The following is a 72,089-nucleotide window of genomic DNA, read 5'->3' as shown; positions in this document are numbered from 1 at the left end:
CGCCCAGCCCACGCCACACAACCCCTGCTACCCGTGTAGCCGCTTGTTGCGTGTAGTGGACTCCTGACCCATCCAGCGGAACCCGAAACCCCACCACCCTATGGCGCAAGTCGAGGAATCTGCAGCCCACACGGTCGCAGAACCGTCTCAGCCTCTGATTCAGACCCTCCACTCGGCTCTGTACCAAAGGTCCGCAGTCAGTCCTGTCGACGATGCTGCAGATGGTGAGCTCTGCTTTCATCCCGCTAGCGAGACTGGCAGTCTTCACCAAATCAGATAGCCGCCGGAAGCCAGAGAGGATTTCCTCCGATCCATAGCGACACACATCATTGGTGCCGTCATGAGCGACCACCTGCAGATGGGTGCACCCTGTACCCTTCATGGCATCCGGAAGGACCCTTTCCACATCTGGAATGACTCCCCCCGGTATGCACACGGAGTGCACATTGGTTTTCTTCCCCTCTCTTGCTGCCATTTCCCTAAGGGGCCCCATTACGCGCCTGACGTTGGAGCTCCCAACTACCAGTAAGCCCACCCTGTGCAACTGCCCGGATCTTGCAGACTGAGAGGCAACCTCTGGAACAGGACAAGGAGCCATGTCAGGCCGAAGATCAGTATCAGCCTGAGACAGAGCCTGAAACCGGTTCGTCAGACAAACTGGAGAGGCTTTCCGTTCAGCCCTCCGGAATGTCTTTCGCCCCCTGCCCCACCTTGAAACGATCTCCCACTCTACCACAGGTGAGGGATCAGCTTCAATGCGGGCAGTATCCCGGGCAACCACAGTCGTAGTCCGATCAGGGGATGCGTGGGACGAGCTGGCCGTCCCCGACAAACCCCCATCCGGACCCCCACAGTGATGCCCATTGGCAACAGCCTCAAGCTGTGTGACCGAAGCCAACACTGCCTGAAGCTGGGAGCGAAGGGATGCCAACTCAGCCTGCATCCGAACACAGCAGTTGCAGTCCCTATCCATGCTAAAAACTGTTTTGCAAAAAACGTCTGAACTAATCTACAGAGAGCGCAAACAAATCGACAAAATTTAAACGGTTATTAAAATACAAGATTGCCTATTAAATGCAGTAATGCTGCTACTTGCGCACTGCTGACACTGCTCGGCGGCGGAAGGAGACTAAGCGAAATTACACTATTCAGGTACTAAAACGCGATGCTACACTCTCAAGTACTATAAAACGCCCGAAATTTATGAATTAAACAATGCAAGTACCAAAAACACGCAAAGAAATTAAGAATTAAACTATGGAACAAACGAGTGAGCTAGAAGTATACGACTTGCTGCTCAGCTACTTATCCAACGGCGGCAGGGAGCACACTGACTGTGACCAACCGACACTGGCCGTTCAAAACAAAAACAGTAGACAAACGACTACGCGAATTTACACTATTCAGGTACTAAAACGCGATGCTACAACTCTCAAATACTATAAAACGCCCGAAATTTAGGAATTAAACAATGCAAGTACCAAAAACACGCAAAGAAATTAAGAATTAAACTATGTAACAAACGAGTGAGCAAGGAGTATACGACTTGCTGCTCAGCTGTTTATCCAACGGCGGCAGGGAGCACACTGAGGCAAGCAGTGAAGTAAGTTAGGTTTTTTGATCAGTGTGTTATGAACTGACTATTCTTATTGAAATCAGTGAAAAGTTTTTATAAAATATATATGCATTCTTATTCCAATGGATGTAGAAGTTTTGTTTTGGACTGCCTTGTTTTAAAAATACAGCAGTGATTATTAAAGATAGGGTCTGAATAGGTTAATGTGTTTATGTGCAACAAACATTTTTGAAAGGCTATTAATGAAGAGCAGCTTTAAAGTTAATTGTTTTGAGAAAACCTTGAAAAGTTACTTTTGTATTTAAAGAGTCAGTTGGAAAAAGTTGTCATAGGTGTTTTGTGTAAATATTAGTACATATGTGGATGCAAACTGAATTTTTCAATATTACATTAACTGCTGAACCTTGTGAAAAGTACTATGATAATTAACATGCTTGTGTGTCTGAATATTTACATTCCTTTAAAAATATTAAAAGACAAATTTCTGCTTTCTTACGTTAAAATGTTCTGTGCTATTGTATATGTGTTTACTTTTTTATTTTATTTGAAGGCTATACCTTTTCTACTAATATGCAGATTTATTTCGTGTACTGTTTGTCTATTATTTGAACTGTACGTGTATGAAATGAACATGCTTAAAGATGTCTTGTGTTATGATGCAAAATTAATTTCCTTAAACCCGTCTGAAAATGAAAAGTACTGTAAATGTTTTATTTTTGAAAATGTTTTAGGAAGAAATGTATGAAGTTGTTAGATTATATACTGTATATTTGTAATATGTATTTTTTTGTCCCAACTGAAGTTGGATGGAATAATATTTTTTTTTTTTTTGCAGCCAACACAACTTAGGTGTTATAGATGTTTCCTTGATGTGTCCCTTACGGGAACTTCAATGAAACATGGGGCATGTGTAACACCATAGCTCTAATCCCGTACTGATTTATTTTGCTTTTGTTTCATTTAATGTTACAGTGCTGTGCTTCTGTAAATGTGTGTGATTGAATCGATAACATAAAATTGTATACTGTTTTCTTTATACAAACTTTGATGTCATGGTTTGGTTCTATGCTGTGTAGCATATCTTTCATTTAAACTCTTTGTCCCATTTGGAGGGAACAAAACTTACTGTATATAATTGTAATTTTGTGTGAATAATTTTTGGTAGAGATGTCAATATGTGTAAATATTTTGTTTTATTTAATGCATTTGGGTACTGTTATGTAAATTGCTGATCCTCACTTAGGGTTCTTAGTTAGTTTGTATGTAAATGGTGTAGTGGTTCCCCTCGGGAATGGAACTGTGTAGCGCGCGCAAATTGTGGTTGGCCTAGGTGGAAAAGGTGGAACTGATAGTCAGTCGGGGACGAGCCACCGGTCGGAGACGAGCTACGAGTCCATGCACTGCCATGTAAAAGATGCATATTGTGCTGGTTCCAAGAGAGACTTTTCCTGCTACTTTCCAATGCCTCGAATGGGTGAATAAATAGCTGGAACTATTCTGGAATTTGTATCTATCATCGCCACCAAGAAATGACTGAGTCCTGCAATTCTACCTGCAATTCCACCTACCAACGTGCAGTTGTCACCACATTGCTCAATCATTGCATCGGAATGCTATAATGATGTACAGTGAAGGATCAGCTTAATGGATGTGTTATTGTGCTCAAATATAAGGTAATTTATATCTGAATGTATGTACCTACCTTGATTTTTCTCCTCATCATAACACCTCTCAGGTTCCTCTCCGTTTGAACTAAAGTGATATCCGAGTGTCCTTACTAAAAGAGATTAAAGCATAGAGTTTTGCTAATTAATGCCTCTTGGACTTAGTAAAAAGAAAGTTAAAGTTAATGTGGCAAGAGAGTGAGTTAAAGTAAATGTTATTTGCTGAAAATAATTTTCCTATTAAAACTGCTATTTAAAGTGCTGTTGTTAACTTCAAAATTAAAAGTTCTTAAGACTGAGGCTTATAAAGCAAATGATCACATTGTTGTCTGTAGTAAATTCTAAAAGGTGAGTCAGTTTATTGCAATTTGGTCAGTATTGTGTTTCGCTGTAGTAAAAGTGAGAAAGCTGCAGTTGTGAAACGTTATATACTCATGTTTGCTAAGTGTTTGTCTATCTTGTGTATTAGAAGTGCATATTAATAGTAATGTTATAAAGACCATTCACTTTATGTAAGCCTGAAAGTAAAAGGGTGTTTCGGTATCTCTTATAATTTTGCAAATAGTTTGTGCTGCTCCAGTTGTTAGCTTCAATCTTAAAACATATGTTTGTGTCAGAGTTCATTGCACTCGCGTGTGGCCAAGTCTAGGTTGTGTTTGTCCGTTATAGTTACTTATACCTACTTTCTTAAACGAGAATGTTAATCATTCTCTTGCCGAGTTAGGCTGGCGACCGTTCTTTATACGTTAAACAGTGCAGATAGGCAACAATCTTGTTTGTTACCGTTCGAATATTTACGTAATTCTGACTTTCATTTCCGATAAGCCACCTCCGTTAGGCACAACACGATCAACATAACAAAATTCCTCTGAGAGGGTAACACTGCTCTGTTGCTTTGTACCATAATTGCTTTTACAAAATAGTTTTATGTCACAACCTGTTTCTAGCATTGAGTTATGGTACAGTAGTAGCAGCAGGAGTGTTATATGCTCTTGTTCTGGTACCCATTTCCCTGTCTACTGTTCCCATTATGTGGCTTGAATTTCAACGCCTGTTCAAACTTCTCAATAAAATCTAAAAACTCAGCAATGGAATTTATCGGACTGCGGACAAGATCCCATTGTACATATTCCACTAAGCGTCTCTTGAGCGTCGTAATTGCAGTCAATACTCCCAGCAGACGATTTATGTGAATCAACTTTGCGAGTTCATATACACAAAAATTCCGTATCGATCTACTTCCGTGTTTGAAACTTGGTCCATTCAGGAATTCATGGAAGTTCTGCGCGAGCCTGGTTGAGTTTCACGATGAACTCTGCGATGTGTGCACCCACGCACGCACTCCGCTGCTGGAATCGCTGCGGCCCACTACCGTCGCTCGCCTACGCCACTAGCCCATCGCAATGTTCGGACGTAGGAAAGGAGGAAGTGGCAAGATTGCTGCCGCCGTAGAGCTCCTGCTAAAGGCAGTCGGGAGCAACGGTTGCGGCAAGAAGAAGAAGAAGCGGAAGCCCGTGGCACAACTACAGTGCTATAAGTGTCAGATGATGGGACACGGCCAGGACCTGCGACGGCGCGGTAGCGTGTGTGAAGTGCGGGAAACCGCACGATACACGCTACTGCGACAAACCAAGGGGCACCGCGGCTGCGTGCATAAATTGCGGACACGTGCAAGCCGCAAATTCGAGCAGCTGCGGCTACCAGAAGTCATGGAAGTGGCAAAAGGGGTCACCACAAATGAAGAGGTGGCCCAAGAAGACAAGGTGGACACCCCGCCCTCCTACTCAAGCAGGATTTAATGACATATAGTCAGCACGGATTCAGAAAATATCGTTCTTGTGAAACACAACTAGCTCTTTATACTCATGAAGTAATAAGTGCTATCGACAGGGGATGTCAAATTGATTCCATATTTTTAGATTTCCAGAAGGCTTTCGACACTGTTCCTCACAAGCGTCTTCTAACCAAACTGCGTGCCTATGGAGTATCGCCTCAGTTGTGCAACTGGATTCGTGATTTCCTGTCAGAAAGATCACAGTTCGTAGTAATAGACGGAAAGTCATCGAGTAAAACAGAAGTAATATCCGGCGTTCTCCAAGGAAGTGTTACAGCCCCTCTATTGTTCCTGATCTATATTAACGACATAGGAGACAATCTGAGTAGCCGTGTTAGATTGTTTGCAGATGATGATGCTGTCATTTACCGTCTTGTAAAGTCATCGGATGATCAAAACGACTTGCAAAATGATTTAGATAAGATATGTGTATGGTGCGAAAAGTGGCAATTGACCCTGAATAAAGAAAAGTGCGAAGTTGTTCACATGAGTATTAAAAGAAATCAGCTAAATTTCGATTACGCGATAAGTCACATAAATATTAGGGCTGTAAATTGAACTAAATACTTAGGGATTACAATTACAAATAACGTAAATTGCAACGATCACATAGATAATATTGTGGGTAGAGCAAACCAAAGACTGCGATTCATTGGCAGAACACTTAGAAGGTGCAACAGGTCTACCAAAGAGACTTCTTGCACTACGCTTGTTCGCCCTATTCTGGAGTACTGCTGTGCCGTGTGGGATCCGCATCAGGTAGAACTGGCCGGCCGATGTGGCCGAGCGGTTCTAAGCACTTCAGTCTGGAACCGCGCGACCGCTATGGTCGCAGGTTCGAATCCTGCCTCGGGCATGGATGTGTGTGATGTCCTTAGGTTAGTTAGGTTTAAGTAGTTCTAAGTTCTAGGGGACTGATGTCCTCAGAAGTTAAGTCCCGTAGTGCTCAGAGCCATTTGAACCATTTGAGGTAGGACTGACGGACGACATCGAAAAAGTATAAGGAATGGCAGCTCGTTTTGTGTTATCGCGAAATAGGGGAGACAGTGACACAGACACGATACGTGAATTGGAGTGGCAATCATTAAAACAAAGGCGTTTTTCGTTGCGACGGGATCTTCACATGAAATTTCAATCACCAATTTTCTCCACCGATTGCAAAAACATTCTGTTGGCACCCACCTACATAGGGAGAAATAATCATCACGATAAAATAAGAGAAATCAGGGCTCACACGGAAACATTTATGTGCTCGTTTTTCCCGCATGCCTTTCGAGAGTGGAACGGTAGAGAGACAGCATGAAGCTGGTTCATTATCCCTCTGCCAGGCACTTTATTGTGAATAGCAGAGTAATTACGTAGATGCAGATGTAGGGGAAGCGGGCAGCACCACAAGAAAGCTCTATACCTCGCATCTAGTACGACACCTGAAGAGGCGTCGACAGCCACCAGTAAGGGGGTAGACGCGGAAACGCAAACGACCGTCTCCCCGGCAGGTTGCTACGGAGGTGGTGATGGAGTCGGGGACACCCGCCAACAGCAAGAAGACGGCCCCCTTGGAAACGGCTGCCCCTTCTGCCTCTGCAGATACACAGACGGTGGAAGGGACGCCCATGGAGACCGAGGGAGAAGAAGACGAGTCGGACTTTGAGTGTCTGCCCCTCCCCAACAAGAATTGTGTGAGGGAGGTACTCAGCAAGACTGCAGACTCCCTACGCGGGGGCAGCTATCCCCACCATGGAAATCCATACCCCTTCACTGAAACCGATATCCCGTCCCTCCCTCACAAACACTATTCGTTCCACTGGGGATGTGAACACCTAAATCAGAAGGTTAAAGGGAGGGAACTCGTCCGGCGTGCGGATCTGGAGTTAATAAACTGCTATCTGATCTTCACCGACGACGACTGGAAGTACATGACGGAACAAGCCGTCCTGTACATCAAACAGAAGACGCCCCCAGTGGACCTCTCCCGTCTGAACAGCCAAAAAACCACAAGAAGAAGAATAAGAAGCCGCAAGAGACATCTGGCCGATTATTCTTTGTTAGAGATAATCCAGAGACCCATCCAGAACCAGAGGCAAAACAACCCAACCAGCCAGTAATAGAGGAGGAACAGCTCCCTAAAGCTTAAACTCCTATGACTCGGGCCAAGGACAAGGCCCACCATTTTAACGTCAGCGGGTATTTTGCTACTGAGCGGGACCGGCGCGGAGAGGGACACTGGCACAAAGACTGCAAGTAAATTGTGCTTAATGGAGGCCTCGACACAATGCCGTAGTTTATACATCGTGGCCATGTAAAGTGCCGCCACATGGCGGCATACGTTCGTAAGACCAAGCCCTCCTGCAGGCGTGGGGGGGGGGGGGGGGGCGAGTAGGTGTGTCACAGCCAACTTCCAACTTCGAGGATGGACCCAGCCGTCAGAAAATACCCGAATGCCGCTTGAATACACAGTTATATCGTAAACAGCAGCGACAGAACCTGCGCAATATGAACCATTTTGAAGGTCATATAGGCATTTAGGTAGGCAACACGCTGCTAAGGATCAAGGCAGGGAGGGGGTTGTGACTGATCGTCATACGACGAAAGTTGACGGCCGCTGTACGGCGCGTTGACGACCTAAGGGTGATCCCAAGATAGAGGAAACGATAGACGCAGGGCAGGGGCGCCAGGTCTTCGAGGGAAGGCCCACCACCAACAGAAAGCCCCGTGGATTTGCGTGCATCCATCACGCTTCCAGCCACCCTCCCAATGAAACGAAATGGTATCGAGGATCTGTGCGACCTCCTCCCGAGAACGAACCAGCAACAGGGGTCATCCGCGAATGCGCGAGATCGAAAGGTGTGACCGTGTAAGGAGAGTCGAGAGAACTGCGCCTTCAGCAGACCTATGAGCGGCTCCACCGCCACCGAGTAAAGGTACATGGAGAGGGGGCAGCCTTGGCGGACCGACTGTTGTCTCTGTACCTGGACCAACGAAAGCGCGCTGCTAATGAGCAGCCGAAGGACGCTGATGATCCGAGGGGGGAAGTCCATCCGTTTTAAGACAGAATATATAAGTATGTGACAATGGTTCAATGGCTCTGAGCACTATGGGACTCAACTGCTGAGGTCATTAGTCCCCTAGAACTTAGAACTAGTAAAACCTAACTAACCTAAGAACATCACAAACATCCATGCCCGAGGCAGGATTCGAACCTGCGACCGTAGCGATCGTGCGGTTCCAGGCTGCAGCGCCTTTAACCGCACGGCCACTTCGGCCGGCAAGTATGTGACACACTGTGTCAAATGCGCTGTCAAAATCTACGACTACGATCGCATCACGATGTATGCACGCCTCTGCCAGCGCAATCACGTCACGACAGTCTGCAGTGGCTGTCTGGGCGTTAACTGAGCCACCTGGCGTCATTTGGTCAGTGGAGAGGACTAATGGTAATAGGGGTCTGCACAGTGCCGCCAATAACCGCACAAAAATCTTGTAATCAGTATTTGATAAGGTGATAGGGCGGTAGTGGGCCGTCATAATCCAAGTGTCGGTTTATGAACGGGAACAATAATTGAAACGTCCCCTTTGAACAATTATACATGACTGTCCTTAAACCGACACAGAATATTTTTAGCGCAATGCAATCTGACTTTCAAAAATCCCTACAAAAGAATGGCCCTGACTAACATTAACCTATACCTTTCACAAAACACTTTCCTCACCAAAAATCTTCGTTACTCGAACTACTGCAATACAGCAAGCGCCAATACTGCCAGCTAAATAAAAGATTCAAACTACTGAAGGCACTAACTACTGATAGGCATAGTTAGCAAATGAAAGATTTTGATAGAGAACAAACAATGTGTTTACCTCAATAGTGTTCAAAAGTCATAATGTATATAGCAGTTCATGACAGCCAGTCTTGCAAATTTCAAAACTCTGCCATTTCTCTCCCCACATCCACCACTGCTGGCGGCTCACCTCCAACTGCGCAGCGCTACGCGCTGTTCACGTCCAGCTGCCAAGCACTACAATGGCAGACAACAATGCAAACTACCCACAGACCGCGCATAGCACAGCCAGTGATTTTTCATACAGAGCGCTACGTGGCGTTACCAATAAGAAAACCTAAAAGCCTGCTTACATAATGCCCGCGACATAAGCTTGCGGAATTGCAGCAGCTGTCCATTATACATCTCCGTCCATCGTGTAGACATGACCATAAAACGTACGATAAAATTCTGTAGGGAGTCATTCCGTGCCTGGCGACTTACGCAGTGCACCCCTGAAGGTGGCCGTAATGATCTCCTCGGAGGTGAAATGTTTCATTAAAGTGATCCCCTCCTCTATTGAGGCGGCGCGTGGAATGTCCACGGCGACAGTGTCAAAGCCTAGGACGGCTCCATCATCGGCACGGTAGACTCGGCGATGATGTTCGACAGAACTACCGACTATGTCCACGTGGCAGGGGACCCGCTGCGCACGGTGATCGAAGAGTTTGGTGACCAAGTTTTGTCTGCAGTGCCTGCGATCGTGCACAATATGATGCATGGAAGGATTCTCCCGCCACACCACATCACGTTTGCGGACACGCACCACAGCCCCTGCAGTTCCCGGCGAGTAATCGCTAGTAGCTTTGTCTTAACCCCGCTGCGTTCGGTTAGCAGTTCCGGATAATGTGGCTGGCCATCAAGGTCGTGGAGGGGGCTGAAGCAGAAATCTGTAGTATGCCTTTGTCAAGCGGCTACCTCCCTGCTGTAAGTGCGACGAAGCGTCGGTTTGGCACGTTCCAGCCATCAGCCCATCACTGATGTGTAGAATCAGAGACGCTCTTCGCACCTTGTCCACGTCTCAGTGATACGCTGGCAACAAACAAGATCGTGCAGATGCTGAGTGTTGAGTTTCCATGGTTCCCGACTCTCCCATATCTCCAGATGGAGAAGGAGCAGTATACACATGTACGCCCGGTGCTCAGAGAACACCAAAGGCCACCACTCTACAACCAGCTCGCGGGAGACATAAATGCGGTCTAACCGACTTGCCAAATGGCTCGTGTCAAATGTGAATCTCGGGTCGTTTGCACGTTGTGCCTCCCAGGTATCCCAAAGGACTAGATCGCGAACAGTGAGACTCAGATCCTGGCGTGTTGTAAAATTTGGAGACTGATCTTTCCGGCAGAGTATGTAGCTTAAGTCCCTCCAAAGAGAAGATGTTCATGTCGACCTAACAACAGTGGAGAAATCTCCTTCGCAGAGACTCGCACCCTTTCACGCCGATGACTGGAACCAGAAGGCGCGTAGTCATTAATGGCACGTATGGAGTGAACTGCAAACGCCATACTCCTGGAAGACGGGAAATACATGATGTCGTCAATCAGGATGCCTTCGCGTACATACACCGCCACTCCACGGCCAAGGAGATCGCCAGGAGGCCGGCCGGTGTGGCCGAGCGGTTCTGGGCGCTTCAGTCTGGAACAGCGCGACCGCTACGGTCACAGGTTCGAATCCTGCCTCGGGCATGGATGTATGTGATGTCCTTAGGTTAGTTAGGTTTAAGTAGTTCTAAGTTCTAGGGGACTGATGACCTCAGAAGTTAAGTCCCATAGTGCTCAGAGCCATTTTTTTTTTAGATCGCCAGGAGAGGCATAGAAGTCTTAAACTGCTATAAGTGGTAGCGCTGTTAATTGCATCTTCAGTAAAAGTGCAAAGTCTAGTTCCAAAGCCAATAATATTTCTTACAGGAGATGGATCTTGACGGGCGCGCAGACGCCGTCGACATTCAGTGCTGCGATATGGTATGCGTGGAGCTGCAACCCACTAGGGTGGGGGACTACAGGTCGCTGCAGTGAAGATGGAGGGGCACCCGGCGGCATGCGCTGCCGGCCCCTTGCATGGCACATAGGTTGACATTAGCGAGTCGCCTCCCCTAACGGCGGAGACTCCTCTATGGGGTTTGCTGTTTCGTCAAAATCGTCGTTCCACACCAACGGCGACGCTGTCGCCGTGCTATCCATATGTTCAGCGTCTGAGATACCCCCAGAGAGGCTGGTATCGTTCCTTCTTCGGTAGCGGCTTCAGAGGCACGAACATTCCGTTACGTCGATGCGAGAGCCACTGAGAACCGCCGTTTCTCAGACGCACTGATGACTCCGTCGTCCACGGTCTCAGAAGTTGAAATGTTGCTTTGCTTAACAGGTGGTGTACCAGCAGGACAGGAAGAAGAGTCCCGTTCCGACGTCGGTCGGCGCCTAGTTTTGCGTCTTTTAGGGGAGCGTTGTTTACGAAATCGTTCAAATGTTCAAATGTGTGTGAAAACTTGTGGGACGTAACTGCTAAGGTCATCAGTCCCTAAGCTTACACACTACTCAACCTAAATTATCCTAAGGACAAACACATACACCGACGCCCGAGGGAGGACTCCAACCTCCGCCGGGACCAGCCGCACAGTTCATGACTGCAGCGCCTTAGACCTCTCGGTACAAAATCGTCCCTCCGTGTCCTGAGACGGGAGGGAGTCTCGCAGGTCCGGCGTCGGGACAACCAGAGGGTCGACCAAGGAGCTAAGTTCTACATCAGCGTCGGTCACGGGCGCAGCCGGAGCTACCACGGGAACTGAGGACATGACTGAAGTCACATCGCCAGCCACGTTGTCCACAACCGGCCCAGGAAAGAGCGGAACACTAACCATCAGCTGTTCATTTTATTTCGAGAGCCGCCGAGCATCCAGTGGCGACTTGAGCTGCCTCGCATATGTGATCGGAAATATCGTAGATCACGCGGAAAGTACCACTCTCCAGTCGATAGCTGCGTTATCCGTCGCTGCAGACGTTGAGATCTGATGTGGTCGTCTTTGCCACACCCAAAACAAGTACGTGACTGTAAGTCGTACGTGATTACGCCCCGACATCCACTGATGGTCATATAAGACGGAACACGGCTGCGCAGATCAATTGCAATCTGTCGCACTCTGTTAAGAAAAGGGTAGATGCAGAAGCGGGCTCAGCGTTCTGCCTTATGATCGTGTATTGCGCTGTATGGCCGATAAGCTGCTACGACATCCTCTGAAGGTACCTCGAATGGCAGTGCGAACACACGGATAGTTCCAATGACTAATCCCGCATGTTCTACTTAGACCACGCCGACATTATCGTTAGCGTGAAGGACACCTAGTCCCTGATTGGTCGCGTTTAAAACACGCTCGCATGCAGCGTCATTGATCATTTTAATGTAAACGGCGTTACTGAGAATCAGGAGACGTATAACAAGAGCCTGCCGCTGTGGCCGAGCGGTTCTAGGCGCTTCAGTCTAGAACCGCGCTGCTGCTACGGTCGCTGTTACGGTTCGAATCCTGCTTCGGGCATTGATGTGTGTGATGTCCTTAGGTTAGTTAGGTTTAAGTAGTTCGAAGTCTAGGGGACCGATAACCTCAGATGATAAGTGCCATGGTGCTTAGAGCCATTTGAATATTTTTTAAAATATTTTTTTATAACCAGAAGTTCCGATGGTGGCTTCTTCGCCTCCTCATGGAGGAATCGAACGCTTTGTGTCTTTCATATTCCGGACAAAAGTTGAAACATGATGTCGATTTTCTCAACTTATTTGCCATGATAGCAGTGCGCGAAGGTAGCGCGCAGGCCAAGTCGCAACGTGAACCAACACGAGCTCACACACTCCGCCGGCGGAAGCAAGGTTTCCTCCCCAGGCGGTCACTGACCAATAAGCCACCCTCTCGTCTGAGAACATCGCGCGGTGAAAGGCATATAAAGCACCTTCAAAATGCCTCGAAAATTCTGAGCATGGTTTGTTTTTAAAAAAAATGTGTGTGAAATCTTATGGGACTTAACTGCTAAGGTCATCAGTCCCTAAGCTTACAAACTACTTAACCTAAATTATCCTAAGGACAAACACACACACCCATGCCCGAGGGAGGACTCGAACCTCTGCCGGGACCAGCCGCACAGTCCATGACTGCAGCTCCAGAGACCACTCGGCTAATCCCGCGTGGCATCGTTTTTTCAGAAACGGTCGAGTATCTACGGGTAAGCCGAGAAAAGTGTTCACTTATTTTAATACCTCTTCCACTGAGCGAAGTTCCTTGGAAATGGGGTGATGGCTCATGCCGTGTTCTCCCCGTTAGTTGGCCGGCAGCTGCGGTTCTAGACGCTTCATTCCGGAACCGCTCTGCTGCTACGGTCGCAGGTTCGAATCTTGCCTCGGGCATGGATGTGTGTGATGTCCTTACGTTAGTTAGCTTTAAGTAGTTCGTAAGTCCAAGGGACTGATGACCTCAGATGTTAAGTCCCATAGTGCTCAGAGCCATTTGAACCATCCCCGTTAGTTGCAGGAAGTTGGGAAATGTACCATCCATGGACTTGTTTAAGGAACTGTCACAGCACACATGAAATGAATAGGCAGCTGCGAATATAGAAAACCATCAGCTGTATAATCGAATGACGATAATGAAAATTTGTTTTTCTCGCTTATCGTGAGCGTCCGCCTTACCGTGATGCTATCTGAGCTTGAATCGCGGCCACACTCAATCACCTACATGTCGTCAACCATGTGTCTTCTGAACAAAACAAGAATTGCAGTATCGTATCTTGGTATTTGTCAAAAGTGTTTGAGCGAAGCAATGGACATCCTAAATGAGTGTGAAAGGATGAAAATTTGAACCTCGCTCTTCCGAACACGAAGTGTATAAAGTGTAAAATCTAATTTCATACCCAAAATGAATATTTGGCTAGCCCATCTGTCCCGTTTCTCTCCGTCACAGTACCAACTAAAGTCTTCCTCTGACTATGCAGTTGTCAGGTTTGTATAGATGACGCACTGCCGTGGTAGCTACTTACCAACTGTCCTCATGAATTGCATTTTTTCATAGCCACAACAGCTTTGTAATTTATCCTTAATTCATGCAAACAAATGTATCTTGATTTAGTTATTGCTGTCGAAAGTGCGCAGAATCGAAGGTAACCGCGTTGGCTGCCTTTCCCAACAGAGTGACGGATCGGTATGCTATATGTTCTCTTGTTTTGGAACTGCTTAATAAAATTTGGGTGACACAATAAGCCTTAGTTGTAGCTCATGTGTGTTCAGCCATCACTGTAGCTACAACAGAGGTGAAATTCATAGGAAGAGACGATTTCTTGCGAGTCGCCATACGTTACGACCAATGTTGAGGAAGCGTTTTCGAATTAGTTTCCAGGGTTTCTTACCGAGAATAATACAGGCACACTGCACAAGGCATGCACACTGCACAAGGCACACCAGATGACAATGATGAGAGATTTGTAACAGCTCTCCGATTCTGTCTTAGCTTTAAAAATTCAGTTTTTCGTACCATGGAGTAGCATGCAGTTGATTTGTTTGTAGCCCTTTTCCTACTCAGGTTTCGTAGTCCACCTCTAGATCTACGTTTGGTCCGGTTGTACCGTACGGCAGGCTTATTGCGATATGACAAATTATTTTCACAAGGATTAACCACTGTCCCACCCCAGTTTCCGTAAGTCGATAGCATGTCGCTCTTTGGCGTCGACAAGGCACAGTGATCCATCATAAGACGTTTGCCGCAGGCAGGCACCGCTACACAACGTTCGACGCTGCTGGGAAGACGGGCGTCCAGGATCGCTTCTATGCCTGGGCACGCTATCACTCTTATTCTCTAGTTATTTACTTCCCCTGATCTCCTTTAAGTTTCATATTTATATGTCCTTCCTTTCATGTCGTTTCATGTTTCACAGTGTAGTAGTATAGCGATAGCTTCATTAGGTACATATTCCCAATCAACTCACATTTGCTTTCCCATTTCTCTAGTTACCGTTATCATCTTTGCACAGTATGAGTGTAGAAGGTAGTAATAGATGTTAGAATAGTGGCTCAGAATGCTTTCTCAGGCTAGTATGAGTTCTTAATTAGATACCCAGTGATATTGTGCAGCCTGTGAACGATAACGTACCGATCATATTTTCCACGACTCGCGATAACTTACTTTCATTTTCTCTGTTGCCACCTCTACATAATAAAAGTAATGTCATGGAATCCTAAGCCGAAAACCATACATTTCAGATAATCTGTAAAAACGTATTTTGTGGGCTAGATTGCAGGGGGGAGGGGGAGGGGGATCCGCGTGAAACGTCTTCTGCAAGTTACGTAACATGCTATCAGTCCGATCATCCACATAGACAGAGTTCTGGTGATCGGGCTTTGTTGTACTGGAGCAGTGCCTCAAGGAGAGACGCTACGAGCAGAATGCAAGTAACTGCGTGTTCTGAAATTACCGCCCGCTGTTGATCTGCCTGGAAAGAATATCAAGAATGGCTTGGCACTGTAGATACACCTGCAACACTACATGATTTCAAATCTTCGAAACGTGTGGGTCTCAGCATAATCGAATGGCACTGCGTTTCCCGAGACGACGCTCAAAGCCTGCGCGTGGGTAAAACATCATAGCGATGTGAATACCAGTATGAGCTTGGTCTAATAACGACATTCTTTTACAAGCCACTTGATATGTTTATGCTACTGGGAAAGAGACGTCATCTATAATTGTGCCGCTGTGGTCGAGCGGTTCTAGGCGCTTCCGTCAGGAACCACACTGCTGCTACAGTCGAAGGTTCGAATCCTGCCTCGAGCGTGGATGTGTGTAATATCCTTAGGTTAGTAAGGTTTAAGTAGTTCTAAGTCTAGGGGACTGATGACCTCATATGTTAAGTCCCATAGTGCTTAGAGCCATTTGGAGCATAATTTCGGTAAACATTACAAGAAATTTCGACGTCTTTTTCTTGCTACTGAATTCGTACAAATGATAAAAAGAACGGGAACATTTAGCTTTGGTCTCTACACCTACAGATTATCCCTCCACTCTTCTAACCATTACGCTAGAGTGAAATATTCGTAATAATAGTCTCGTTGAACACGTGAGACAATACGCTCATGGAAAATAATGTTTTGGCTTTAATCTCCATTTCCAATTGTCTATAATTAACTTTCCAGCTTGCAAAAGACGAAGGTAAGCGATTTTAGAAAACAAAAACTTTTTGGTGTGTGTGGCGTCGCAACTAGTGCGCGATCGCCCATTTGTCTATTAAAAGCTTTACTTCAGAATGTATGTTGGCTGCAATGTAAGCCGGTAGAGTATTATACGGTCAGTAACGGACGAGTTGTGTCCTGCAGACTGGCGCCACGACCATCTGTTGCAGCTGCGCGTGTGAAAGCAGTGGAGTAGCGCTGGCAGGCCACTTACATGATACGAAACTAAAAATATTAGTAACTAATAAAGGAATAACCTGAGGAACGTCATATTTTATGTACAACTTTCTGTTGTGAAAACAAACAATATGTCAAAGTCTGAGATCAAAAATAGTTGTATTTTGGAAGTTAGTTAAATTCCATAAAAAAACGTAATTTTCCGAGAGTCAAGAATTTAAATAAATACAGTGATGTAATAGTTCACGTTCAGTGACTATGTACGATGATCTGATAACACTTTCAGTGTTCATATATAAATTTGGAAAGTTTTTAGTTTCAGAAAACCTCTGTAACTTTTCTATAGTAATAATTTCAAGATTTCTAAGTAAATATGTGTATTGTGTGTTAGAGTGCGTCTGAATGAGAATGCGTGCGTGAGAGTATGTGGGACGTTCGGCATTATTAAAAATCATTCACGTAATTCTCTACAGGAACTGGCAAGTGTTCCAACTCTGTAACGTGTGAACGAATCCACTAGTGGTTAACCTACTAGTGAATGTCTGATGTTCAAGTATGTATGCTTATGTACAAGACAGCCAGAACATTCGCGACCACATAATAAATTTCCAGATGTAGAGTAAAGCTTATAGTTCATTTTGTTTTGTTTATTTAATTAGAGAGTATTGTGTTACTTAATTTGATGACATCAATGATCGCACGCACGCACGTAAAAAAATCCGTCTCAATTGGTGCATCGGCCGGGAAACATAATGAAACATTTCATTAAAAGCAGTAGTGTGTGTGTAACCGGACGATAAAAAAGTGCTCGGGAATAAATAGGAACTGGGGAAAGGACAAATATCATGAGTGAACTATCGCCACGTGGACAGAAAGACAGTGATAGCTCATGAACTGTGAGTGTGTTTGATGTGCTTCGCGGATGAATTTTGCGGTTGTACCGCGCCGACTGAAGTAGCTGATAACGGCGACATCTGGCAGACTACGAGCTACGAGACGACGCGACGGCGGCAGCGGAAGCAGTTGGCAGCGCTGACTGGAGTGGTGGCTGGTAAACTGGTACGGCGGCCCAGTGCATGGTGATCGGACCCGTAGCCTCAGCTAGCCGTGTTGGAGACATCAGAAGCGCAAAGTTAAGAAGTGTGTTTTTTAAAACTTTGTGTGTGTGTGTGTGTGTGTGTGTGAAAAAACTGAATAAAATGGCTGAGTGTAAGCAAACAAATGTAGAGGACGAACTGAGGGTAGATAGGGGGAAAGAACAAGGGGAAGAGATTTATGATCCTATGAACTTTAGTTTGGATGTGTCCCAACCGAATTTCAGTAGTAGTTTGACAGAGTCATCAAGTGTTGATTACTGATCGGAGGTGGAACAGAATGTATCAGATCCCAGTGTTTCAGATCTACCTGTGGCAGTAGCTAATATTAATCGAGACTTGTATCAGTAAATGATGGGGCGAAAGATACTGTGGCAGGTATTTTAATGAGTCTATTGGCAAAATTGAATGGTTTAGATGCTAATATGACGAAAATGGATTCTAATGTTTCGAAAATGGGTACCTTATTAAGTGAGGAGATGGAAGATAATATGACCAAATTAGGTTCTGATATGACAAAAATGAGTTCTGAGATAGATTCAAAAATGAGTGGGTTAGAGTCAAAAATGAGTAATATGGGTGAGGAAATAGAACCTAAGCTGGATTCAAAAATTTCAGTTCTAAGAGATTGTTGGAAGCACGACATGGCAGTGTAGGGAAGCAGCCTACTCACGCTGTAGTAAATTCACATCAGTTTCCATTATGTGCCAGCCAGTCTGCTGTAACTAGCTCTGACGTCATAAATGTTGCGCAATACCTTAAAAATCGAGCAAATGAACTAAAACTTTTCTAGCATGTCAGAAATAATATTAAATTAATGTGTGTTAAATATCAGTTCGATAACTTCAGCCATTTCCGAGATTTGGACGTTTTTCTGGAAAAATCATTGGCGCAACAGAAAAGAGCTAGAGATTTCAAAATTTATATTTAGATTCATCTTTCATAATGATTTAATAAAAACAGTACTTTGGATTTCACAAATTAAGATTTTAGTGGAAATTCATGATTTTCTGGTTTTCGTCTCAAAACTGAAGGAAGCAAGATAGATTAAGTAGGCTAGTAAATAAGGCTAGGATGTTTAGATTTAAATAGGTTGGAGGTCCGCTATGATTATGAAGATGTGTAAAGTTTCTTTTTAATACCTATAAAATTATAGCGATAGCGGATCTCAACAGGGCCAGTTCAGAGCTCATCTAGTGCGTGCAGGGCAATTAAATTAATTCTCTCGCCTAAAGTATTTAACTTAGCCACGTCAAAATTTTATTATCAATACTTACCTGCGTGCTGAATGCACGTTTAAATTAAGAGCTTCTTCGGCCATCAGCCAAAGAAGCTATAAATTATTATGTATCTTGAAGTTGTGCGTTACTAGCCCAGCGGCTAGTCGGGAGAGCGGATTTGATCAGGCGATCCCTCAGCCGTCCGCACCGCGGCTTTATATATAAGAACACTGCGCGAGGAAGCAAGGCCCCAGTTCTCTCCAGACACTGAATGACACGCCATCTGTGTCGGTAGTCGCGTCGCATCAGTGTATCTGCTACAAACAGCCTCGGGTGCCGTATTAAGTTACTAGAGATACGCCGAACCATGAAGACATTTTATGTGAAGTGTTAATTCTGGGATGATTTTCATTAACTAGCTTCAGTTTGCGTATTGTCGTATTTTTCACGTGCCGTCGCGGGACAGACATTCTACCAAAAATTTAGCGTGGCGTTTGATGAAATACTCTCATCAAATTATGGCGAGCATTCTTTTTAACATTTGATTTGGACATTTATAGTTGCATCAGCGCATTAGACTCTGAACTGTTCTGTTAGTTAGGTTGTAGGGATACTTGTGGTTTTTATTAGTGAATTTCAGAATATACTCAACTATTTTGGAAAACCGTTTTTGATTAGAAATCCCGGACAATCTCCTAATTCCTCAGAGCTATAAGCTGCAGCTATAAGAACATTCTCAGGTAAAGTGGGCACTAGGATATCTATTTACTGGCTCCAAGTTTTATTAAATCACTTTCTGGTGGTCACGGAGTAAATAGAGAGCCAGTGTTGAGAACGGCAAAAGACAGCAATAACAACATTCTAAAAGCTAGAAACTGATTCAACACGCAAGCGTTTATACAGCAATAGATTAATTATTATTACAAACTCATCCGCCGCCCCACATATGGTGCATCGGCCGGGAAATGTTTCTACAGTCTACAAATATTTTTACAAACAAATTCATCCGCCGCCCCACATATGGTGCATCGGCCGGGAAATCAACTAAGTGAAAGTGATTTTTAACTATTCGGATTCGCGAGTGGAATGCGACAAGCAACTGAGTATAAAACAGTGAAAGTGTTACGTGTGCATGTGGACGACGCAATTCGATTAACAACGCATCTGGATTGACGGAGCTGGCACTGAGTCTAGCGGTGCTGCCGGCATCGCGAGAAGCCAGTCTCGCCGCACCGCAGTCGTCCGCTGGAGCTGCCGGCGCAGAGCCTGCAATTGCGGGCCACGCAAACACACAACAGCCGTCGGAGAGCCGTCTGCAGTTCAACGTGCCACGTCGCATCAGGAATCCTGGTACGCTGCGCCGGCAACGCCATACGTCGTGCAGAAGGAACTAAGTTAAGTGAAAAGCTGTTAAAAATTTTACTAACCTGCACTAAAAGACTGTCGGCGATGGAACCGTCAAAAGAAGCTGAGGTTAAACTTAAATCAGAACCTATGTCTGTTGAGGGAACTGTAAATACAGACAACGGTTCAAGTGTAAATATGCATGAAAGTAGTAATGTTAAGGTGAAACATGAAGTATTGTCTCCTGACAGTAGTGTGCGAAGGGGCAATGATTCAATAATAGAGACCCCTGTAGTAAAGCGGAAAGTAGAAATTGTAAATTTATTGGATGATAGTTTCTCTGATGAATTAAAAATGAAACAGGCATCAGAGATGGTAGAGTTTAAGAAGGAGAAGTTAGATATGACTAATCAATCAGAAGTTTCATTTAGTTTTGATGATTCTGGTGTTGGAGCTAGTTTTTCGTCACCTGAGTGTGATAAAAAGCCAGCTCGTGAGCAACCCAAAGATGCTGGGGCTGTTGATCTAAATGTTATATTACAAGCAATAGCTGCCAGTAATGCAAAAATGTCAGCCAGTAATGCACAAATGACAGCTGAATTAAAGTCTGAAATAAGTGAACAGGTCAAAAGCAGTAATGCTGAAATGTCAGCCAGTAATGCTAGAATGAACGCTGAATTAAAGTCTGAAATTTTGGCCAGCCAAACAAATTTTAATAAACGATTGGAGGTAATGGACGATACCTTCAAGGCTGGTTGCAATAAGTTGAAAGAGGATCTAGACAGTTTGAATTATAAAATTGATTGCAATCATGAGGATATTAAGAAAAAGGTTGCTCAACAGTTTTCTGAAATGTATAAGACAATAAAATCCGAAGTCGCTGAGGTTCGCAAGGACTTCCAAATGGAAGATGCGAAGCTGGAGCACAAGTTAACAGAAAAGATCGAGGCGGAATCTGAACTGTGCTCAGATAGATTTAAAGATGTTAATATAAAAGTAAACATATGTCAAGCAGAAGTAGAAGCAATCAAAACTGACACTACTCATATTGTGCAAAGAGTAGATAATGTTGAAATGAAAGTAGAAAATATCAGTACTAACATTGCTAACATTGAGAGTAAAATAGCTTCAGTAACTTCTGGTAATGGTAGTATACAACAAGTTGTAGCTGCAAACGCCGCTTTTATCGGGTGTCGGCAGTTCTTGCGGTTCGATCCAGATAAAAATATCCACCCGCTAGATTTCTGGAACGATTTTGAAGATGTGATTCCACCAACTTGGTCTGAGCGAGAGAAAATCTCATTTATTAGAAGCCATTTAGCAGGTGACGCCATGCGTTGGTCAGCCGATGTTATGTTGAAATGTAAAACATTAGCGGAATTTAAAACAGCTTTCATTAATGAGTATTGGTCTAGCAATAAGCAAAATGAAGTATTGAGAGAATTTTGGAGTGGGAAACGCTTCAATGCAGGCAAGGAATCAATTAAAGAGTTTGCTAGGTCATGGATTTCACGTTTGTCACATTTGGCGGAAAAGCTAAAACCAGAAATGATTATACTAGGTCTGGAAGCTAAACTGCCATGGTACTGGCAAACTCAAATTATATCAGCCCCTAGAGACAATCTGGATCGTTTCATTGAGTATTTGGAACGTGTAGAACGTGTTGCTGCCAATGAGGAGCAAGCACGTAATAACAGAAATGCCAATAACAATAATAATAGTAATTTTAGGAACGAGCAAAATGGCAATGTAAACATCAGAACAGTAGGTGTTCGTCATCCTAAGAGAGGTAGGAATTGGGGAAATAATTATCAGAACAAACAATGGCATCCAAGGGATAATAATTTTGTTCCAAACAGAAATATGCATGTAAACAACAGTACGGAAAGTAAGGCTATGCCAGCTAACTATAATGAAACTAAAGGAAACAGTAGTATGCCGAGGCAGGAAAACTAGTTCCCGTCTATGAGGACACTGGCGCTCACCAGGCGGTTACTTTTCCTAAGCCAGTAGTTAAGGGAATTGGTAAGACAGATCAGAATACTCAAACTGAACATGTGGATGAAGAGTCGGTAGCACCTAAGGATACAACAGAAATATTAGATCACTCACAGTATTTGATAGATACCGTGTTAGAAACGCTTTCTAAGTGGGAAGAGAAAGAGAAGGCGCAGCAGTGTAACGATAGGGACGAGCTACAAGATACTGAATTGACAGGTGAAGAAGCAGAAGAAATTCATGCTTATATTTACGATGAGGATGATGTGCTCTTATCTAAAGTGCCTGTGCAGGATGTTGATAATGTACTAATAGATTTAGGACAGGAGATAAGTGGGAATGTAGAGGGTAGGCTGTTTGGGGTCGATGAACCCAGTAGCTGTGACCAGTTGTCACTTGAGAAGGAAACCGACGATAATGGTGAAAGTGGTTTAGCTGTAACTAATGTTATGCCCGGTCTGGAGGCGCAGAATCGCTCAGACTACAGTAATTTGGGTCATGTTCAGCAAACTAAATGTAATGAAGTCGTGCGGTGTTTCGATTTAAAATTAACAGACCGACTGGAAAAAGCAGCTGAGAATGTAATTCAGGAAACCCCTACACACTGTGACCTAAATGTAATGAAGACAGATGTCGATCACTTTAGTTGGAGACAAATCCAAAAGGAACTACTAGATGAATGTGAGGAACCACCTGTACAACCTAGAATAAGCCACCCTATAATAATAGTGAATATGTTGGGTATCAATGTACGTTGTCTCTTAGACAGTGGAAGTGAGGTGAGTGCAATATCTCAGTCCTTCTTTGATGCATTACCTGGTAAAGATAAGCTTACAGTAATGAGGGTATCAGGACTAAGAATAATTGGTGCTACTGGCAAGGTGTCAAAAACGGTAAAGCAAGAAGCTTTACTACCCTTTAACATTAATGGTAATTTAATTGATCATCCATGTTTAATTGTAAATAATCTCAGTATTGAGGTTTTAATTGGCATAGATTTCTTGTCAAAATATCAGAGTGTTGTTGACTTTGAAGGAAGCCAGTTGAAAATGGTCTTGCCAATAACCGGAGTAATTATAGTACCTTTTAGTGATAAGCATGTAGTGACTGATGATGGAACTTGGGAGCTGCCTATACGAGTTCTGAAAAATAGGAGGTATTGGGACGAGGGTGTTAATCTTAGTAACAGTAAGCTGAACACAGAAGAAGAAGAAGCAATTATTTTAGACAAAATAGAAACTAAATTGCAGGAAATCGATAAGATTTCAGCCAATCAGGAGGAAGAACTGAGACAGGTTCTAAAAAGGCATCATAAAGTATTTTCAGATCGACCTGGCAGATTCATAGGTAGCCAATGAATGCTGTAGGGAGGAGGTTGTTCTTTAACCTCTACACAGTGTGGCAGCTGTGCAGTCCCAGCTGTGTGAGATCTTCTTTCCCTTTCAGGTCTCACTCATTCTTCCTCTTTCCTGTCCACAAAAATTTCGACATCTACTTTCCAACACAAAATTTTCCGGTATGATTATCACGTCAATAATAAGCTAATGAATGCTGTAGGGAGGAGGTTGTTCTTTAACCTCTACACAGTGTGGCAGCTGTGCAGTCCCAGCTGTGTGAGATCTTCTTTCCCTTTCAGGTCTCACTCATTCTTCCTCTTTCCTGTCTTCAAAAATTTCGACCTTTTCTTTCCAAATACTAAAATTTTCCGTTATGACTATCAAGCCTTGAGTTATGTAACCATTCTATCTACCGATTAGTGAAGAAAAATACCTATAGTGACAAACAATAGGGAAGTATGAAGTAATTAAGATAAAATATATTGGAGTAACAAGTATGTGTAGAAACCTGGTAATATAGTAAGTACAAAGTGTTGTTTTATTGGAAATGGTCCACCAACAGTAATTTAAAAAGATATATGAATTCATGTACAAGCAGGATCTGAAATGGTAGTGAAACCTAGTGTATGCTGTAGAGCTAACTAATTAATAATAAAAGAGATTGCTTAGTGTTATGAAAAATATGCAGATAAGTTGTAAGGATGAACTCACCTGGTGTAGCAAGGAAAGGAAGTGTAATAGAATTGAGCAGTGTTTGTGGTTGAGACGTGAAGGACACGTCCCTGAAGTATTTATAAGGTTGGAGCTGGCCATTATTTTAGTATAGTGTGTGACAGGATACACCTACACGTATTGAGGTTATGAGTTGGAGGCGTGAATGCGACCATAGGTACCCTCATGTTAGATGAGACAGAGCAGCTCATGGTGTCCTATAGGTTTAAGGAATTTAGCATTACGCTCGTCCATAATTATTTGATGCAGTTTAGTGGTAGGTCTGAGAGAGACTACCTGAGGTTTCAGCGTCCGATCGAGTGGAAATGGATTGCCACGTGAGCAAACTAATCAACTGCAATACACTATGAATATGAAATAAATGTGCTATCCTATGCTTTAAATATTAATAGAGTGAGTGTTAAATAAGTTCATACACTAGCAAAGTAAATAAATAACATACTGACAGACGTGAAACATTAATTTTAGCTCAGCATAAATACACTTCAAAGTAAGTAAGTACCTAATTGCAGATGTGGAACTGACAACAGCAGTGGACCAATAAGTGGATTTTGTAGTCAACTAACGTAGTGTGTTTTGAACACTCACAACTGTACTATTACCAAAAGTTACTCACATGTACAAAGAAGCTGAGAAAACAACCACTAATCATACTCATACTATCTCTAAGAATAAGGTAATCAAAGATGAGTCAGTTAAGTGCTTAAAATGCAAATGTATTCAGGAATGTACCGAGCATTGGTTCAGCATTCCGGCCCAGAAATAAGAAATTCAGATTAAATATGATTTATGATTGTATGCCTTAGGAGCATAAATTTTCTCCAGTACATGACTAAAGGCGTTTTGAGCCATTTGTTTAACGATTTTATGACAATTAAGTAACCGTGAGAGAAAAATTAAAAAGGTTCTGTTAACTTTGTTCCAGCAAAATATTGGAAGATAAAATCTATATATCCCCATTTCTTTGTGACCCACCCTTAGATATTAAGTGAACAGAGTCTGAGGCACTCTTTTTGTTTGTTCTACAGGACAAACCAGATAATGGCAGCCTGATAGCTGCGTGAAAGCGTGGAGTGGCTTGGACACAACTCACAGTGACCCCTCCCCTTTCCCCCATGTAATTTAGAGAGAACGTGAAGGACGCACACCATAGCAACTTCCCCTCCTCTACCCTTGTGAATGGAAGTGTAGGACGCCAGCCAAAGCGGCTACAACCACGTGTGTAAAAATTATTTGTGAACTTTTCTTTCAGGTTTAGAAAAGACTGCTAAGAGATAATCATCTGTTTATGTATCATGTTATTTTCTTTGAATTTGTGTCTGTAAAAATCTATTTAATGTAGTTAAGATTTTTATAATTTTTCAATTTCTATGTGTTTGTTTGTCTAAGGCAATATGTATGCCAAAATATTTCGTTGACTTTGCTTAAAATTTTGAGTAATGACATTGTTTAAAAAGGCAGTGAACATGCCTACAATTTAAATAATTAATGTAGGTAATAAGTTTTCTTTAATGTTTCTACAGGTTTATTTTTCAATTTTGATTTTTCATAGGGAGTTAAACTGTACTCTTGCTTCCCTTTTTGTAATTAAATTTTTTTTCATTCATTAACATTCATAAACAAAAAATTTAAGTAGAGGGTGATGTAGGGAAGCAGCCTACTCACGCTGTAGTAAATTCACATCAGTTTCCATTATGTGCCAGCCAGTCTGCTGTAACTAGCTCTGACGTCATAAATGTTGCGCAATACCTTAAAAATCGAGCAAATGAACTAAAACTTTTCTAGCATGTCAGAAATAATATTAAATTAATGTGTGTTAAATATCAGTTCGATAACTTCAGTCATTTCCGAGATTTGGACGTTTTTCTGGAAAAATCATTGGCGCAACAGAAAAGAGCTAGAGACTTCAAAATTTATATTTAGATTCATCTTTCATAATGATTTAATAAAAACAGTACTTTGGATTTCACAAATTAAGATTTTAGTGGAAATTCATGATTTTCTGGTTTTCGTCTCAAAACTGAAGGAAGCAAGATAGATTAAGTAGGCTAGTAAATAAGGCTAGGATGTTTAGATTTAAATAGGTTGGAGGTCCGCTATGATTATGAAGATGTGTAAAGTTTCTTTTTAATACCTATAAAATTATAGCGATAGCGGATCTCAACAGGGCCAGTTCAGAGCTCATCTAGTGCGTGCAGGGCAATTAAATTAATTCTCTCGCCTAAAGTATTTAACTTAGCCACGTCAAAATTTTATTATCAATACTTACCTGCGTGCTGAATGCACGTTTAAATTAAGAGCTTCTTCGGCCATCAGCCAAAGAAGCTATAAATTATTATGTATCTTGAAGTGGTGCGTTACTAGCCCAGCGGCTAGTCGGGAGAGCGGATTTGATCAGGCGATCCCTCAGCCGTCCGCACCGCGGCTTTATATATAAGAACACTGCGCGAGGAAGCAAGGCCCCAGTTCTCTCCAGACACTGAATGACACGCCATCTGTGTCGGTAGTCGCGTCGCATCAGTGTATCTGCTACAAACAGCCTCGGGTGCCGTATTAAGTTACTAGAGATACGCCGAACCATGAAGACATTTTATGTGAAGTGTTAATTCTGGGATGATTTTCATTAACTAGCTTCAGTTTGCGTATTGTCGTATTTTTCACGTGCCGTCGCGGGACAGACATTCTACCAAAAATTTAGCGTGGCGTTTGATGAAATACTCTCATCAAATTATGGCGAGCATTCTTTTTAACATTTGATTTGGACATTTATAGTTGCATCAGCGCATTAGACTCCGAACTGTTCTGTTAGTTAGGTTGTAGGGATACTTGTGGTTTTTATTAGTGAATTTCAGAATATACTCAACTATTTTGGAAAACCGTTTTTGATTAGAAATCCCGGACAATCTCCTAATTCCTCAGAGCTATAAGCTGCAGCTATAAGAACATTCTCAGGTAAAGTGGGCACTAGGATATCTATTTACTGGCTCCAAGTTTTATTAAATCACTTTCTGGGGGTCACGGAGTAAATAGAGAGCCAGTGTTGAGAACGGCAAAAGACAGCAATAACAACATTCTAAAAGCTAGAAACTGATTCAACACGCAAGCGTTTATACAGCAATAGATTAATTATTATTACAAACTCATCCGCCGCCCCACAGCAGTGCTTAGTAATAATGTAAAAATTGAAATAAATCAGGTTAAACAGGAATGTACGCAAACTATTGTTCAAGTAAAAAGTGAATTAACTACACAAATCGAACAAGTCGCTGATGACCACCAGCAATTTAAAGTGCATGTAAATACAGAAATAGTCAAGGCTCGTGAATATATCAAAGGGGTAGAAAATTATAGTGAAATAAATCACGCTGCCTTAGAATGTAAATTGAAGGAAAATAAAGATAAGTGTGACAAACTTGGAGCTCAGGTAATAAATAAAGTCACTGGCTTGGAAACTCATATTAATCAATTCAGTGAAAGTAGGAATGAGCAATTGTGTGAGCATGATTGTCAGCTAACAAAAGTAGAACAGTGTGTTACTAACAATAGTGGTAGCGTTATGTCTAGTGGAATAGTAGAATCCGCTGAGATTGCTTATGTTACCCATCGACAGTTTCTCAAGTTTGATCCCAATAAAAGTGTACATCCACGTGAGTTTTGGAATGACTTTGAAGATATCTTGACTAAAGTGTGGAGTGATAAGCAGAAGATCAGATTTGTTACTTCAAACTTAATGGGGGAGGCAAGAATCTGGGGGAACTTGGCCTCAGAAAAATATACTAAATTACAGGAATTTAAACACGCTTTCTTTGAGGAGTACTGGGGTAAACGAAAGCAAATGGATGTACTTAACCGTTTCTGGTCTGGGGAAAAATACGACCCCAAGAAAGAAGGAATAAAAAGAATTGTACAAAGGTGGGTAACTACCCTATCCTATCTTAGTAATAAAGTAGAAACGGAGCAAATCATTTTGGGGGTAGAAAATAAGTTACCTTGGAACTGGAAGAATAAAATAACATCTGCACCTAGAGACAATGTAGATAAATTTGTACAATATCTAGAACGCGTTGAATCAGTACTCAAATAGGAGGAAAGTGCGAGAAGAGAGTATCGCTCTCCTGTTAGGCAGAATGACAATCGCACTGATGTAAACATAAGCAGAATGAGTGTGCAGAGAGGAGGCGGATATCGAGGTAGGTCACGAGGGAGAGGCAGGACATAAAATAATCGGGTCAGTGACCAGGGGAAGTACGGAGGCGGCCGACAGATGTCAGGAGGTGATGCAACCAGCTGGCGAAGGGCGTCAGCGGTGACGCACCGCGGTCGGAAAACTTGTAGCTGTCTACTATTATGGCTAGCGTTCGTAGACAACGGCATTCCCAGTTAAACCCGCTGGCAAAACCATTCATAAGAAAGGCACCTGTAAAACCACCTAGCATTAATATAGTTGGTACGAAAGAAGGGAAGAATAACGGGGAGCAAAAAGAGACAGCAGAATTAATTAAAGTAGAGTTAATGGGGCACAGTAAAATTAACAATAAGAATAAGAACACGCTTGTCGAAGAAATACGTACTGATAATAAGGTTTTGAATCAGGAGGTGAAGGTAAATCTGAACAGCGAAACAGATGAGGATCTGTCAGACAGTGGTGGAAACAGAAATGAAGCAGAGGTCAAAGATGTGCTTAATAGGTTATTTGGTAAGTAGGCTGTTTAGGTTTTCTTATTGGTAACGCCACGTAGCGCTCTGTATGAAAATCATTGGCTGTACTATGTGCAGTCTGTGGCTAGTTTTCATTGTTGTCTGCCATTGTAGTGTTGGGCAGCTGGATGTTAACAGCGCATTGCGTTGCGTAGTTGGAGGTGAGCCGCCAGCAGTGGTGGATGTGGGGAGTGAGATGGCGGAGTTTTGAGAGCGGTTGATCTGGACAGAGACAGTAAATTTGTAAGACTGGATGTCGTGAACTGATATATATATTATGACTTTTGAACACTATTAAGGTGTTTGTTCTCTATCAAAATCTTTCATTTGCTAACTATGCCTGTCAGTAGTTAGTGCCTTCAGTAGTTTGAATCTTTTATTTAGCTGGCAGTAGTGGCGCTCGCTGTATTGGAGTAGCTTGAATAACGAAGATTTTTGTGAGGTAAGTGATTTGTGAAAGGTATAGTTTAATGTTAGTCAGGGCCATTCTTTTGTAGGGATTATTATAAGTCAGATTGCGTTGCGCTAAAAATATTGTGTGTCAGTTTAGTGTTGATCAGAATAGGGAAAGAGCGAAATGTCTGAGTACGTTCAGTTCTGCTCAGCTGTTTGAAAATCAAATAATGTAAGAGGTTTATCAGCACAGTAATTCATTAATTTTTCTAAGGGGACTTTTCATATGTCGACCCTTAGCCGAGGATACCTTCTGGAATCTTCTGATTTTTTCTTGTAGTTTGTGTAACTAGTATAGCTTTTGTTCAGTGCTAGCGCGTAATTGTACAGAGAATCTCTTTTGTAGATGCAGTCTTTCATTGTTGTACAGTAAAACAGTTGTGGCATGCATGTAGATTTGCACCAAGTATTTCGTAGCTGCTCTTGCAGTTAACTAGATATTATTTTCAGTGCTATGTTAATGTGTTCTCTTATTTTTGATCTTCAAATTGTGCTTTTCTGTGTTATCGTGTGAAATATTGTGACAATAATGGCGTGTGAAAAACGTAACACTGGGCTCCAAAGTAAACTGAGAAATAATAGTGACGACGAGAGTAGCTTATCAGCACTACTGTGTAATGAATTAACAGACATTCAAAGTAGTAATTTGGTAGTTGTGCATAGAGAAACGGAGCGGGTGGCAAATAATGGTGTAGACAGTGAAACGATTTGTGAACAGGGAAGCACTATCGATCAATCGGTCGGCAACAGTTCGCCTCAGGAATCCTATATGACAGGACACAATCTACATCTACATCTACATTTATACTCCGCAAGCCACCCAACGGTGTATGGCGGACGGCACATTACGTGCCACTGTCATTACCTCCCTTTTCTGTTCCAGTCGCGTATGGTTCGCGGGAAGAACGACTGTCTGAAAGCCTCCGTGCGCGCTCGAATCTCCCTAACTTTACATTCGTGATCTCCTCGGGAGGTATAAGTAGGGGGAAGCAATTTATTCGATACCTCATCCAGAAACGCACCCTCTCGAAACCTGGCGAGCAAGCTACACCACGATGCAGAGCGCCTCTCTTGCAGAGTCTGTCACTTGTGTTTGTTAAATATCTCCGTAACGCTATCACGGTTACCAAATAACCCTGTGACGAAACGCGCCGCTCTTCTTTGGATCTTCTCTATCTCCTCTGTCAACCTGATCTGGTACGGATCCCACACTGATGAGCAATACTCAAGTATAGGTCGAACGAGTGTTTTGTAAGCCACCTCCTTTGTTGATGGACTACATTTTCTAAGGACTCTCCCAATGAATCTCAACCTGGTACTCGCCTTACCAACAATTAATTTTATATGATCATTCGACTTCAAATCGTTCCGCACGCATACTCTCAGATATTTTACAGACAAATGGTTCAAATGGCTCTGAGCACTATGGGACTTAACATCTGTGGTCATCAGTCCCCTAGAACTTAGAACTACTTAAACCTAACTAACCTAAGGACATCACACGCATCCATGCCTGAGGCAGGATTTGTACCTGCGACCGTAGCAGTCGCGCGGATCCGGACTGCGCGCCTAGAACCGCTAGACCACCGCGGCCGGCTATTTTACAAAAGTAACTGCTACCAGTGTTTGTTCCGCTATCGTATAATCATACAATAAAGGATCCTTCTATCTATGTATGCGCAATACATTACATTTGTCTATGTTAAGGGTCAGTTGCCACTCCCTGCACCAAGTGCCTATCCGCTGCAGCTCTTCCTGCATTTCGCTACAATTTTCTAATGCTGCAACTTCTCTGTATACTACAGCATCCTCTGGGAAAAGCCGCATGGAACTTACGACACTATCTACGAGGTAATTTGTATATATTGTGAAAAGCAATGGTCCCATGCATTCCAAATTTTCTCTCATGTGTTCTTCCCCTAATGCTGCTGAGTCGGGAGGTCGGTAAAAGGAGCTAATTATTAACCTAGCTTGGTTGTTGAGTGTAACCTCCACCCATAATAATTCACAGGAACTATCCACTTCTACTTCACTACAGGATAAACTACTACTACCAGCGACAAACACGCCACCACCAGTTGCATGCAATCTATCTTTTCTAAACACAATCTGTGCCTTTGTAAACATTTCGGCAGAATTTATCTCTGGCTTCAGCCAGCTTTCTGTACCTATAACGATTTCAGCTTCGGTGCTTTCTATCAGCGCTTGAAGTTCCGGTACTTTACCAATGCAGCTTCGACAGTTTACAATTCCAATACCGATTTCTGCTTGGTCCCCACATGTCCTGACTTTGCTCCACACCCTTTGAGGCTGTTGCCCTTTCTGTACTTGCCTGAGGCCATCTAATGTAAAAAACCGCCCAGTCCACGCCACACAACCCCTGCTACCCGTGTAGTCGCTTGCTGCGTGTAGTGGACTCCTCACCTATCCAGCGGAACCCGAAACCCCACCACCCTATGGCGCAAGTCGAGGAATCTGCAGCCCACACGGTGACAGAACCAACTCAGCCTCTGATTCAGACCCTCCACTCGGCTCTCTACCAAAGGTCCGCAGTCAGTCCTGTCGACGATGCTGCAGATGGTGAGCTCTGCTTTCATCCCGCTAGCGAGACTGGCAGTCTTCACCAAATCAGATAGCCGCCGGAAGCCAGAGAGGATTTCCTCCGATCCATAGCGACACACATCATTGGTGCCGACATGAGCGACCACCTGCAGATGGGTGCACCCTATACCGTTCATGGCATCTGGAAGGTCCCTTTCCACATCTGGAATGACTCCCCCCGCTATGCACACGGAGTGCACATTGGTTTTCTTCCCCTCTCTTGCTGCCATATCCCTAAGGGGCCCCATTATGCACCTGACGTTGGAGCTCCCAACTATCAGTAAGCCCACCCTCTGCGACCGACCGGATCTTACAGACTGAGGGGCAACCTCTGGAACAGGACAAGCAGCCATGTCCGGCCGAAGATCAGTATCAGCCTGAGACAGAGCCTGAAACCGGTTCGTCAGACAAATTGGAGAGGCCTTCCGTCCAGCCCTCCGGAATGTCTTTTGCCCCCTGCCACACCTCGAGACAACCTCCCATTCTAGCACAGGTGAGGGATTAGCTTCAATGTGGGCAGTATCCTGGGCAGCCACAGTCGTAGTCCAATCGGGGGATGCGTGGGATGAGCTGGCCGTCCCCATCAAACCCCCATCCGGACCCCCCACAGCGATGCCCATTGGCAACAGCCTCAAGCTGTGTGACCGAAGCCAACACTGCCTGAAGCTGGGAGCAAAGGGATGCCAACTCAGCCTGCATCCGAACACATCAGTTGCAGTCCCTATCCTTTCTAAAAACTGTTGTTCAAAGAACGTCTGAACTAATCTACAGAGAGCACAAACAAATCGACACAAAATTTAAACGGTTATTAAAATACAAGATTGCCTAGTAAATGCAGTAATGCTGCTACTTGCGCACTGCTGACACACTGATCGGCGGCGGAAGGAGACTACGTGATTTTACACTATTCAGGTACAAAAACGCGATGCTACAACTCTCAAATACTATAGTACGCCCGAAATTTATGAATTAAACAATGCAAGTACCAAAAACACGCAAAGAAATTAAGAATTAAACTATGTAACAAATAAGTGAGCTAGGAGTATACGACTTTCTGCTGGCAGCTGCTTATCCAACGGCGGCAGGGAGCACTAATACTGTAGATACAGGTTTTACGTCCTCACCGTTTTCTCAAATAAATCAAGACACATTTTCTGCTCGTCAAAATGTGAATGTTGCTGGTGCAAATGCACTGCCGAAAAGCATAGAGGAACAGATTCCAGACACTGATACATTATTATTGCAATTAATGCAACAAATGAAACAAAATCAGAGACAAACACAGCAACAGCTTCAAAAGTTAGACACCACACTTGAACAAACGCGTGAAGGTTTAACTGCTGAGTTACTTAAAATCGAATCGAAATGTCAAAAAGTCTGTAATGACGTAAAAACACAAATTTGTGAGCATTTCCAACCTATTTTTTCGCGTCATGAAAATGCATTACAGAATAACGAAGCAGCCATAAAGGAACTGCAAACTATTGTTCATGAAAATCACGACACCTTGCAAGCTAAAATTGACTCAGTTGCATCTACCGATTCGGTTACGCAACTTGCAAAAACTCAAGAAAACTTAAAGAACACAGTAGATACGATTTCAACACAAATGGACACTCTGAAACTTGGTTCAGAAAAACACACTGAGGAAATAAGTTCTCTATCGGAGAAAGTAGCCGAACTTTTGGATCAGTTCACCAACTTATCCACAAAGGTAGATGATGATATGAATGACACAGAAGAGTATGAACAAATTAGAAAATTCAAACAAAATCAAAATCAAATCAATACACAGTACAAAACAGAAATCCGGGAAGTACAAGATTAGTTGACATAGGTAATGCAAGAATCACACATATCAGAGGACACTCGCGCTCCAATACGGGAAGAGGGACATAGAAATACGGAACATCCACAAAATAATAACACAGGGCACTTCGGAAGTTATGAAAGAAATTGGCAAGGTACACAGAATTTTGAGATGGAACCGCCGAAAAGAAGTAACAATGACCGATGTGCGAATCTCGACACGATGATTTTGACTATAAGCTGTTTATTAGTACACGTAAATTCAAAACATTTAAGAATTCTGGTAATGACATTCATCCACAAGCATGGCTTCATCAATTCTCTCATTGTTTTCCTCCCAGCTGGTCATTGGAGCACAGATTAGAATTTATGTGTGGCTAGTTAGAGAATGAACCAGCTGTAAGAATGCCATGTGTCATTCACGATTGTTGCACTGAAGGAGAATTTTATCATGCCTTCCTCTCAGCATATTGGTCTCAAGCTACACAAGACCGAGTAAAACATAGCATCATAATGATGAAACATTTCGAACAATCTGAATTTTCCAGTCTTGTCAAATATTTCGAAGACATGTTACATAAGAATCAATATCTTTCATACCCATACAGCCCCTCAGAACTCATCTGCATTTGCTTAATCAAATTGCCTGAACATTTACGACATATCATTTTGGCAGGAAGTTGCAAAGACGACATTGAAGCTTTTCACGGACTGCTACAAGAATTGGAAATTGACACTGACAATCGCGGAACGCGAAAACAGGAGCACAACAATTACTGGTCACATCCGTCACAATTCCGCAATGACAGAAATAATAACTGGACACTACAAGGCTATTCTTACAACGTAAATCGTGACCAAAACAGACACCACCCGTAAGACAACCGTTGGCACAGTAGTAAGAATTACAGAGAAAGATCGCATTTCCGTAGTGATGAATATGACAGACATAACCATAGAAATAGACAATATGTGAACCAAAACAATTATTATCAAGGGAGACAGAATATCTTCAGACGCAACAGTTCAGCGTGCAGTTACGATCCAGGGAGAAATTCTCCACCACATGACCGACAAGAAAGAAATTATGGAATCTACCGACTTGACGACAGACGATATAATCGTACCGACAGATCTGAATTGCATCAGAACTGGCGGGATTCAAAAAGGGCAGGGCCCTCTCGACAAGGTGAATTTGTAGAAGTTAGGTCTCCTAATCCCAATAACGACGCGCGCCGACAAAGAGACAGACAATGACTCGCACCGTAGGCAGCCACGTGCGCCGTCTGGCTCAGCGAAAAATAACATTGACGCTAACCTTGAGAAAAATTCCAGTATTCTTTACCGATGGATACTGCATGATAATTGCATTTAAGTTGAAACTCTGCACACTAGAAAGGGTAAAAGGTTTACACCATATTTCACATGTAAAACCGTTTATTGAAAGATAAGCTATTTTTTAACTTGGTCTTTGCTATAAAATTTTTCATTTCACGCTACTGGTATGCTTTGTCACACTTAGAAACAGTTAACATGCAACAATGTTTTGAAGTTAACTATCCAGTCTAGAACCTAGGGAACATACTTAGACAGTACTTACGAATGCATTGTTATAGTGAACAGACGACACAGTGTTATTGTGTGTGTACATTCTTGCTTGTTAGTTGCACGAGTACGTAACGACTATAAGGCTCACATAATTAGAACATATACCGGTACTGCTAATGAGTTTTTAATGCAACATTATGGTTTACTTGAAAATTCATTCTGGATTTAAAGTACTTTCTGAGAGATACCAGATGACACAGTGGTTAGTTTATTTGACAGCTACACGATTATATCATGACGCTACTAATGTGTGACATAATTTACATTGTTGCTTTTGCACTGTATCTGTTTGATATCTGCACAGTTTTTCTGAATTCTTCTGGAAAATAAAACATGTTTTAGTAGTAACTTTCGTGGTATAGCTACTATGACACAGCCTTTTTCGTAGCACAACAATACGTTACAGTATAGTACTTTCTTGATCACGTTACTGTACGTAATAACTACGATATCTATACGCATAGCATTTCGCTTTTGTTTATTACGAGGTAAGTACATTGACTTCGATAGAACTTTGCTTACGGATGACGATAATTACGACACTTGGCACATTTTTTACCCTTAAGTAATGACAGAGATTATCTTACAACAAGACGCACAGTTTAGCGCTACAGTACACGTATTTGAGTGATTAATTTTGTACTCAAAACATTTATTTTTAAAGATTTTTGAATTACAAAGATACAAATGTTTTCCGTGATACATTTCATTCCATTGCTGTAATTTGTAAGACGATGGTATAACTACATCAATCCTCAGGGGGGTACATGCTTACTTTGTGTTCCATGTGTTTGGCAAGCACAAGGAGCCCTAGCTAATATGGTATTTGCTTATACAACTTTACACATTGGTACCATATTTCTCTAACACAGAATTACACAGCTATCTGATTATTTAACAGAGAAAGAAACATTTTTTTTACTATGTCAGTGACAGATGTATACGTAATTACACAGTTGGATAACTTCACGCTTATGAAATTGTATTTTGTCTGTACTTTGTGAACTGTTCATATTTTTTCGGTACCATTGTGATACTACGAGAGCTTTGAATGATGTATTGGGTATTGGATCATGATTTTTAAAGTACGTTTGAGGTAGATGACACTATTGAAACGAGCAGAGAATTTTTTTTTAGGTTTTGAAATTATTGAAAGAAGTTGCGACGATTTTGAGATGTGATTGATCTGTTATGCTGTTATTATTACGACAACTATTACGATGCTGTTGAGGTATGTTTATTATGATACGTATTTATTATGATGAAATATCGAAGAAGTGTCGACGAATATGTATATGGGTAATAAGGTAAGGAATAATGAGTAGTGGTTAGGGACTCTGATTTAAGAAAAAGGATGTTGGAAACCAAGATTCGTACTTTAAGAGTTATGAAACGTGTGTACATGCGTGAATGTATATCAACACTGCTATTCATGAGATTTCGTTTCTACACATTTCTACCGTAATTTTTCGACCTGTGAATTTTTATTGGTATCAAACTGTCGCTGTAGCGGAGACCGCTGTCGTAAATGTTTCGTTAAGGAAGGTAAGTGACCTTGACATAATGCGTAATGGGCGCACAGCTGAGCAATAGTCGTCTGAAAAAAGAAAAAGCCATTAGCTAAAAAAAAAGGCCATTATCCTCGCTATTGACATTTCTTTGTAGAAAGCATCGCAAATATGAAACGCTCAAACTTGAAAACATATGATTACACTGTGGAGCTCTTAATTTGTGATATTTACTAAAATGCCTAATGAAATGATGAGAAACATTTTACATCTGTTGTCTTTCTAGTTGAGAGATTGCTCATTTTGTTTAATATCTAGTTTCTAGCTGCACTGCAGCATTGGTTAAAATAAAATTTAATAGCTGTACTAATATAGTTATTTTATGCCTACAGATCCAGTAAAAAATAATTTTATGATCTACTTCCAAGAAAACGAGGGAACATAAGTAGACATTTCCCTTCACAGGAATTGCATAAATAATTTTTTTATGGTTGGTAACTTGCCTGCTAGAGTAAGTTCTTGTGATGCATCACTCTAGTGTTAAGATGTGACATAGGTATTAAACATGGCCATTTTTACTGTAATATATTTTCTGCTTGAGCTTTGTCATGCATAGGTATAAGTTATTGCATTTGCTGCTGCTGCTTGCCAGGCATAGTGCTATTAAATTTCACTTTGTATTACTCTGTTAAGTCAGTTTTACAACTGATTTATTTATTTATTTATTTTTTGCTGCACATTGGCTTGTATTAGTGATAATGTTGCATTTCCTCGGCTAATTTAGATATACTGCTGCTTGCTTTGCCAATTTGCACTTTTTTTGTCATTGCTGTTTGTGTTAATTGTTTTGCGCTGCTGCATTGCCTCGTCCCTTAGTTTAGCATCTGAGCTCAGTAGATTAAAGTTAGCTTAAGAGAGGGTACACTATATAAGAAACTAACTATGAAGAATAGGGAAGAAATGCATTGCGAAGTTATATGAAAAAGATTTGGGCAAAAATGAGTATTGTACAATGAGAAATATTTATTTAACAGGGTTAGATAGGATTTTTTTTCTTTTGCAGGAGCATATGTTGAAATAAGAGGAAAGATCTATGGAATGAAGTTTTGGGCTGGACTGCAGAACCAAATGTTACACTTAAAACGAACCGTGTCTTTCCTTTTGTATTATTCCGCTATGTGTTTGTGTACCCTTGTGTATATGTGTTCTTCCTGTCTTCATGTGATTATCTGATAAGACTTATGTTGTAGAATTTTTCTAATACTCAGCTACATTCATTATGATGAGGAATACTGTAATCCAAATATAATTTGCATTTATAATATGTTATTTACTTTGTAAAGATGTTTAGACATTATTTATTCTGTTTTGTTTTAATGCTCATGTGTGAAGTTGATGTTTCGAAAGTTATTCTGATCGTTCATGTATGTACTTATGTCATAATTCCTGTAACACTGATGTATATGTTATTTCGACTCTTTTGTAAAGCCTGTATTACTACAAATGTTATCTGTATTGTTATGTTCTTTAATGATGTATTTTGTACCTTTGTTATTGTATTCTCATGTTATAAAATTGTAATTGACACCAGTTCATCAAATTAAGTAACTTGTAAGCATTCATTTCTCTGCACATATTTCTGTTGGTCATAGTATATGCACAATATGTGAAAAAAAGGAGGACTGTTAGTGTTTGTAAGTGTGTTAATAATTCAGCAAGGGACTGATTAACAGCATTGCTGGTTCTAAGGACAATTCCAAAAACTTTGTGCATGCACAAATGGTAGTTTATGGACTTGCTATATTCTCCGCAAGACTCTTCGTTGGTGATTGTGCACCTGCACAGTCGCAACAGATGGCTGCTGACCACCTCTACAAGGACTACAGTGGGTCTGCACCTTTGATGACCCACCAATACCATTATTTCTACAAGGACTGCAGTGGGTCTGCACCTGTGGTGGCCCACCAATACCGTAATCTCTACCAGGACTACAGTGGGTCTGCTCTGTGATGACCTACCGACCAATATTCTTAAAAACTTCGACTGACTCTGCTATGGGTTTGCTCTGTTGTGGCCCATTACCTGTCTGCATGTCAAGAGTCAGCACTGTCTTTCTGTTGGAAGGATAACACTACTTCTTCAAGACAGCATGGAACTCCACTACTTCCGTGTGCATTTTCTTTTACTGCTCAAACTTTGAGAAAAACACTGCAATTTTACTGTGATGAATGATCAGGACTGTCTTTATGGACTGTGAGAAAATTTTAGCTTTTGACCAACATTGCATCGATAAGTGTGTGCATTTGATTTCTTTGTTATTGTAATTATGAAAAAAATTTTCAAATTTGTATTGGCCACAGCCCAAAACAATTTGTAATTTTTTTGTGGGGAGCATGAGGGCTATGTAAGTAGGCTGTTTAGGTTTTCTTATTGGTAACACCACGTAGCGCTTTGTATGAAAATCACTGGCTGTGCTGTGTGCAGTCTGTGGCTGCTTTGCATTGTTGTAATACTCGCCATTGTAGCGTTGGGCAGCTGGATGTTAACAGCGCGTAGCGTTGCGCGGTTGGAGGTGCGCCGCCAGCAGTGGTGGATGTGGGGAGAGAGATGGCAGAGTTTTGAAATTTGTAAGACTGGATGTCAATTATGACTATTAAGGTAAATACATTGTTTGTTCTCTATCAAAATCTTTCATTTGCTAACTATGCCTATCAGTAGTTAGTGCCTTCAGTAGTTTGAATCTTTTATTTAGCTGGCAGTAGTGGCGCTCGCTGTATTGGAGTTGCTTGAGTAACGAAGATTTTTGTGAGGTAAGTGATTTGAGAAAGGTATAGTTTAATGTTAGTCAGGGCCATTCTTATGTAGGGATTATTATAAGTCAGATTGCGTTGCGCTAATAATATTGTGTGTCACTTTAAGCACAGTCATGTATAATTTTTCTAAGGGGACGTTACAGTAGGTTATTTGAAGTAGTTGAGGGTCGTAAAGAAGAAGAGAAGAAGGAAGAAGTGGAGGATGTATATATTGCTGACGACACCTGGGTTAGGGTCGCAGAAACAGAGGTGAGTAAAGGAAGAGAAACACTAGAGAGATGTTTCGATTTAGCTCTAGTGGACAGATTGGTAGGAGCTGCCACTAATAATAGGGATAATATTAAGCATGAGGGAGACCCTGTAAGCGTCAGTGTGATATCCACCCAGAAGACTGAAGGGAAACGGCGCAAGATTTATTAGACTAAGTAAAACCTGAAATCAAAAAAGAGTACTTAGGACAGCCAATTATAGAATTAAGTGTATTAAATGAAAAAGTAAAGTGTTTAATAGATACAGGCTCAGAGGTGTGTGCTGTGTCACAAAATTTTGTAAATGGACTCCCAGATAATAAACAAGTAGCAAAGATGCCAGTAAGTGGCTTAATACGATTGTAGCAACAGGAAAAATCAAGAAGGTGGTGAAGCAAGAAGTATTCCTACCCATTGTTGTAAAGGGGGTAGTAATTAAGCAGAACTTCTTAGTAATAAGTGGACTAAGCGTAGACATGCTGGTGGGTGCTGATTTTCTTAGTAAACATGAAGGATGGGTAAATTTCTGGACAAATGATGTAATGGTTAGAATTAATGGTAACCTTATAACAATACCCTTTATAGGTAAGAGACCATGTGACCATACAGAGCTGAATGGCTTTCCAATTCGTATTTGCAAGACCATAGAACTGATGGAAGGCTACAATGAGTACGGTGGAGGTAAAGAAGTGGATCTGTCTGAGTTGGATAGAGTCAGAGACGAAAATACCTCAGAGGGCTTTGCACTCTTTGCAGAGCTAAGTGCGTAACGAACACTAGGTCTCGAGTCGTACTTTCATTTCGTATTGTCAACCTTCCCCTTCATTTCACCCAGAACTTTTTACTATCTTCTTTCTTTCTTCACTATCTAGCGTTAGAGAGAGTACCAGGAGGTTGTTACGGGAAGAGAGGCTAGGTGTTGCCTGCTCAATCGTAGTATTAAGTATGTGAATAAATGGCGTGAGAACCACGGGAGATTGTTTTGGTAAGGGAGGTTAAGGTATGATACAGAGCAGCAAGGCTGGCTGTAAAACGATGGTCAGGTGTAACAGAGCAGTAAAAGTGTTGACTGCTAAATAATAATAAACAAAGGAGTGAGAGGCAATGTGTTGCCTGCTCAATGTTGGTAAAAGAAGGAGAGGCTATGTTTGTAAAAGGAGTGAGGTAATGTAAGTAAACAAAAACGGGATCAAAGCTTAAAAACAGGTGGATGTGCAAATGAGAGAAGTGAGAGGGAACCTGATGACACCCAGAATAAATTGAGACGTTATTAACCATTACTAACCTGAGAGAGTGTAGTATGGATATGACTATGTAACAAATAGTGAATGTGACTAGAGAAACCTGATGTTGAATTTTGTGAAACCTGAGTTGGAGATTATTGTAACTGAGCAGTAAAAGGCTGGCTTGAAAAACCCTAAGTTGACTTTAGTCAAGAGGAACCCGTATATAAATCTAAAAAATTCAAAGTGCCCCAGAAGTCAATAGAACAATTTAAAGATTAGTAGTTTTAAGGAATGTGTAGTGCTTATATGTGTTTTCAGATATTGTTTTTCTTGTACAGGGCTGCAGGAAATTGCCTGGAGAAAAATTGTATATATATGAATAATTTTGTGTTTTGTAAGGTTCCGTGGTGTACCGGATTTGGAGAGCCATAAGCACTGGCTGAAATTTGAAGTGTATTTGTGTACTATTTGTTAGAAATAATTTGTATATACACTCCTGGAAATGGAAAAAAGAACACATTGACACCGGTGTGTCAGACCCACCATACTTGCTCCAGACACTGCGAGAGGGCTGTACAAGCAATGATCACACGCACAGCACAGCGGACACACCAGGAACCGCGGTGTTGGCCGTCGAATGGCGCTAGCTGCGCAGCATTTGTGCACCGCCACCGTCAGTGTCAGCCAGTTTGCCGAGGCATACGGAGCTCCATCGCAGTCTTTTACACTGGTAGCATGCCGCGACAGCGTGGACGTGAACCGTATGTGCAGTTGACGGACTTTGAGCGAGGGCGTATAGTGGGCATGCGGGAGGCCGGGTGGACGTACCGCCGAATTGCTCAACACGTGGGGCGTGAGGTCTCCACAGTACATCGATGTTGTCGCCAGTGGTCGGCGGAAGGTGCACGTGCCCGTCGATGTGGGACCGGACCGCAGCGACGCACGGATGCACGCCAAGACCGTAGGATCCTACGCAGTGTCATAGGGGACCGCACCGCCACTTCCCAGCAAATTAGGGACACGTTTGCTCCTGGGATATCGGCGAGGACCATTCGCAACCGTCTCCATGAAGCTGGGCTACGGTCCCGCACACCGTTAGGCCGTCTTCCGCTCACGCCCCAACATCGTGCAGCCCGCCTCCAGTGGTGTCGCGACAGGCGTGAATGGAGGGACGAATGGAGACGTGTCGTCTTCAGCGATGAGAGTCGCTTCTGCCTTGGTGCCAATGATGGTCGTATGCGTGTTTGGCGCCGTGCAGGTGAGCGCCACAATCAGGACTGCATACGACCGAGGCACACAGGGCCAACACCCGGCATCATGGTGTGGGGAGCGATCTCCTACACTGGCCGTACACCACTGGTGATCGTCGAGGGGACACTGAATAGTGCACGGTACATCCAAACCGTCATCGAACCCATCGTTCTACCATTCCTAGACCGGCAAGGGAACTTGCTGTTCCAACAGGACAATGCACGTCCGCATGTATCCCGTGCCACCCAACGTGCTCTAGAAGGTGTAAGTCAACTACCCTGGCCAGCAAGATCTCCGGATCTGTCCCCCATTGAGCTTGTTTGGGACTGGATGAAGCGTCGTCTCACGCGGTCTGCACGTCCAGCACGAACGCTGGTCCAACTGAGGCGCCAGGTGGAAATGGCATGGCAAGGCGTTCCACAGGACTACATCCAGCATCTCTACGATCTTCTCCATGGGAGAATAGCAGCCTGCATTGCTGCAAAAGGTGGATATACACTGTACTAGTGCCGACATTGTGCATGCTCTGTTGCCTGTGTCTATGTGCCTGTGGTTCTGTCAGTGTGATCATGTGATGTATCTGACCCCAGGAATGTGTCAATAAAGTTTCCCCTTCCTGGGACAATGAATTCACGGTGTTCTTATTTCAATTTCCAGGAGTGTATTTATATGTAACAGTAACTTGTTTGATTCATTGTGACGAAAAAAAATGAAGAAAAATTAATAGTAAATGCGCCACTTTGGTACTGCTTCTAGGAAAGTTAGTTCACTTTTAATTAAAAAAGGGGTATTTGTAAACGGAAATATTGGAAAGAAAATTTTGCATGATGACTTGGAAAAGTAGAGTTATTCAGTAAGAGTCATGAAAACTATGATTAAAATAATTTTGAGAGGGTTAAGACGTAGCATTTAAGGATGGAAACTGAGGTCAGCTGAATTTTTCAGGTGCGCTGGCGTAAGGGTGCAGTAGCACAAGACTCATATGGACCTCCAAAGCAGGATCGAGTCGGACAACGAGTGCTAGCAGAAGTGAAAAGTGTAATTGTTCAGAGGTGACACTCACCAAATCGATTATGTTGTTAGTGTGCGTGTGATGTAAAAAGAGTGTATTGTAGGTTTGTTTCCTTTTCAGCAACTTGTATTAAAAAAAAATGAAGATTGTAACTTTTATATTTCAGTATTGATGATTTAACATATAAGTCTAGAGTTAACTGATTGTAGGTCATCAGCCCTAGATATTGATGAATGAAATATATACAGAACCAGAAATGACAAATAATAATGGTTAAAGTAAATCTTTAATAGAAAAAAATTAAGAAACAAAAATTTGTTAAGAAATTAAAAATTTTAGTTCCTCAGGAGGTGTGTGACGTCGCAACCAGTGCGCGATCGCCCATTTGTCTATTAAAAGCTTTACTTCAGAACGTATGTGGGCTGCAATGTAAGCCGGTAGAGTATTATACGGTCAGTAACGGACGAGTTGTGTCCTGCAGACTGACGCCACGACCATCTGTTGCAGCTGCGCGTGTGAAAGCAGTGGAGTAGCGCTGGCAGGCCACTTACATTATACGAAACTAAAAATATTAATAACTAATAAAGGAATAACCTAAGGAACGTCATATTTTATGTACAACCTTCTGTTGTGAAAACAAACAATATGTCAAAGTCTGAGATCAAAAATAGTTGTACTTTGGAAGTTAGTTAAATTCCATAAAAAAAACGTAATTTTCCGACAGTCAAGAATTTAAATAAATACAGTGATGTAATAGTTCACGTTCAGTGACTATGTACGATGATCTGATAACACTTTCAGTGTTCATATATAAATTTGGAAAGTTTTTAGTTTCAGAAAACCTCTGTAACTCTTCTATAATAATAATTTCAAGAATTCTAAGTAAATATGTGTATTGTGTGTTAGGGTGCGTGTGAATGAGAATGCGTGCGTGAGAGTGTGTGGGACGTTCGGCATTATTAAAAATCATTCACGTAATTCTCTACAGGAACTGGCAAGTGTTCCAACTATGTAACGTGGGAACGAATCCACTAGTGGTTCCCCTACTAGTGAATGTCGGATGTTCAAGTATGTATGCTTATGTATAAGACAGCCAGAATATTCGCGACCACATAATAAATTTCCAGATGTAGAGTAAAGCTTATAGTTCATTTTGTTTTGTTTATTTAATTAGAGAGTATTGTGTTACTTAATTTGATGACATCAATGAGCCTAGAGAAGTGGTTGGTGCTTGCTAGATTTTGGTGCGAGCCGCGCCCTAGAAGTGAGTTGTCATTGGTCGTAAGTGCTGACAGCCAATGAGAAGCGAGACGGCTGGCCGCCGAGCGAGGAGATATAATTTGGAGTGTGGGGGAGTGAGGGGGGAGTCGCGAGCTAGCTTTGATTGGAGGCGGTTATGCTGGATGTGACTTTTCGCATAATGTGTAAGTTGAAGTCTTGGAATGACTTCCGCGTTATGAACCAGAGTTAATGGTATCTGGTAGTGACCAGAAACTGTTTATGAAAACTTTAGTGTTGTGATAATTTGTTCCGACAAAAATGGCGAGTGAACTTTGAATTATATAGCGTGGCGGTACTGAGTATATTCTTACTGAGTATTTTATGGCGAGCATAAACATTTACTAAAGACAACCACTGAATATCGTGTGCAGAAGTAATTGGCCGATCATTGACTGTGTTACAAGTAATTGGTTTCGGAATTTGGGAAGGTAAAAGTTCTGGCTGTTTTAGGTATGGTGATAACTGTGAGCAGAAACTTTAGTAATTTTCGTAAATGTGGGCTGATGATCTTGCTTAACGGCAATAAAGATCTATTGAAGGTTTAAATTTGAACTTTATGTTTAAAGTACGAGTGACATCCCCTTTTCGAATCATGTCTTTAAAGTACATAGAAAATTTTCAGCAAATTTTACTTACAGCTGCCTCTGGCGTGTAGCTATGAGGTTACAGTTTCCTCAACACTGCTTTTCTGTGATGTCGTAAGTAGCTGCAGTCGGAAGTTTACGTGCGAGGGTGTACCGCTGTAAAGAGGTAGGTGAAAAAAAAATTCTAAAAGAAATTGCATTGCAGCAGCAACGTATAATCCGTCGCAATTGGTGCATCGCACGCACGCACGTAAAAATGCGTCGCAGACGGCTGACTTACACTGTGATTCAGCTCTCTCTATCGCTGTCGTTTTATGCAACCTGCAATGTTATATCTGGCCTTCATAAACCACGCGCGAGATTCTCATATTCTCTAACTCGCTACGCGCAAGCTATTTGTCCTACAGAAAATATGAACAGGACCTTTTAGTTGGAAATTTATTGTACTTAAATTTTGTTCTGGAATACGTTTTCGATTGCGGCCACGGTTTCCGAGTTATTCAAGAGAAACGTACAAAAGTGACCAGCAAACGCACCTCCACTCCAACACTCATCCATCACCAATCAGAATTTCTAGTACGTTGTTCGTGACACTCCCTCCTACCACTGTACAAATATATCGGAGTACACAAACTATTCCCGATATTCGCAACTTTTGGTCTCTATTGATAGGACTATTACGCCTCTGTCATAGTTGGCTATTTTGATAACATTACTAGTTTAAGCATGGCCATGAAGTTAATGAAAGAAAAACGACTTTTGTAAACGTTACAATAAAACTAATTGCGTTGACAATTCGCTACAAACATAATCCTCATAAGCACAGCACAGTGGTGTCGTAGTCAGCAAGCCTGACGAATACAACGATGAAATTGTTTATTGCATGTTGTTAAAATTCACAAAATTGGTACGTAAAATTTGCACAAACGTCAAATAAATAATCTGTAAGCGCTCGACTAAACCGGTGGCGTAATAAGGACAGTCGATGAGGTCCAAAAAAGGCAGAAAGTGGGAAATAATCCGTGCAGTCGCAAATTTTTGTACAGTGGTAGAAGGAAGTGCCAGGAACAACATACTAGAAATCGTAACCGGTGTGGGCTGAGTGTGTTAGTGGGGATGCGTTTGAAGGTAACTTTGTACATTTTCCTTGAATAAATCGAAAATCGTGGCCTCTAGCGAAAACGTATCCCAGTTCAAAATTTAACAAAAAGAAATTTTTTACATAAAAGTCATGTTGTTTTTTTCTTTAAGACTAATAGTTTGCACCCCCCGCCCCCCCCCCCCCCTCCCATAAACCATGGAACTTGCCGTTGGTGGGTGGTGGGGAGGCTTGCGTGCCTCAACGATACAGATGGCCATACCGTAGGTGCAACCACAACGGAGGGGTATCTGTTGAGAGGTCAGACAAACGTGTGGTTCCTGCTGAAGAGGGGCAGCAGCCTTTTCAGTAGTTGCAGGGGCAACAGTCTGGATGATTAACTGATCTGGCCTTGTAACACTAACCAAAACGGCCTTGCTGTCTGGCACTGTGAACGGCTGAAAGCAAGGGGAAACTACAGCCAAAATTCTTCCCGAGGGCATGCAACTTTACTGTATGATTAAATGATGATGGCGTCCTCTTGGGTAAAATATTCCGGAGGTAAAATAGTCCCCCATTCGGATCTCCTGGCGGGGACTACTCAGGAGGACGTCTTTATCAGGAGAAAGAAAACTGGCGTTCTACGGATCGGAGCGTGGAATGTCAGATCCCTTAATCGGGCAGGTAGATTAGAAAATTTAAAAATGGAAACGGATAGGTTAAATTTAGATATAGTGGGAATTAGTGAAGTTCGGTGGCAGGAGGGACAAGACTTTTGGTCAGGTGAATACAGGGTTATAAATACAAAATCAAATAGGGTCAATGCAGGAGTAGGTTTAATAATGCATAAAAAATAGGAGTGAGAGTAAGCTACTACAAACAGCATAGTAAACGTATTATTGTAGCCAAGATAGACACGAAGCCCACGCCTACTAAAGTAGTACAAGTTTATTTGCCAACTAGCTTTGCATATGATGAAGAAATTGATGAAATGTATGATGAGATAAATGAAATTATGCAGGCAGTGAAGGGAGACGAAAATTTAATAGTCATGGGTGACTGGAATTCGAGAGTAGGAAAAGGGAGAGAAGGAAACATAGTAGGTGAATACGGATTTGGGGTAAGAAATGAAAGAGGAAGCCGTCTGGTAGAATTTTGCGCAGAGCATGACTTAATCATAGCTAACACTTGGTTCAAGAATCATGAAAAAGGTTGTATACATGGAAGAACCCTGGAGATACTAGAAGGCTTCAGATGGTAAGACAGAGATTTAGGAACCAGGTTTTAAATCGTAAGACATTTCCAAGGGCAGATCTGGACTCTGACCACAATCTATTGGTTATGAACTGTAGATTAAAACTGAAGAAACTGCAAAAAGGTTGGAATTTAAGGAGATGGGACCTGGATAAACTGACTAAACCAGAAGTTGTAGAGAGTTTCAGGGAGAGCATAAGGGAACAATTGACAGGAATGGGGGAAAGAAATACAGTAGAAGAAGAATGGGTACCTTTGAGGGATGAAATAGTGAAGGCAGCAGACGATCAAGTAGGTAAAGAGACGAGGGCTGGTAGAAATCCTTGGCTAACAGAAGAAATATTGAATTTAATTGATGAAAGGGGAAAATATAAAAAAGGCAGTAAATGAAGCAGGCAAAAAGGAATACAAACGTCTCAAAAATGAGATCGACAGGAAGTGCAAAACTGCTAAGCAGGAATGGCTAGAGGACAAGTGTAAGGATGCAGAGGCTTATCTCACTAGGGGTAATATAGATACTGCCTACAGGAAAGAGACCTTTGGAGAAAAGAGAACCACTTGTATGAATATCAAGAGCTCAGATGGAAACCCAGTTCTAAGCAAAGAAGGGAAAGCAGAAAGGTGGAAGGAGTATATAGAGGGTCTATACAAGGGCGATGTACTTGAGGACAATATTATGGAAATGGAAGAGGCTGTAGATGAAGATGAAATGGGAGATACGATACTGCGTGAAGAGTTTGACAGAGCACTGAAAGACCTGAGTCGAAAGAGGCTCTGGGAGTAGACAACATTCCATTAGAACTACTGACGGCCTTGGGAGAGCCAGTGATGACAAAACTCTACCATCTGGTGAGCAAGATGTATAAGACAGGTGAAATACCCTCAGACTTCAAGAAGAATATAATAATTCCAATCCCAAAGAAAGCAGGTGTTGACAGATGTGAAAATTACCCAACTACCAGTTTAATAAGTCACAGCTGCAAAATACTAACGCGAATTCTTTACAGACGAATGGAAAAACTGGTAGAATCCGACCTCGGGGAAGATCAGTTTGGATTCCATAGAAATGTTGGAACACGTGAGGCAATACTGACCTTTCGCTTTATCTTAGAAGAAAGATTAAGGAAAGGCAAACCTACGTTTCTAGCATTTGTAGACTTAGAGAAAGCTTTTGACAATGTAGGTTGGAATACTCTCTTTCAAATTCTGAAGGTGGCAGGGGTAAAATACAGGGAGCAAAAGGCTATTTACAATTTGTACAGAAACCAGATGGCAGTTATAAGAGTCGAGGGGCATGAAAAGGAAGCAGTGGTTGGGAAGGGAGTGAGACATGGTTGTAGCCTCTCCCCGATGTTATTCACTCTGTATATTGAGCAAGCAGTAAAGGAAACGAAAGAAAAATTCGGAGAAGGTATTAAAATCCATGGAGAAGAAATAAAAACTTTGAGGTTCGCCGATGACATTGTACTTCTGTCAGAGACAGCAAAGGACTTGGAAGAGCAGTTGAACGGAATGGGCAGTGTCTTGAAAGGAGGATATAAGATGAACATCAACAAAAGCAAAACGAGGATCATGGAATGTAGTCGAATTAAGTCAGGTGATGCTGCCGGAATTAAATTAGGAAATTAGACACTTACAGTAGTAAAGGAGTTTTGCTATTTGGGGAGCAAAATAACTGATGATGGTCGAAGTAGAGAGGATATAAAATGTAGACTGGCAACAGCAAGGAAAGCATTTCTGAAGAAGAGAAATTTGTAGCCATGTATGGAAGTGAAACATGCACGATAAATAGTTTGGACAAGAAGAGAATAGAAGCTTTCGAAATGTGGTGCTACAGAAGAATGATGAAGATTAGATGGGTAGATCACGTAACTATTGAATAGATTAGGGGATAAGAGGAGTTTGTGGCACAACTTGACAAGAAGAAGCGACCGGTTGGTAGGGCATGTTCTGAGGCATCAAGGGATGACAAATTTAGCATTGGAGGGCAGCGTGGAGGGTAAAAATCGTAGAGGGAGACCAAGAGATGAATACAATAAGCAGATTCAGAAGGATGTAGGTTGCAGTAAGTACTGGGAGATGGAGAGGCTTGCACAGGATAGAGTAGCACGGAGAGCTGCATCAAAGCAGTCTCGGGACTGAAGACCACAACAACAACAACAACAATAGTTTGCATGTAGTGAGTGAGAGAATATGAAAATCTCGCTCGTGGTTTATGAAAGCCAGCTATAACATTGTTAGTTACACCAAACGACGAAGGTAAGTGCTGCTGAATGACCGTCCACGTAATGAGTCCAGGCCGCTATTGTGATACAGTCTGAAAATTTCTGCTCTGCCAGTTCAGTCATAACTTCGATATTATATAAATGCGTGGTGTCTGTTCTTCCGGACAGGTCCAAAAGAACAGACATCACGACACCATGTGGAATCCGAAACTGTGATACATATTATGTAAATTGAAGGAGGAAGGGTGAGAGAGGAAGGGAAAGGGAACTTCTTCTGTCAGCTGCATCAAAATTCACGTGCTCAATGATGTTATTAACTCGTTATTTGTACACGACGAGTCCCATTTTGGCTGGAATATCATTTTCAAGAGATATTAATGATGGTAAAACTTTTTGTATAAAGCTATAGCTGTTTATATTGACGGATTACGTATATGTCGGTAACTATTTGTAAAAAATTTGGAAATTTGTAGTAAGATCTTATGGGACCAAACTGCTGAGGTCATCGGTCCATAAGCTCACACACTGCTTAACTTTAATTAACTTACGCTAAGGACAACACACACACCAATGCACTCGGACGGGAGAGCCGCGCGAATCGTGACAAGACGCCTCAGACCACGCGGCTACCGAGAACGGCAATTATTTGTCTTACGTTTTAGATGTTAAAATATAACCTCCTGGAGTGTTTTGTTGAGATTGTTCCTCAGTTGTTGTGGTGTTGAAATTCGTCAGCAATTTACGTATGGTGCTCATCTAAAACCTGTGCCAAATAGTAACCAACATAGATGATGGCCATCCAACATATACCGCTACACAAAAAATGTTACCATCATTAATGTTGGCAGGATCACTTGAGAATGGCATAATAGCCGAAGCGGGACTCGTCACGTATAAATAACAAGTTAGTAAAGTCTTTGTGCAACAGAAACTTTAAAAATGTATTCTATTCCTCTCACACATCTGAATTTATCGCTATTGCTTTCAGAATCTTTTGAATACTCGACTTGTGGAAACGTGTACATCACTCTTCCAGTAAGATCTTCAGCTGCTGTTTCATTTAATGAGGTTTGTAAATATCTTGTTGGAAGAGCAAAGGTTAAGGAAGGGTACGTTCTGTTCAGACAAGACATTTGTCATCGCACTGAAACTTCTCCTTTGAATGTAAAGAATGACATTGCTGGAAAAACTCTTACGTTATTTGATTTTCAAACAGCTGAGCAAAACTCAACGTACTCAGTCAGTTTTCTCTTTACTTATTCTGATCATCACTAAACTGGCAAACAATATTTTAGCGCAACGTAATCTGACTTTCAATAATCCCTACAAAAGAATGGCCCTGACTAACAATAACTTATACCTTTCATGAATCAGTTACCTCAAAAAAATCTTCGTGACGCGAACTACTGGAATACAGCGAGCGCCAATACTGCCAGCTAAATAAAAGTTTCTAACTACTGAAGGCACTAACTACTGATAGGAGGCATAGTTAGCAAAATGAAAGATTTTGATAGAGAACAATGTATTTACCTTAATAGCGATTTTTGTGACATCAAATTAAACAAATTTCCTTTTTCTGGAGGATACACGTCCAGATCGTCCGCTCATAGTAACCTCTCAAAACTGGCATCTCTCTCCCCACATCCACCACTGCTGGCGGCTCACCTCCAACTGCCAACGCTACGGGCTGTTCACATCCAACTGCCCAACACTACACTAGCGAATAATCCAACAATGAGTCCAACCAGCCACAGACTGCACACATTGCAGTCAGCGATTTTGATACAGAGCGCTAAGTGGCGTTACCAACATAAAAACCTAAACAGCCTACTTACAACACATGTACTTCAAAAGCATGTAGAAGTCAATACAGTGATACATGTGCTGTTTATTGACTTCGCAAAAGCCTTTAACACTGTGGGTATGAGAAATATTAGACCAGGGAACACATACCATACCACTTATTAAGAGTAATCCAAGAAATGTACCAAGACTCCACAATTTCCTTTGACAGAAAAGAGAATGTTATAGTAACAACAAATTTAGACTAATAACAACGATACGGTTTGTCTCCGATGCTTTTTAATATATATGTTTATGATATCTCGAGACAACACTAAGACAAAATAGTTTTACGTACTTAACTTTAACCAACGAAATAGTCTAACAACAACACTCTTTGCTGATGACCAACATCTTATAACTGACAGCGAGGACAACCTTCAAAAAGTCATTCATAAATTAAATACTGTATAGCGGTCAATAGCTATAACTTAACAATCGGTATCTAAAAAATCAAAGTCAGGGGTTTTACAGGCCAAGACCTGGCCCCAAACAGAATTGAAACAAATAACAAGAAAATAGAAAGAGTGGATTAGTTTCGTAACAAATACCATCTCATTCACAAAACAAAAAAAACGTACCTAAAGAAATTCAAAGATTCTTTTGTATTAACGAATAAAATGGCGAGAAAATACCAGTAATAAAGTTCTACAAAACTATATGTTATGGCAGTGATACTTGGAGAGAAACAGCTGCAAATGAACGAAGACTATAAACGGCGGAAATGAGGCTTTTAAGAAGAGCCGCTGGCTGTAGGTTATCTTATATGCTAAGGAATACAACAAACAGACAAAAAAATAGCATAAATGAACAAATCAAGGATTACAGAAACATATGAAGAGATTAGAATAAATGAAAATCGGATGCATAAGATGACAAAGAATTATCGACCTATAGGGAAAACGTCAATAAGCAGACCAAGAGAGATATGGAGAGATAAAATAGAAACTAAGCACAGACAACAGAGGCACTGAGCAACAAGACGTAGCAGACATATTAGTAACACTTCAACGACGAATGAAGAAGAAAAAGAAGATTTATGCTTCGACTGGTAAGTTACACAAGGTATAATAGAAAGAACTGCAAATACTTTTATTGGTGACTGAGAGCAGTATACTGAACAACGTTAAATCAATATTTACTTCATTTGCAGACTAATAATTATAGCTATTTGGTGTAGTATGCACTTTGGTTCGTACTTCCAAGTGCATGTGGCAGGAGCAAGCCATTAATGCTTATTTTCCCATGGGCAGCAGGTCAGGCGTTGAAATGTGAACATGTGGACACAAAACGGTTAGTCTACACTGACAGGCGTAGTCCACTTGATAGTGCAGAAAATATCAGCTACTAAACTGTGTGACAGGTTTGTGGGAAAACTGTTATACACAAAGAAAAGCAACCAACACTCTTATGTGTGTACATATTAAGGTACTACATATAAAAATACCTGCACTTATACCCGTTGTATCCTGTATATCACAGCATACTTCGTGCAGGCACTACGGAAAAAACAGTCATTTCCATGGGAAGTAACCCTAATACCGTGTAACATGCTTCAAGCACGAACAACGGCCCCAATCCAGCGAAGCAATGTGTCCACAAGTTTCTTCAGGTACGCCACATCTGGCTGAAGACATTCGTTGATTAGATCTCGTAAGGCTAGAAAACTGCGGTAATGTTAGTTGCTACGTATCGCCCATTATTCCAAATTGTCCCACACATTTTCAGTGTCGTAATGATCATATGATTTAGCGGACCAGATGCTGTGTAACTAGATACCTAAGTATTCATCAAAGTGGAACATACTGGTGCAGCCTGTGAATTGGATGTTTTTATCTTGGGAGACGGTCATGCCAACAGCGTACTCTTCTTGAAGATATAGAAGAAAGAGCAACACTTGGGCAACGAGAAAATTAAAATAAACATCCTAGTTCACGTCCACGGTAATCTGAATGAGTATGACGAAGTCATGTGAAGAAAAACACCCCTAGTTCATCACAGAAATACCCCGTCCTGAATAAACCCTCCACGCACTGCGGATAAAACGCCCCTTGGATCTCCCATGCACTCGACGCCTTGTATCGTTTGAAAAGAGGCTAAATCGCGACTCGTTGGACCACATTACACGCCTCCGGTCAGCTAATGTACAGTTTTAGTGCTTTGCGGCAAACTGAAGATTGCGGCTCTATGTGCGGCTGTGAACAATAGCCTTTTTTGGAGGGAGGGTTATCCGGCATCAAATATCCATTCCATGTAGTTTGCTCCACAGAGCTCGTTCGAAAACTAGCTGAGATGGACTTGCAGTCACTGAAAGCAGTAATTCCTGTCAGATATGAAATCGATTCTCATTGATAGTGAGTGACACTCGTCTCAGGGTTAGAATGTTTTACAACCACTGTTCTTAAGCAGTGTTGCATTACTGCGAGTGTTATGCCATACCTTGTAACACGTAGAGCAGTCCTCGTTGGAACCCCGTCAAATAGGGCAACTTCATTCACGGTGAGGTCAGAGAGCGTGCAAATATCGTAGCTCCTTTCTGCCATTCTCTCAGATCTCCACGTCGACCCATCTTACAGCGTCGATTCCATACCACCTACTGCAAAATACACACCACTTCCCTGGCACGAATTATGCCAGCGGTGGACGGTTACATAACCGCCTGGCATCGGTTCTACACAATGTAAAGCGCTCTAAAGCGACCAGTGTCGTGTTATAACCTTATGATAAACATTTTTTGTTGAGCTTAATTAGCCCTAATAACAGTAGAATGGATCGGTAGGGAGACCCCAGAGACTTCAAACGTAGAGTAGGCATTTGGTGTCACCTGAGTAATAAATCCATCATGGATGTTTCTGTCCTTCTAAAGCTGCCCACATCGACTGTTGCTGATGTGACTGTGAAGTGAAAACACGAAAGAACAACCATAGCTAAACTAAGGCCAGGTAGATCTCATGTACTGGCGGACAGAGACCGTTGAGCTTTGCGGAGTGTGATTGTTAAAAAATTGCATGAAATCAGCGGAAGGAACCACTTGTCAATTCCATTACCCTACCACCAAACCAGCTAGGACAGTGATTGTGCTTAGGAAGTTAAAAATAATGGGGTACAATGCTCGAGCAGTTACTCATAAACCACACATTTCTATAGTCAATGCTAACCGACGCTTCAGTTGGTGTTAAGGGGGCGCCTCTGGGCACTTTATCACTGAAAAACAGTGATATGGAGTGATAAATCACGCTCCACCCTGTGGCCATACGGTGGAAGAGTTTTGGTATAGGGAATGGCTGGAGAACGTTACTTGTCAATATGTGTGGAGCCAACAGTTGAGTAATGAGGAGGTGGTGTTACGGTATCGGTGTGTTTTTCGTGTTTGGGGTGTGATCCTTTTACTGTGCCTAAGAAAACGTTAAATGCATCATGTGCAGTGTCCACAGTGAAGTACCGAGGAAGTGGTGTTACGCTATACGTGTGTTTTTCTTGGTCAGGGTGTGGCCTTCTTATTGCGTCTAATAAAACATTAAATGTGGAACAATATGAACACATTTCACTGCACTATGTACTGCGTAAGTAGAGGAACGATTTGGAGACTATTACTGGTTGTATCTGTATAACGATGGATCCTGTCATAAAGTAGTATCCATAGGGCAGTGGTATGTGGACAATAATATCCCTGAAACCGACTTGTCTACCCATAGTCCCAAACACCTTTTGGCTTAGTTAGAACATCGACCTTCTCTGTTTTCGGCTATTCAGGAAGGATGGGCTGTCATTCCTCTAGAGACATTCAGACACCTCACTGAAAGTGTCCCCATCGGAGATAAAGCCGTGATAGGGACGAAGAGTGGATACAATCCCTATTAATAACCACTAATACCGAGCGGGGTAGCGCAGTGATTAGCACTATAGACTCGCATTCAGGAGGACGACTGTTCAAGCCCGTGTACGGTCATCCAGATTAAGGTTTTCCGTGATTTCCCTAAGTTGTTTAAGGCAAATCCCGGGATGGTTTCTTCGAAAAGGAACTGCCGCTTCCCTTCTCCATCCTTTCCTAATCCGAGCTTGTGCTCCATCTCTGATGACCTTGTTGTCGAAGGGAATTTAAACACTAATTTCCTCCTTCTCCAATATCCACTATTAGATGTCGGGATACTTTAGACCAGATGGTACATCATTTCTATTAATTTTTGTGTCACGCCTTCATACATTACTTAGTAGAGTATCTCTATCAGTTTTTTTGCAAAACAGTTTTCCAGCACATTTTCTTTTTCTGTTTCAGTAACCATATTTTGTTCTGCTACGATTATCTTCCAGGTGACATTTTTTCCCTGCTGACTCCACTTTTAAAAAGTCGCTTCATCATTGTTCGCTTTGAGCATCTGTACATCTACATCGAGAGTTCGTATGCCACCTGACTGTGAATGATTGGGGTTACCTCAGATAGGACAATAATTGGAAGAGGGTGACGGAAGAAAATTCTGAACCACAACTTATTGCGTGATATCTGCTTGGTTAAATTCAAAGACAGGAACATCAATACAATTACACAAATCAATTTATAAGTAAGACAGTTCTTTCTAGACGTGTGTAATTACCCTATAACCAAGGAGTGGTTAATTCGAAAATACAACAGATAATGTGGCCAGACTCATCATTACTAAATTAGTGGTTAGTACTTTCTTCCGCCGATACCTTCATTTCTCCTCTTACTTGGACCATTCACTATTAGTGCCTGGGAAAAACTGCTGTTGGTCAGCATCTGCACGAACTCAATTTCCCTGATTTTTTTCCATAGTTGTCGTGTCACAAGATGTGGGAGGAAGCATTTGCTGAGCATCTCCGTAAATGTCATAATACGTAAATCAGGGTCCATAATTCTACACGAGACTGACATAAGTGCAATATACTGATGAGTCAAAACATTATGACCTATGCTCGATAAGGTTTTGCTCGACCTTTGGAACGCAGTAGAGCGGTGCATTTGCATGGCATGGATTCTATAAGTCCTCACTAGGTTTCCCATGGTATACGGCACCAGAATTCTACGCACAGGTCATGCACTTCCCGTAAATTACGGGCCGATGAAACTTCCTGGCAGATTAAAACTGTGTGCCCGACCGAGACTCGAACTCGGGACCTTTGCCTTTCGCGGGCAAGTGCTCTACCATCTGAGCTACCGAAGCACGACTCACGCCCGGTACTCACAGCTTTACTTCTGCCAGTATCTCGTCTCCTACCTTCCAAACTTCACAGAAGCTCTCCTGCGAACCTTGCAGAACTAGCACTCCTGAAAGAAAGGATATAGCGGAGACATGGGTTAGCCACAGCCTAGGGGATGTTTCCAGAATGAGATTTTCACTCTGCAGCGGAGAGGAGTGCTAGTTCTGCAAGGTTCGCAGGAGAGCTTCTGTAAAGTTTGGAAGGTAGGAGACAAGATACTGGCATAAGTAAAGCTGTGAGTACCGGGCGTGAGTTGTGCTTCGGTAGCTCAGTTTCGGCGCGAGAGGTCCTTGGTTCGAGTCCTCCCTCGAGTAAAAATTTCGGTAGTCTGCCTTCGGCAGGGCAACAGAGCGGACGCGTACGTGTTGACTTCGTGCGGCGCGCGAGCTCGCCTTGTTTACTTTCCGACGGCCGTTGCTTAAGTGCCGACTTACCTTGTACGATCCATGGCGAACCGTTACCGTAAATCAACATTCCGATTTACTTTCTGCAACGAATATGCCCGACCCAAAGCACTTGAGGTGGAGCGTTTTCTGCGAGAGGAAGTGAAGATCCCGGCGACCGATATTATAGGCATACATTTGTCCATCGTGAGCAGCACGGTCTATGTGAAAATCATTAACGACGCGGCGTGCGAACGCATACTACGTGAGACCAAACAGGGGCTCCGCTTCTGTCACGCTGATGGCAATGTGGGAGAGGTAACCGTCGACCACGCAGGCTTAGGTATGCGAACGATACGCATTTTCGAATTGCCATTCGAACTTCCAGCTGAGGAAGTCGTCGCGGCACTACGCCCATACGGCACAGTCCACGGCCACACTGCGGAGAAGTGGACACAGTTTCGGACGTATCCTGTCCTAAACGGGGTCCGACAAGTCACCATAGATCTCCGAAGCCACGTCCCGTCCTACTTACAGATCGGCGGATGCCGTGCCATAATTATATACGATGGCCAGCCTCGGACCTGTTCCGGGTGCGGCAAAGAAGGCCACCTTAGATCCGAATGCCTACAACGGCGTATTACGCAACTTCCAGCGGCCGAAAAACCACCCACGTCGCAACCTACAGTGCTACCGGTGACCTATGCCGCTGCTCTGGCTTCTCCTACCACTTTGCAACGTCGCCCGGTCACCACAAACGACGCCACCAACGAGCCCGACCAGACACCGACGGAGAGCGCCTCGGACGACCCGCCGCCTCGGCCGGCCATTGACGCCGCTCCGAAGATGCCGACGCAACCGGACGCTGACCCTGATCTCGGAAAGACGATGGAGATCGACTCGCTCATCGTTCCTACAGCGGCCTTTCTGCCAGAACGACTTGACTCCCTTCCGTCGTCGGACACGGAGGGTCGCACAAGGAAACAACGCTCCCCGAAACGTCGCAAGCGAAGACGTCGCACCGTTTCCGGCCAAGAGGAAACGTTACAAGTCGAGGAGGACGTACCCGTCGACCAGCCCGAAGCCTCAGAACCCGCTACTGCTGACGAAGACGTCATGAGCGCGGAGACATCTATCGGTGTGCCTGCGCCCTGTGCTGACGCTGAACTAAATCATGAACGTCTCACAGGCGACACGACACCACGCACAATTACAACATCTTCTGAAGACAAAATGGACGATACACCAGTTTCCGCTTCCACGGCGTGGCACGAGGAGGAGGTCACGGAGCAGGAGCCGTTACGGGACCCTGCGCCGTCACGGCCGCACCACTAATCATACTCTCCCCAGACTCCCCTGCGGCCCAGCGGGATAACGTTCCGCTGCGACGCCCACACCCTTGCGCGGACGGCGGAGTGGACCAGCCACCAGCAATCCGACACCAGGCCTACCGGATAGCAACCATCAACACCAACAACATCCGTTCCAGGGTGAAAATCCGCCTTATGCAGGAGATGTTCTGGGCTTCGGATATTGATTTCGCCCTTCTGCAGGAAGTTCACTTGGCTAGTCTCCCGGATATTAATGGCTATACCGCCCACGCCTCCGCGAGTGATCCTATGGGCCGCGGGGTGGCCGTCTACGTCCGCCACGGGATTTCTGTGACCGATGTCGCCTTCCTTCCATCAGCTCGGGGCATGGCACTCACTGCCATGGGGACACGCATCATTAATGTCTACGCTCCCTCAGGCACCGAACGACGGCATGAAAGAGCCCAGTTTTATTCCGAGGAAATCGCTCCCCTGTTTTTAGGGCGTTATGACCATTGCCTACTAGGAGGTGACTTTAACAGCGTTCTGCATCCTAAAGATCAGATTCCCCACTATACTACATGCCAGGAGCTACGTATAGTGGTGCGAGACCTCCTGCTTCACAATACCTGGGAAGTACAACACGGCGACCTTTCTGGCCATACCTTTCTTACAAGTCATTCCGCAAGCCGACTAGACAGGATATATGTCTCACAAACTCTTAGATCTGCGATACGGGGCGCCGAACGCTGGCCGCTGGCCTTTTCCGACCATTGCGCTTACATCTGTACGGTCCTCCTTCCGCCGCAATCAGTATGGCGCAGCCGTGCGCCATGGAAACTCAATACCTCACACTTGCATGACCAGGCGTGTCGCCAACAAGTCACTGACACGTGGACAGCCTGCGAACGACGCCTTCCCCGCTACCGCTCGACATTGACATGGTGGTTGGACTGCGCCAAGCCGGCGATCCGGAGGACACTGATGAGATACGGGAAGGACATGGCCGACTGGCATCGCACCACTGTTGACTTCTATTACGCGATTCTCCGAGATCTGGATGCTCAACCGCCAACCCCGGACAACCAGTTGGAACGGCAAAGAACTAAGGCGAAGATAATTGCGCTGGCACGCCGGAAATTGCAAGGGGTCGTGATGCGGACGCGGCGCCACGATCACGCGGATTTAGAAATTCCATCCATGCATGATATAGTGTCCGACAACCGAAGGCGTCGTCGGCAGATCATCAGCACTTTGACAACGCCTCATGGAACGCAGGTGACCACTCAGAATGACATCGTCCGCGCATTCGTCGAGCACTACCGTCGTACTTATAGTGATGACGACGCTGAAACTGCAGTAGACGACTCCATTTTGAATTACGTCACGCGCACCCTCCCCCACACGGAGGCGGATGCTTTGACAGTGGCGGTCACGCTAGACGAAGTCAACAACGCAATCGCCAAAGGTGCAGTCAACAGATCGCCCGGCATTGACGGCTTACCAATTGAGTTTTACCGTACCTTTCGGGACCTCATGGCCCCACGGTGGACGACTATGTATCAAGAACTGATAACATCTGACCAAGCAATCCCACACGCCTTTACTGAGGGCATCATTATACCAGTCCACAAACCAGCCCGTGGTTCGATGGTCACGAGTTACAGACCGCTCACCCTCCTCAATGCCGATTACAAGATTTTCGCGCGCTTACTGGCAATGCGGCTCCGAACTACACTCCCTCATATCCTTTCGCCAGAACAAACGACGCCTGGCGGACAGATTAACATACAGACTGCCACAGGGGAATGCCGCGACTTAATTGCGATAACGGCGGCCTGCAGGCTCCGGGCAGCGGTCGTCGCTATAGACTTCGACAGCGCCTTCGATAAAGTGCGTCATCGTTTCCTGTTTTCGGTGGCAGCCCGAATGGGCATCCCCCCTCCGTTTCTCGACGTCATCCGGCGTCTTTACGACAGTGCCAGTTCACGTGTCCAAGTCAATGGACGTATAGCAGGGCCGGTACCTATCTGCCGTTCGATACGGCAGGGGTGCCCCCTCTCTACCCTCCTGTATGCTATTGCCCTTGAGCCCCTTATTGGGGGCTTGACGACCAAACTTTCTGGCCTCACCCTACGCCAACACACTTTTCGCTGTCGGGCATATGCTGATGACCTCCTCCTCCTCATTCGCTCCGGCTCTGAGATTCGGGATGTCCTCGACTTGATTACCCGTTATGGGGCTGCCGCTGGCAGTGCCATGAATGTCGCCAAATCTTCTGCAATGCACATTGGACGAGGGTGAGGTGGCACCACTGCCGCTTGTGCGGACTTTCCGGTACCTGGGCATTACCTTTACCCCCACGGTCACACGCGCGGCGGCAACGAATTTCCGTCGCCTGTTACACGTCATCCGCAACGACGTCCGCCAGAACCTCTTGCGCCGCCAGGACACACTTCAAAGGGTTGCGTTTATTAATCTTTATGTGGCATCAAAATTGGTTCACATCGCGCAAGTTCTCCCTCTGCCAACTGCAATTGGGCGCAACCTTCAGGCGGCTTTTGGCTATTACCTCACGGCTGGTTCAATGTTTAAAGTCCGTTATGAGACTCTTACCCTGCCCACACGGTATGGTGGCGTCGGGCTCGTCAATGTCCGTATGCGATCTGCAGCCTTGTACATGAGTACCATGAGAAAACAGTGGATGGGCCAGGGTACATCTCTAACACGCAGCTTGCTTGAGGTCCTCCTACCAGCTTCCACCTCACCACCAGTGTCTGTCGGCCATATCGTGCCTCATTTGTCCCATCTTTCGACCTTTTTCGTCGACTACAGTTATATACATACCAGTCTCCCAGATACACGCCCACCTAGGACTAAGGATTTTTACAGCCTGTTGCTGCGCTGTGTTCCCCGGAATGTGATGGAGACCAAACACCCCTCCATCCAGTGGCCCATAGTGTGGACTACCGTCCACCAGCCCTTCCTCCCTACGAACGTCCGGGCGCTGTGGTATCACATAGTCAACAGGAAATTTGCCACGAAGCAGCGCCTGCACAACATTGGCTTGTCAGAATCCCCTCTCTGTCTCCTTTGCCAGCAACTGGACACTGATGAACTCCGTCTGACATGCGCCGCATCGCAAGATGTATGGCGCTTCGTGCAGCAAATCATTGCCTGCTATCTCTGGGTGCCACCAGACACAGTCGAGCCTCGAATGTTTCTATACCCGGAGGACCGACATTTTCCCGCCGCCAAATGTCATGCTATTACGTGGGTCAAAGGGTGGGCGGTCGCTTATCTCTTTAATGAGGGACCTAAATCCCGCCTCGACTTCTGGACCTATTTACGAACAGCCCATGCAGCTCTCGAAAACACGCCACGTTACCGAACATTATTTGCTAACTATCTTCGAGCGGTCCTTGTTAGACCTCCACTGAGTTGGGGGGTGCCTGGCACAGAGGGCACCCACCCCTCCTCCCCCGGGGGTGTCTGAGTTTCAACCGCCTACGATCTATTCTACTTCTGACCTCCGCGGATGGGAGAGCGCGTCGCAGATTGCGCGGATTTTATTTCTTTTTGCTTTTCCTTTTTCCTTTCTTTTTCTTTACCTAGAATTTATATTTCTTTTATCTTTCGCATATGTGTTCCCATAATTTCATGCTATTAGTGAATATTACAAAAACACATGCAAATAAATAAATAACAACGCCTTCCACTACTGTTGATTCCTGTTTCTCCCACTTCCCTAAGCACCACAGGCTCGGTGGTGGTGCGGGGGACACTGTGGCCAGGCCTCAGGTTTCGACCCCTGCCCACTTTGCCCCCCGAGCCCCCACCGGTCCACATGCAAGCGGGGCCGGGTTCGATTCTCGGCCTGGTTGGAGATTTTCTTCTCCCGAGTTCGAGTCTCGGTCGGGCACACAGTTTTAATCTGCCAGGAAGTTTACTGACTCTACGCAAAACGAAAGTTTTTTGGATTTTGAATGAGATGGCACGGCAAAATTTTACTTTCAAATTCGCTGACGCTCCTCCCATTTTAGCTTTCTTCCGCCTTTGTTTATCAATTGGTCTTTGACTTTGATTAAGTCTGTGATGAATCTCGCCTTGCTTTCGTAGCAGCTTTCTTTCTAACATGGCTATTGAACGACAGTGGATCTTTCCCATACCTCAAAACCTTGCTCGTCACATACCCTTCTAAGACGTACTGAGCAACGCTCTTGAAATTTATCCATTTTGCTCTGCATCTTCGTCCCAAAATTGAATATTTGATGTTAGCTACTTAGATACTCTGCAATTTTGACTCTTCCACTCCTACTAAGCAAAAATATTGTCCTACCTTTATTAACGTTCTTTCCATCATCGGTATTCAGTGATGATCTCTAACTTATGATCAGTGATGCCCTTCTCTATGTTAACTGATACGAAAAGTTAAGTCGTTTTATGGGTAGCAGGTGTGAGGCGTTGCCCATATCTGCCAAAAGTAATTTTCAGACAAGAGATTAACAACAATCTCACATGAATCCCTGTCTATGCACAAATTTTGATTTCACCACTCTCCCATTCTATAGCTGGCAAACTGAAGCCTCTTCCTGTTACAATAGCATGTTTAGGAACGTTACTCACGATGTTCTACAAGTTTTCTATGAAGCATTATGCCACTGTAGCTCCCGAAGCACATGATACGTCAAAGCATCCGATTGCCACTTTCGAACCACCTTTGATTCGTATCTTCACACACATTATTTCACACGTCGAAACTGTAATAACATCACTGTAGTTTTTTACTACAGTAAATATGCCATCATCATTAGCGCTTAGCCTATACTTGGAATACATATTTAAATCTGAATTTAGGATTTTATTGCTGTTCACTTCCGGTTGCACCCAGTTTTTTGTTCCTAATGCTATTTGAGCATTATATTGCCTCTGGTAAGCAAGATTTTTTTCTGGGACGTTACCACAGGTGTTCCTGCAGTTTACTAGTGGCACATTAAAATTTTCTCTTAGTGATCTGCAAGGGCGAACGTTCTCTTCCGAGAGTAACGGAGCTGATTGCTCTCCGATTAAGGCGGGTAACTCATTACTGGCTCTATGGAGGAATCCACCTAACCTAAAAATATGTACGCACTATACGTACTCTGCTACTTGAGTGGCCGCTTCCCTTGCAAGCGGACGCCTAATCTATTAATGGCGGCCCTACAATTTTTCACTCGACAGTGCATGTTAGGAAATCTACGCCTGTGATAGACTCAAAACTGTCAGAACCTCTAGTGTAGACTTTCCACTCGGCTCCAAGATAGAGGACTGTGGTGAATTTTGAGTGTGATATGACAGATAATGAGTCATGTCTGCAACCTACGTACGAGACGATGGCCTCATAACACAGGTAGATAGCGTCATTGAGACATACACAAGTTACGGTTAGCAAGCGGTTGCACCTAGTGCATTCAATACCGCCGGCAGTATCTGCTCCACATCCTTAACAAAGAAAGAAAAAAAATGAAACGATCGTATGGCATTGTTAGCTGGGAGGCCCCAAGCGGGCAAGCGGGGAAGTTAGGCCGCCGAGTGCAAGTCTTATTTCAGTCGAACTCAACACTCAGTCTACGAGCGGGGAAAATCTCCCACCCGGCTGGAAATCAAACCCAGGCCCACGGCATGGGAGGCAACCACGTTACTACTCAACAAAGTAGCGGACACGTGTTTAGCAGACCTCCTGTTAAACATACCCAGTAAACACAGGCCTTCTTTCCCGGCCTGCCTGATACTATCTCAGAGACTCCATTATCCACCTAGCGTAGAAGCTCCCAATGACCAACATGCCTACCCCTGCTGTTGATCCAATAAACGAGGCATCTCGTGCTGGTTCTGACGTATTACCAACATTAGTCAGTACATCATAACTGTTGCAGAGCTGTGAGGGGACACCTGTGTGGTCAGTTCCCACATTCGTCTTCCACCCAGAGACGCCTGATTCCACCAAGGTTCACCACTGACCATTCAGAGAGGAGAAACTGGTCAGATGATGCCCACTGGAAGGCACAATGCCACTGGAGCATCGGCATGAACGGTGTCACAGATTTCGCCACAGGTGCCCCAACGTCACAACAGTTTGAATCCTATCAACTGTAATCAACGCAGTTTCCGCTGACTTCCGAGAGCGGCCAATTAAAACTAGACTTGGAGTCATTTATATGACTACTATTAAGCAAAGCCACAAAAGTCTAAAGCACCAAATGTTATACTTTTCAAACTCACTTAACACTTCACACAGACAAAAGACAAGTTTTGATACTGTCCAGATAGTTCACTGTCTCCTTCTCGACATTAGACAGTGGAGTTGCTTTGTTGATTATATCTATTGTATCGTAGTTCTCTCTTGACGTACGGGAGTCGGTGTAATTCTGTACTACAAGTTGTGTAATAGTTGACACAACCTGTTTTATGAATATTCCATCTAGTTGCAGTATTTCTCCAAAAAATGGTTCAAATGGCTCTGAGCACTATGGGACTTAATTTCCGAGGTCATCAGTCCCCTAGAACTTAGAACTGCTTAAACCTAACTAACCTAAGGACATCACACACATCCATGCCCGAGGCAGGATTCGAACCTGCGACCGTACCGGTCGCGCGGTTCCAGACTGTAGCGCCTAGAAACGCTCGGCCACTCCGGCCGGCAGTATTTCTCCCTTCGTTATTATGTAAGGGTGTGCACTGAGAGAAAGCGGGTTACCTGCGTATCGAATGCCAGCACAAGGTTGTCTGAACCAGCACAGGGAATATTCCTATGTTATCTAAAGTAATAGTGCAGCACACAACGGCAGCCGGGTGGCGACGTTGATTGGAACGAACACCCATCTGCCGGCAAGCCTGAATGTACGACACATTGTCCGCCAGCGCCGGCGCCGCAGGGAGACGACGCACTGTGCTACCAAAATTGAGGGGACATGCGTGCCAGCTGCTACAATTTTGCTTAAACCATTTTACAGAAAGTTGAAAGTTATCTTAATAAGAATAATATGATTGTTGTTATTCATTAAAACTATTGCTTGGTGGCAGTGTAAGCTGTCTGTGAGCTTCTATAAACTTTCAACATAAGAATTAGTAAACTTTGGATGTCAGAATTCGACTGCAAGGATGTGATGCAAAATCTGACTGTGAGAAAGTAACTTGAGAGTGCAAATATGGTCCCCTGTCTGTTTAAAAATTCTTAATGGCAAGAATGCTATCTAAATTGAACCCTATGAATCATTAAACTTTTAAACTGATAAATTGGCCCTGGAAAAAGTCAATGTTTCCTTTTTTATTATTTAATTTTGGCTTACCTTTTGCAGAATGGAAACACTCTGACACTGCTCTTGTCTTGAAAGCATTGAGCTACAAGTAATTACTGAGATGGGTCTGGTGCAATGCGCTCTCTTTTTTAAAAAAAAGCAAAGCATGCTTGGTTCATAACAAATCTGAAGAAGTAAAACTGATAACTCATGTTTTGACATGGACTTTGAATGTGGACAAGTACTTGTGATAAATTATACCATCAAACGTAATTATGTAAAACACTCTCAGTTTTCTTGCCACATCAGTTTGGGATAAATCCTAGAGCTTTCGACGATATCCTCCATCATCATTGTCAGGAACAACTGACTGTCTTCAATGCTTTTTTTTCCTTCATTGTAATTTCATGCCCCTGCCCCACATTGCAGGGGAGGATTTGCAGTGGCACTATCCACCACTCTTCAGCCAAGTGGAATTACAACAAACAAAGATGAGAACTTATACATAAAAGAGGCAGAAAAAGGGACACAGTAAACGGAGACAATGGAAGTTAAAATATACACTAACACAGGTACGTTTATTGGGGGACAGTTAAAAAAGTCGACATAAAGATTTAAAAAAACACACTTGGCGATTTTGGGCACTTAAAACACACTGGAGTGACATGTACAAGTTAAAGGATAGCCACAGTAGAAAAACACACAGGACGAGAGACACTTAAAGAAACCACTGTAAGCAACAGTGCACACACAAAGAATAAAAACAGCTGGTACGGACCTGCTGAGTGACGTTAGGCCTGAGAGGAGGGAAAAAGATGGGAGTGAAATGTGTAGAGGGGCTAGAAGGGGGGGAGGAAAAGAAAGAAGTGGGCAGGTGGCACACCAAGGGCAGGAGACAGGTGGGGTGGGAGATAACGAGGGAAGGCAAGGCAGGAGGGAGTGCAGAGATACAGGGGGGTGTAGCATGGAGGAAAATCATTCAGGGGAAGGGAAGAGGAGGGGAGAGGGTGCCCTGAGGAGGAGGAGGGGAAGGTGGGGTTAGATTTGCTAAGAGGGGTAAATATGTAAATATCAGTGTGAAGCTCATCACCCAGGAGGTGTAGGTGCTGGAAGTTGCATTGGGAAAGGAGATGGAGGGTGTGTAGATGGAGAGAGGGTGGGACACCACGGTAAAGTGGCGGCAGTGGGTTGGGGGTGGGGAGGAAGTGGGACACCACGACATGGGGGGGAGACGAATCAAGTCAGTGGATGAAGTTCAGGGTGCAGATGTGTTCGGGGAAAAGAAGAAGATGGGAGAAGGGAATGAGGTCGTAGAGGATGTGCATTGGGGATGAAAAGTGGATGCAGAAGGCAAGGTGGAGTGCATGGCATTCTAGGATTTGGTGGGCTTTATAGAATCTTGGAGGGGTGGAAATCCAAGGAACACTGGCATAACATAGGATGGGGTGGATCAAAGATTTGTAGGTGTGAAGGATGGTAGAAGGATGCAGTCTCCATGGCCGACCAGACAGGAGTTTCAAAAGGTGGTGTGTATTGTGGGCTTTGTGTTGGATTGTAGGGAGATGGGGAGTACAGATGAGGTGAAGGTTGAGGGTGACACCAAGGTATTTCAGGGTAGGAGTGAGGTGGATAGGATGACCATACATGGTGAGGTAAAAATCGTCTAGCTGGAAGGAGTGGGGGATATGACCTATAATGATTGCCTGGGTCTTGGAAGGGTTGATGTGAAGGAGCCACTGGTTGCACCAGCTGGTTAACTAGTCGAGGTGGGTTTGAAGGGTACATTGTGACCGTTGAAGGGTAGGATAAATGGTCAGGAGGGCGGTGTCATCAGAAAATTGGAGGACACGAACAGGCGGGGAAGGTTATGGCATATCGACAGCATACCGGAGATAGAGGAGAGGGGAAAGGATGGAGCATCGAGCCTTGGCGCACACCGACAGTGGTATAGAAAGTACGGAAGTTGGTATTGTGGATAGGGATGATGGAACAGGAGGGAAGCAACAAGATGGGTGAAACTGATGGGGAGAGCATAGGGTCTGAAGTCTGAAGAGGAGCGTGGGATGCCAGACATGGTCATAGGCGTTCTGGAGGTTGAGGGAAACAAAGATAGCAGAACGATGGAAGTTAAGTTGGAGGGAAAGAAGATTGGTAAGGTTAAGGAGCTGGTTGTCAGCTGAGAAGGAGGGCCAGAAGCCACACTGGGGAAAGGGGAGGAGGTGGTGCTGGTTAAAATGGTGATGAATACAGCAGGAGAGGATGGACCTGAATACCTTACTGAATATGTAGGTGAGGCAGATGGGAAGATAGGAAGAGGTGTCAGGAAGGGGGCTTGTTGGGTTTAGGGAACAGCAAGACATGGGAAGTCTTTCAGAGGTCAGGGTAAAAGCCAATGGAGAGGAGGACGTTGTACATGGGAGCAAGGGCAGCCAGGAAGAACAGGGGGAGGGGGGGTAGCTGTAGGTGACACTGTCGTGACCAGGGGCGGTGTTGCGTTTGGAGTGGAGGACGAGTGTGCGGTGATGGGAGTGTTTATGTCTGAGGAGGGTAACTGATCCAGGAACTGGAGGCTAGGGGTGAGCAGTGGGGCAGATGTATCAGTGCATTCAAGGATAGTGGGGAAGAGTGAGTAATCAAAATCTGGATTGTCAGAAATGGAGAAGACCTCAGATAGGTGAGAAGCAAAATGCTTACTTACTGAGGTTATCAGGGAAGGGGCAGTTGTCGTGGAGAAGAGGGTAATGCAGGGTGGGATGGCTACCAGTAAGGTGGTGGAAGGCTCACCAGTACTTGGAGGAGTTGGTAGGGAGGGTGGACTTGAGGTATGTACATTTCTGGTGCAGTTCCCAGCGTTTCTTTCCTGTAAGGAGATTTCGGATGTGTTGTTGTAATTGCCAATGGTAGAGAACTGTATCCCGGTCACGGGTATGGAGGAGGAGCGGTAGAGCCTGTGAGATTCACGGAGAAAAAGGACGACCTGTGGACGAAGCGTAGGGTGGTGTGGGTGGATGAGTTTGGTAGGAATACTTCAGAGGGGCAGCAGGGTGGAGGGCAGGAGGGGGCCATGGGTGAAGGAGATGGTGAGAAGGAAGGGAGAGGTGCTCAAGGAGTTCCTTTCGGGGTGGGGGAGTTGCCATTTACGTAAAAAACAACATTCCATTTGAGTCCATAGACGTATAATAGCACTGCACTGAACAGATATTTGAATGTCTTGCAGGGGCGGTTGAATTTAGTGAAACTAGATTTCTAGTTGTTGTTGTTTATAGGTTCTCTAACCCTTACTTCAGAGCATTTCTGTGCAAGCTAGAGAGGGTTCTTAGCTCACTTTACAGGAAGTACAAAAAATTTGTTATACGTGGTGACTTCAATATTAATTTTGTATATGATAGTGTAAGAAAAAGGATGTTGGTAGATCTCCTAAATTCATATCATCTGATGCAAACTGTGCTTTTTCCATCTAGGGAGCAGGGAAACAGTAGCACAGCCCTAGATAATATTTTTATTCATTCTTTGTTACTACACTACTGGCCCTTAAAATTGCTACACCACGAAGATGACGTGCTACAGATGCGAAATTTAACCGACAGGAAGAAGATACTGTGACATGCAAAAGATTAGCTTTTCAGAGCATTCACACAAGGTTGGCGCCGGTGGCGACACCTACAACGTGCTGACATGAGGGAAGTTTCCAACCGATTTCTCATACGCAAAAAGCAGTTGACCGGCGTTCCCCTGTGAAACGTTGTTGTGATGCCTCGTGTAAGGAGGAGAAATGCGTACCATCAAGTTTACGACTTTGATAAAGGTCGGATTGTAGCTTATCGCAATTGCGGTGTATCGTATCGCGACATTGCTGCTCGCGTTGGTCGAGATCCAATGACTGTTAGCAGAATATTGAATCGGTGGGTTCAGGAGGGTAATACGGAACACCGTGCTCGATCCCAACGGCCTCGTATCACTAGCAGTCGAGATGACAGGCGTCTTATCCGCATGGCTGTAACGGATCGTGCAGCCACGTCTCGATCCCTGAGTCAACAGATGGGGACAACATCTGCACGAACAGTTCGACGCCGTTTGCAGCAGCATGGACTATAAGCTCGGAGACCATGGCTGCGGTTACCCTTGACGCTGCATCACAGACAGGAGCGCCTGCGATGGTGTACTCAACAACGAACCTGGGTGCACGAATGGAAAAACGTCATTTTTTCGGATGAATCCAGGTTGTGTTTACAGCATCATGATGGTCGCATCCGTGTTTGGCGACATCCCGGTGAACACACATTGGAATCGTCATACTGGCGTATCACCCGGCGTGATGGCATGGGGTACCACTGGTTACACCTCTCGGTCGCATTGACGGCACTTTGAACAGTGGACGTTACATTTCAGATGTGTTACGACCCGTGGCTTTACCCTTCATTCGATCCCTGCGGAACCCTACATTTCAGCAGGATAATGCACGACCGCATGTTGCAGGTCCTGTACGGGCCTTTCTGGATGCAGAAAATGTTCGACTGCTGCCCTGGCCAGCACATTCTCCAGATCTGTCACCAACTGAAAACGTCTGGTCAACGATGACCGAGCAACTGACTCGTCACAATACGCCAGTCACTACTCTTGATGAACTGTGGTATCGTGTTGAAGCTGCATGGGCAGCTGTACCTGTACACGCCATCCAAGCTCTGTTTGACTCAATGCCCAGGCGTATCAAGGCCGTTATTACGGCCAGAGGTGGTTGTTCTGGGTATTGATTTCTCAGGATCTATGCACCCAAATTGTGTGAAAATGTAATCACATGTCAGTTCTAGTACAATACATTTGTCCAATGAATACCCGTTTATCATGTGTAGCAATTTTAATGGCCAGTAGTGTAGTTTGGCATTCTATTAGTAAAAGGGTGAATGGCCTTTCAGACCATGATGCACAAATTTTAACACTAAAAGGCTTTTGTAATCAAACAAATGTCACCTACAGTTACAGACTATGTAGGGAAGTTAATCTAACAGCAATAGAGAGTTTTTTAAACCTCGTCAAGGTACAAGAGTGGCAGGACGTTTACAGTGCCGATAACACAGATGAAAAATATTATACTTTCCTTAACACATTTCTTATGCTATTTGAGAGTTGCTTTCTATTAGAAAGTTCTAAACGGGGTACTAGCAGTACAAGGCAGCCTGGGTGGCTGATTAGTGGGATAATTATATCATGTATAATAAAGCGGGAATTATATTAAAATGTTAGAAGTAATCACAATCAAGCTGCTGTAGCCCATTGGCAAGGTGCTTAAAAATGTTATTAGTAAAGCAAAGAGTATGTGGTACGCAAATAGAACGGCTAATTCACAGGACAAAATTAAAACTATATGGTCAGTTGTGAAAGAAGTGTCTGGTCAGCAGCACAAGGTCGACGATAAAGTCAGTTCGTAGTAAAAATATTTTTGTTACTGATAAATCAGATGTATTTACAGCATTTAACAATAATTTTCTGAGTATTACCGCTGAATTAAATAAAATTTTAGTTTCTACGGGGAATCATAAAACTCTCTTGCCAAGTGCCTTTCCCGGATTGATGTCTGGAATACTCCTCTGTGATACAGATAAGGGGGAGATTGAGTCAATAATGAAATCACTGAAGATTAAGGACTCTCATGGATATGATGGAGTGTCTAGCAGAATATTAAAGTACTGTACTGCACATGTTAGCCCTGTATTTAGCCATCTTTGTAATTTTTCCTTTATGAATGGCCAGTTTCCTGAGCGATTAAAGTACTCAATAGTTAAGCCGCTTTATAAAAAGGGATAAAGGGAAAGTTTAGACAATTTTAGACCTATTTCTATGCCATCAGTGTTTGCTAAAGTTATTGAAAGGCTGTGTATGTAAGGATAATTGATCATTTTATATCACACGATTCGCTATCAAATTTGCAATTCAGCTTTAGAAGTCCTTTAACAACTGAAAATTCTATATTCTCTTTTCTCTGTGAGCTTACTGGATGGGTTAAACAACAGGTTTCGAATGCTAGGCATTTTTTTTATTTAACTAAGGCATTTGATTGTGTTGATCACAAAATATTGCTCCAGAAGTTGGACTATTATGAAATACGAGGAGTAGCTCACAATTGGTTCACCTCTTACTTTAGGAACAGACAGCAAAAGGTCATTATTCATAGTGTCTAGAATGGCTGTGATGTAGGATCTGAGTGGGGTACAGTGAAATGGGGGGGGGGGGGGGGGTGCCCCAAAGATCAGTATTGGGGCCACTCCTGTTCATTATTTGTATAAATGATATTCCCTCTAGTATTACAGTTAACTCTAAAATATTTCTATTTGCTTATGACACCAGCTTGGTAGTAAAGGATGTTGTGTGCAACATGGGCTTGGTTTCAAATAGTGCAGTTCATGACATAAGTTCATGGCTTGT

The 72,089-nt window shown here is 43.4% G+C and overlaps 1 protein-coding gene across 1 annotated transcript; it reads left to right on the top strand.

Moving 5' to 3' along the window:
- Window positions 1-28,503: 28,503 nt before the first annotated feature.
- LOC124722322 lies at window positions 28,504-58,417 on the top strand. Its single transcript, XM_047247500.1, has 2 exons — window positions 28,504-28,687; window positions 57,738-58,417. Exons 1-2 carry the CDS (start codon window positions 28,504-28,506, stop codon window positions 58,415-58,417), a joined length of 864 nt encoding a protein of 287 aa, XP_047103456.1.
- Window positions 58,418-72,089: the final 13,672 nt, after the last annotated feature.

The sequence above is a fragment of the Schistocerca piceifrons genome, chromosome X (genome assembly GCF_021461385.2).
Source record: "Schistocerca piceifrons isolate TAMUIC-IGC-003096 chromosome X, iqSchPice1.1, whole genome shotgun sequence".
Classification (NCBI taxonomy): Eukaryota; Metazoa; Arthropoda; class Insecta; order Orthoptera; family Acrididae; genus Schistocerca; species Schistocerca piceifrons.
This window is presented reverse-complemented; position numbering and strand designations above follow the sequence as displayed.

Coding starts and splice junctions, on each gene's coding strand:
- LOC124722322 (XM_047247500.1), top strand. CDS start 28,504: ATGGGGCACAGTAAAATTAACAATAAGAATAAGAACACGCTTGTCGAA. Junction 28,688..57,737: donor TGTGCTTAATAGGTTATTTG/GTAAGTAGGCTG, acceptor CGCAACTTCCAG/CGGCCGAAAAACCACCCACG.